The sequence below is a fragment of the Melospiza georgiana genome, chromosome 4 (assembly GCF_028018845.1).
Source record: "Melospiza georgiana isolate bMelGeo1 chromosome 4, bMelGeo1.pri, whole genome shotgun sequence".
Lineage (NCBI taxonomy): Eukaryota > Metazoa > Chordata > Aves > Passeriformes > Passerellidae > Melospiza > Melospiza georgiana.
In genome coordinates this window covers 39,247,217-39,308,164 of record NC_080433.1, presented here as the reverse complement: position 1 = coordinate 39,308,164, position 60,948 = coordinate 39,247,217, and the positions used below count along the sequence as shown (strand labels likewise).

The window sequence follows — 60,948 nt, the reverse complement described above, 5'->3', positions numbered from 1 at the left end:
TTAGCTGGCATATTTTCATTCTCTCTTAGGAAGGGAGAGGTGCCAAAGCTCCCTGAGCAGCTCTGTTTTTTCTTCCCAAACTCATCCTATTCCAGACTTCTTACAGAAAAGCCGCAGTAAACTGCTGAAAACTTAAAGGAAGGATGTCATCCTTACCAGGAGGAGCTCCTGGTAAATGCTACTCCCTGCAAAAGAAGTGCATTATCATGAAATGTCCACATCAAGTGAAGGAGGCTAAATCAAGCAGCATATGTTCTGACAGAGAATTCTTTCAGAAGATGACAGGACATAAAAACGTCTTAATTGGGACTAACACAATGCAATATACTAATTATTTGACAGTGCATAATATCTTTATTTAGAACAATAAAGCATATGTATATAATGTAAATTCCAAATCTGAACTGGTATAAAAAGGGATCTGGGAAAACATCTATCTTTAAGAGGACACATATGTACATACACATCACATTTTATAAACTTTGTTGATCACCTTCAGTCAGAATGTAACTATGCAAAACTGTGCTGACATTTACATTGAAATAAATGAATTTGCCCATAATGCAACCAGCAAACGTCTGTCTCTATCACTAAAGAGTCTGAAGTTTTCACGTTCCATTAATTTGATAAAAAAATAACAACATGCCACCATTACTGTAGATCTGCATTTAAGACAGCTGAATCAGATTTATGAATTGAAAAATGTTGGATAATTCTTAAACGTAAATCAAACTCAAAATATCAGTATTTAATGTGTACTGTTAAAATTTCAAATTAATAATTCTGTTTTGTGTACTGAACACTTTCAGCATATTATGTAGAGCAACAGAGAAAACAGAGCTGCTGCAGATGAGAATCTAAAACTTGTGCAGGTTGTACACATACTCCATAGTAAAGCACATTTTATATGCTTATAAAATGACCTTGTGATGAAATAAGTACCATTAATTCATTCAAGTAAATACACATCTAAAGTAGAACAGTTACTCAGTATAAGACTATCTGCTTTTTTATTCTCACAAGGCCACTAGTAATTGCATGCAAAGTTCAACTATTTCAAAGGAAACCTAAAAATGTTACATTTCTCACCAAACCACAGATATCCAAAAGCCAAATTTGGTTGACTTTTATAAGAAAAAAATAAAACACCCCTTTTCCCCCCAGTTTTATTCTAAGAGGGAGTCTGCTGATTTTCCAACTATGTTAATGTATGGGCTCTGTCTACCCAAAAAGAAGACTGAAAAACTGATCATTCTTTAGAAGTTAAATTTCTTTAGAAGTTGAGAAGCAATTAAAGGTCTTTTTCTGCCACTCCATCTCCAACTGAAGAGTACATTACTCTATTTCCATTGATTTCAAAGATGTCTCACAAGTCAGTAGTCTTTCAGAATCTCACTATGTCCAAAGTAAAGATCTCCTCAGTGGGCACAGAAAGTTTCCAGTAAATTCACGATGCCACTTCAAAGTGCCATGCCGCCTAGTGTATCCATGAATGTCCAGAAGTCTCCTTCTGGGTTGCAAAAGGATTGAGAACACTCAATCAGATCTCTCTTGTATTCAGATCTCTCAAATTGAGGGCAAAGAATGGGAAAACCATGTGGTCCAACAACAGTTCTGCTACTCTAGGTGTCACACGACTTTTGAACACATTCAAAGAACAGTGTTTGTGATGTGAAGGTCAAAAATTATACATGAGCTTTCTTTCTGTTCTCATATAACTCAAAATTTACCTTGCTCCATGGAAGAGATTAAAGTGTCTGACATTATTTGAAAGTGACTGGAAAGTGAACATTTTGTCATAATCAATTTTTATTTCTGTTTCAATTCATAACTGGTATTTTCAATGGTATTGAAGATTAAGAAGCCTAAAATTTGAATAGGCTGCTTTTGAATATCAAAGCATAATTTGGGGCACACCAATGTGACCCAAATTAAGTGTTATTGAGTATTTGATTTCCTGGAAAGAATGCACTTAGAAAAATGAACGTTTTTTTTTTTTTATCAACAAAGAACATTAATAAATATAAGATTTTTGTTTTACTGAAGCTAAGGAAAAAACCCGAACCCTCAAATGCATGAGCTAGCCTCAAGAGCACATTGTATGAAGTATTTAAGGTTTTCATAGAATGTATAAGGATAATTGCTTCCATTTACTGTGGATACTTTTCCATTCAGTTAAAACCAGTACACAGTTATTCTCTGCATTACCAATAAGGTGCAAATTTCCATCAGTTACATCACGCTGACATTTCTTTTAGGGTACCTCTTAAAAAAGTTTGAAACTCAAAGTCTGAGGGCCTTGTGAGTAAAGAACTACAGAGATTCAAAGAAGACTCAGCTTAATATTGGGAATTCCATTTTTTGAGGAATGCTCTTACTTTTTAGAAGTGATGAGCAACCCTGGTTATTAATTGGTGAGTGCTCCAGCATCTTCAGAATACATGTGAAGGCCTAATTCTAACACTAAGCTTCTTTTGATCTAGTCTAAGAGAAGTTCCTTATGTGATGCAAACTGCAAACTTCTGTTATTCTTAACAGAACTATGCTAATTTATACCAGCTGAGGAGGACTTGAAGACCTTTTTCTGAAAAACAGATAGTGCAAAAAAGGCCTGAGTAAAAATAAAAATCCCGCATGATCAAATCTTTCAGTGAATTTGTGAGAAATTTCAACCTTATTACAGTAGGGTCAAAATTCCACGCAGTGTAGCTACTGATGATGCCACAGCATCAAGTATGGCAAGGTTCTGAGATTTTTTTCTCTTTACAAGTCTGAAAGACAGTTTTACCAATAATACACACAGACATACACACCCACACACACATATGCACATATATATTATATGTATGACATATTCTTTGTATGCATCGTTCTCAGAAAATTGAGCAGAAGATTAAAACTTCCACAAGGACTCTTAAAAAATTTAGTAACTATAGATTTTAAGGAGAACTCCAAATTTATGCAAAACTTTAAAAGGGTTGGTGGGATTTTTTTGGGTTTTTTTTTTTTTTTTTAGGTTTTCAAGTTATTTAAACTAAGACTCTGGCTGAGCTGGTCAATATCATGACAGATGACAGTTTGTCACCTCATGTGAGCCTTTACCTTTACCCTTCTGAATTTGAACCCCTAATACAGGTAAATAATTCATACTCATTATCTGGGAAGAGATAAGATGAAAAGATGCACAACTACACTTGTAACTTTCACCATGGTATTTTTAGGATTTACTTGAAAATGCACATCTGTACATCAGTCCTGTTCATATTCCATGGATACTGTAACAGTAATAGATGCAGAAGACAGGTGGGAAACAAAGCCTTTCTCTTTTGTTTCAAAAGAATTAACTTTCAAGAGTGGAGAACGCCAAGATATTAAAGCTTACTAATCACTTAAAACACAATGCAAACATTAATTACAGCTGATGTAAGTAAAAGCTAAATACACTCTCAGGATCTTTCAGATTTTCTATGCTATACATTTACAGATAAGGTATAAATGGCATGCATCTTCAGAATTTAAAATGCATTTCATGGGTTTGTCTTTATTGTGATGTTTGAACGCAATTCAGACTCTTTACTTTGCCTTAGCATGACTGGAAGTTTCACCAGTGTTCACATACTCAGCAGTTACACTTAATTCTTCGAAGCTCCACGAGGTACATTCACCTCCTGTTTGTCTTCATCCAGTATTTGGTTCTCCTGAACAGAGACCACCAACGCTGATGAATTCTTGAGGCTTTCTGTGGTGGGCAACCAGCCACCTGGCAGCCGATAGAGACCACGTGTTGCTGCACTCCCTGCCTTTGACAGGCATAAACACAGCTCCTTATAAGTCTAAGTCTAGAGCACGAGCTCAGGGCATGACTTTGCTTTCAAGTTTTATATACAAAATTGAAGAGTATGTTATCTGTATCCGTTTCTGTGTTTTCTGTCAGTTCAGAGACCTTCATCTGAAGACATCAAGGTAGAGGACACAGAATTTAAATTAAGGATGCAAAGGTATTTGTGACTTGCAATGATTACACACTGTTGGAGGCATTTGAAAGATGCTTTTTTTGTTCAGGACATATTTTGTTTGCCAGAGTCAGCTGCAAGTATTAATGCAATTAAAAAACCTCAAATGTCACACAAGGTAGATATTCACATAAGATACAGTCCTGCTAAGTGCACACTCTTCTTGTCATTGTTCAATTCAGTGTTGGTTTCACAGTAACAAACACAAATTGTCCTCATTTCTGTATCATGTCTATGGAGTCATGGGCAGCAACAACAGATGCAGACTCAGTCTGTCACTCCAGAAGGAATACGAATGTGCTTAAAGCTGCTTCATTTATGAAGCGAACATGGAACTGTTACCTGCCTGAAGAGAAAAACAGAAATTTTGATTTTGCTGATTAGTTTTCCTTTCTGTATTACTAAAAAATAGATCTTTTCCCAGACATACAACATACACATTTTTTCTTATAATTTTGGAAATAAATTTAATGACACTTGCATAGGGATTTCTTTACTCAGAAGGAAAAATGTTATAAGATGTACTTTCCTGATGCAAGAACACACTTGCCTGCAAAAGCTCATTGATGTCATCTAAGGTAATGGAACCACTCTCACGTTTTACAGAATTGTTTGGGCATTTTGGTATTGGCAATCTCTGGCAGCAAACTTCCCTTTGAAGTCATCTGGACAAACCAAACTGAGTTTACATCTTTGGAAAAATGGAACAACTTGTCCAATGCAGTGACAACTTTGCTTCTCAATGAGCATATGATAGAACAAAGCAGTTAAGGATAATGAAAAATCTCTCAAGCTGTAGGTAATTCAATCATATTGAACACCTGAGAGTAACTGCTACAGGATGACCTGCAGACTGAGATTGTCTGTTATACTCTGACACTGCTCTTTCCACTCATTATGTAAAATAAAGAGCCCAGTGCTGTCTGAATTTTCCAGAATCTTACAGAGATGCCATGGGTTAAATACAGCACAGTTTCTGTTGTGTGCAGCTTCTTGCCAGAGAAGTGCTGCTCTGCAGAGGACAGCTGGGACCAAGAAACCCTCACTCACCTTTGCTGCTCACTCTTACATACTAAAGCAAGACTGATGCATCTGATAAAGCCACACAGACTACAGAAATGTGCTGACTAAGCTACAATGATATGAAAGCTCAGCTCTACTTGGCCTGTTCTCCTACACTCACCTGCTAATTTTACCAGATTGTGTTTTTTAGTTCACATTGCTTTGAAACAGCTGTAGTGTAACAGCTGAAGGCTTCTCTGTATCAGCTCTAACACCGAAAAGGAGAAGCAGTAGCTGTGCTTTGTTCTGGCATTCTTGTAAATTTCATTTTGAAGCATTCAAGTTAAAAATCAAAGGTCTATATTAATGAAACAGGATTAATTAAATTAGCTGCTAAAGATCTTATACAATGCTAAATGCTACCTACTGATAGCAAGAATTCTTTTTTTTTTTCCTGAAAATGGACTCTGAATCACTTTATATTGCAGCAGATGAAAGTAGTTCAGTCTGTGGTAAAACTCTCACCATAACCAACTTACCAGTACACAAAACAGTAACAGTGTTGAGGGAGAAAAAGCAACAGCTACACTTGTAGATGTTCCTTTTCTTTTTGCTGCAACATACTGGAAAAAAAAAAGGTACTTTATTACTACAGTAATAGCCTTCCAAGGAAATGGAATAGAAGAGTTTATAAATTAGTTAAAATTTAAAGAAGGGAACCCAAGAATTATAATTTATGTTTGATATTAGCTCTTCCTACTTGTAGATAAAAATTCCTAATTTCTCAGGGAGGAAAAAATTGCAATAGGCATCTATGCCATGTATGCCAAAACACATGCCATATATTTACGAAGACATCTGATATAAAACGCAATCTGTTTCAAGTTCCTGCAAAGGTCCTCTCCTGCATTTAACTGTGTCACCTTTTCTTCATATAAAATATGTTTTGTATTTTCTGTGAAATTAAAAGGAAGATGTATGTTCATTTCACAGGTTTTAACACCTATGAGGATGATGTGCAGAATGAGTTATTTGTAGGAACTAATATACTTGGTGAAATAAATACACAGCCTTCCATTCTATATTCTGTACATGAAGAAAACTTTTTAAGAATTTATTACTTTAGCAAGCTTAAACACAGAAAATTTCAGCTCCTATGACCAAACTGCTGGATGAGAACCTTGCCTATTTGTCCCTTCACCAATGGGCAGCCCAGGCATTTCACACAGTGTGAGAACACTACAGGACATGTCCTTCTGCCACCTGCATCAGATCTTTCCCTAAATCATTCATAGTTAAAATCTGACCAAACATCATTAAATATGAAGTTAAACAATACTCTCAAAATGTTTTAGCATAGACTTATTCTTACTTAAAATGTCCCTAAATACTTTCCTGGATTTCACAGATTCCTTGTCCAAGTCATGTCCAAGGAACTTCAAAGACTTGAACTGTTATTTCTAAGATATTTTTGATTCTCTCAGAATTTTCTCTATTTAAGAATCAGATAATTTAGTGTATAAGTAAGAAGAAAGCCATGAATCATTTCAGGATGACCTTAAGAAGTTATTAGAATTTGAATGAGTTCTCATTAACTTCCCACAAATACTAAAAAAAAAACCCAGAAAACATAGTACCCTGGGGAAATTAAAAAAGTGAAAGAACATAAAAAATGTTATTGTAAAAGGTATTTAAAAGGATTTAGGAGCACAACCAGAAAGTTTTTGCTTTCTATTTATTTCTATAACTTCAACCCAGCTTTACAACACACAGCAAATAACAACATTTACTTTATTTTGTTGGCTTTCCTATAGGTCTCAGCAATCTCTCTCACAGTGGGAATAAAGATAGATAAAATAATGTCCCCATAATAAAACACTGTATGCAGAACTATCCTCCATATCAGCTTCTGTGCTTAAACCAGAAAGTCCTTTAAATGGCACACTCTAAGCACATACTTTATCTCTGCAGCAAGACCTTGTGTTTGGGGCCTTTTTGTGTTTGTCACACAGCTAAACACAAAGTAGTTCTCAGAGATAAAATTACATCTGTAAGTAGAAATTTTAAGTGAAACAATATACCTTATTTCATTTTCCTCTTGATAGTCATGACACTGTGTAGTTTCATCACTTTCTGGTCTGGATTTGGGATGTATTTTCTAGGAAGAAAATGCACTAAATATAAATATTCTAAAGCTATAAATATTCTAAGGCTTTCTTTAGTAACTATACAATTGTATGTTTCAATTTGTTTAATTTGCTTCAGATGTTCAATATCAAAGTCATCTTGCAAAATGTAGGCCAAACCTTGTCCTCTAACATACATCTACTACTGATATAAATTTTACTATTGAAGGTTTTGTATTGTAGGCAGGGGCATAAGGGCCAAAAGCTAAAAAAAAAAAAAAAAAAAAAAAAAGAATCCTTTCTCGATATACAATAGGAGAAATGGAAAATTGGGTGAATCACACAATTTTTGTTTCCAATTAGAGAGTGATCATGCTGATAAGACAGGATTTGCACTTTGATAGTAGAATTCAAGAATTTGACACACAGATTTACATCTGGAAGTCACAGTTAAGTGGAGATCAAAAGAGGTGTCACTTGCTTTCCAATACAGCATGGCTCTCTTATTCCCACCTCCCCACAGCTAAGAAATGTAGCATCACTATGTAAACAATTATATGCAGTATCTCTTACCTTCCAGTATAGGGCTCCCAAAATAAAGCCGATAAGGAGAGACAGCAATGATGTCAGGGCTATGCTGATCCCTTGCAGGCTGGAGCTGCTAATGAAGCCAAGTGCTTCTTCTGTAATTAAAGATACTCTCATTAGTGAAGACAGATTTATAGCAGAAAACTGTCTTCAGGGCAACACTATTAGCAAGAGCACTTTCATGCACCACCTACATAATAGCATCTTAAATAGCAGAACAGATACTTCAAAGTGCAATGTACATGAGATGCACTTCATACAAAATCTTACAGCAAATTTTTGACCACAAGGATGCTCCACCCACTTCTGAAACAACAATGTTGGAAAGTACCAACACCAATTCTCTTTTTGCCATTTGTAGAGAATCATCTCTTTCCTACACTTCAAAGTTTTGGATTTCTTATTTTTTAAAGGTCTTGCTTTGAAAGACAGAGAAATTATTTGAAAAAGAATATACATCAATTCATGCATTTGCATTAGTTCCATCAGACAGCTCCCACTGCCTGCAGACACTTTGCCTTGCCACCAATCAATGACCAACACAAGAGCTCTCAGGGTAGGTTAGTGTAACGGAATAAACCTGATCACTTCTAAAACTTCCTGGAAAGGTACCGCTGACTTCAGCAAGATCAAACCCTTGCACCTTGAGGTTTAACAGTGTATTATTTGGTTATAACCATTTCTTGATAGCTTTTAACATTTTGCATAGAAGAGCACCAATCCTATTCTTTTATGTACACAACAATTCCATTCCCCTCACTGGGAGCTGTCTGCAAGCTGAGACTAAAATTCATCCCTTACATCATTCAGTCAGTCCCTTCATTCCCTTCAAGGGCAGGACGTGGAAAGTCCAACAGAATCACCTGGGGACCCTCTTTCTGAAATGCAAAGTGAACCTCAGGAGACCTGTATTTTGTCCACCCAGGTTTGGTTCATTTCAAACTGAGGAAAAGAACCAAACTGTAAGCACTGGAAAAGTGTAGGTGATTGGATACATAGAAATGAAAATGAACTGACAGCACTCAAAATTTGCATGACTCATGCAAACAGCAAATGTCTAAGCACACACAGAATGATATTCTGGGTCAAACAACATGTGTTTAGTACATTATTAAACAGCCTCCAAGAAAATAAGTTAGTTTAGAAAGAAGTGTTCTTATAATTAACTAGCAATTCATTTTCAACTCTCAGATTTTCTTGTTGACATTTTTCAAGTTTTAGACAAATATTCTTTTTATCTCTGAAATTCAGCTGTGTTTTCTAGGCTCAATGTTGTTAGAAATATTTGACAACATAAAGTCTATATCTTATATATTCATTATACTACATATATCTTTGTCTCTCATACACTATTTACAAAGTCTAGGTTCTGACTGCAGGGGCTTGAGTTTCACCTATATCTGGTAGACTCGGCACACTAAAAGGGAACATTAGTCAAGCAGAACCGATGCCAGCTTACCGTGAAAGAAATCTGTCTACAGAAGGGAAAGAGAGCAGACAAAGTTCTACAGAGGTGAACAAGAGCTGAAAAAGAGAGGCTATTGATTAGTCTGCCTCTCTCTGCTCAGACGTTAAAGCCAAGTGCAGACATTAACTGGGGAGACATAACCTTTCTACTTTCTGTCTCAGATTAGGCACAGAGGATGTTTGCTTGAGGAACTGATCTGCAAGAAAACTGGGCAAAATCAAATGGGTGTAGCCAGCCTGAACAACCCTAGAAATGCTCTCCTGTGCTCATTTATCTAAACTGTATTCTCAGAAGAAAATTCTGATATTGCTCTTGTTCTCTAAGCAAGTAAAAAGCAATCCTCATTTGCCTAATGCCATACTTCTCAGTGAGAGACTGCTGAGTTTTACAGCTAAATTATGTAAATCATATGGGGATGGCTATGTTTTCTGGATTCAACCCTGCAAACTTCAGAAAAAAATTAAAAAGTGAAATAAAGTTCAAACTAAAGACTCTTCAGGTCATGTAGAGCATAATGTGTTTGATAACATGTTACGGTAGAGTGTATAACCTCAAAAAGCCTCTGCTTACCCACAGTAAGCATGTCATGCATGTCATGGCAAGCATGCTCTTTTTTACATGAACTTCTAGAGAAATGTTCTGCATGCAGGATAATCAGTGATAATTTTGTACCTTTGTTTTTAACAGTATTTTTCAAAAATTTAATATAATTTAAATCAACAGAAGAGATCCCTTTACAACGAGGTATCTAAAACTGGAAAAATCTGATTTCTGAAAAGTTATCTCCAATGCAGGTGATTTCTTCATCATCTATGGCAAACTGAAAGGAATTTATAATTAGCTTTCCATGTGGGGACATGCAATCCAGGGATGGAACCTAAATACAGTCCCATAGTGATACTCTCCTTAGCCTACCTTTTAAAAATGACTACAGATTTTCTTTTCCACAACATGCCAGTATATGAAATAATTTGAAAGTTAAGTAATTCATAACTACCTTAAAAAGCAAGCAAAACCAGAATATTTAATTTCACTTTCAAGTCCAGAAAAAATTCTCTTGAAAGATCTGGGGAGAATGAAATGATTCATGGCAGGTTTCTTCCTGTGCCTTTTATTTATATTAAAATTTAAAACAGAACAGGCTGAAGAATTTTCAGTCTGGAGAACCTCTCAGGGGCTTGTCTTAATGAAGAAAATTGAGAGAAGGAAAGAAAGCTGGCTACCACCAGGACCTCTTCCTCCGTTAGAAACTTTGGAGCTCTACACAGAAACATCCTGATTACCATCAGTTGTAAAGGCAGAGCAGGAGAAGGAATAGCAGAAACCAGGTGTACCAATAACTTTATGAGCTCTTTGGGCAATGCCAGAGGAACTGCTGACTCTATCCAGCAGAGTGAAAAAAGGGAGTGGATGCAGGCCAGCATCTCTCAGAACTCTCACTCTGTATCTTGTGGAAGATGCCCTAAGGAAGTGATCTCATTTGATGCTGATTTATGTATAGTCTTCATGGACATTGGGATGTTAAGCTGTGAACAAAATATCTTTACATTAAAAGCCACTCAGTTACACAATGAAGTTACTGAACTGCCTCCTACCTCGAACCATGTGTGATTATGATTGAAAGCACTGGCTTTTTTTTTTTTTTTTTTTTTTTTTGCCATATATGTCTCAAAGGAATTTCCAGTTTACCTCTGCTCAGTTCCAGCACAATTACCACAAGATCTTATCTGTAAAAATGCAGAGCAGCTCTCACCTGTTCATTAGGGTTTTCCATTAACTATTAAGTTGGAACAACGAAACAAAGGCACAGAAGGCAGCACCAATTGCATTAAGCCATAGGTGAGCATTTTAAAATTGTTGTGCAATTACTGAATTAAACTATGGTATTTTTTGCTTAATTAAAAAAGGAGACCTTCTTCCTAAAAGCAGTTACAGAGATCTCTGTGTTTACATGTTCTTTGAGGTAATCAGGACTAAATAATAGGGCTAAATTATTGTGAGGAAATTACAGACAAAAATGTAAGGAAGCAACACTGAACTCTTCATGAAATTATAAAGAATGTTATGGCATTCAATTAAAGGAGAAGTTTTAGTCACAGCTAGTAAGTTCAAGCTTTGATCAGAGCAACATGAAATTCATCTGATGGCTTCAATCACCGAAAGGAGAGATTAGGACTCAAGACTTCTTATCCTGAACCTTCTTCTTTACATAGGAACCATCTCATCTACATTCTCTAGGCAATGTGTGGTATAATCATGCAGAGAAATATGAGCAAGACTGGAACTTTAACAGCTAATTGCAACTTCGGTGGATTACAGTCAGGTAACACAAAGAGAAAAGAACAAATTTGGGATGGTGGTGCTAGTCTTTTGAAAATTTTAGGAGAAATAAGAAAAGATCTTTCTGCTTCTGAGAAAAGATAAAGGGGAAAGGTTACAAGTCTACATTCAATATACAAGAAGGAATAAACCACTATTACCATTCAAAAAACAATTAGAATAGCATAATTGTTCTATTTTTCATTTGGCTGGGCTAAGACTTTTTGTGTATATTTAGTTGAGATTCTACGCTATTATTTTAGTTTAATTTTATTGTTGCGTAAGAACAATGGAGTAATGAAATATGACTCAACAAAACCAGCAAAATTATAAATCCATAACAGCTAATTTATATACAATTTCTATGATATTTCACAAATTATTTTATTGGATGATGCACTTCAGGTTTGTTTAAGCTGAATTTACAGTTCAAAGACTACACAGACTGTATTAATATACTCGACATATATTAATCTGGAGGGGTTCTTTTGCAAACACTGAACACTTCTAAACGGTCTAGAAACTACTAAACTGAAGAATAACTCAGCTTAAAACTGTTTAGAATTAAAGGGTTAATTAAAAAAAATTACTGCAGCTTGTGTCTGAAGATGCTTTTTTTCAGGCTTCCCCTCTTCTCAATGTTTTCCTTTTTGAAATTTGAATTTAGTGATGCTTTTCTGAGAACAATACTGAAGCCAGGGGAATGTTATGCTGGGGAAGCTTCACAGGGGAAGTATTAAGGTTTATTCACTGTTGTTCATTCCAAGAAGGTAAGGATTAACTAAAACCAAAATTTCCTCAGCAATAAAGTCAAGACCAAACTACGATTGGCACTAAAGGCTATTTCAGGAAATAAACCAGTGATGTCAATAAAGATTCCACAGCTCCCTCCCTGCAAAAAACCTCCAAATGAGTAACTACAGTGTAACCAGTCAGCATCCAAATTAATATAATTTAATCTGATTATGAGTTCAAACTGTCCCCAGACCCAGCCAGACATGCAGTCCTCATGTCATTTCTACATAAGGCTGTTAACTGATATCCAATTTTCTAATAAATTGCTTAAGAGAATGATAATCAGTTAAAACACACCTGTACAGCATATGGCAGCCAAGCAATTAACTGCATTATTTTAATTAGGCTTTTTTCCTACTTGATTATCAGTTCCAATTATAAAACAAGATTAATAATCCTGCTTCTGCACCCTCCTCCACAGTACAGACACAGGTGCCACACTCCACTGCGCTGCCTGGCATCCCTCCTCCTGTCACTGTACTGGGTCAAACTCCTTACATCTGAACTTCTCCTGTAATCTGTCTGTCTTTTGGCTTCTTGATCCATTCCCATTGCTTCAGGCTGTGGCTGAATATTTTTCCTCTAGCAATGACAGCAAAAATTATCACATGTTCAGACCTGAGAGAGAGACAGGTATGAATACTTTTACCCCTTCCTAGTGCCTCAGAGTTGGCCCTGGGCTCATCGGGTTATTTGCAGACAGCTCTGTGACCTCCTGGCAAGGAATCTATGGCAGTGAGTCTTCTCTTTTCCAAAGACTCAGGCTGGCAGCCAGGAGTGGAGGGGGTTTTATCATTCCTTCTACTCTGAGGGTTCTGGGCTGTGATGACTTAAGACCCGCTCTTAATTAGAAAGCAATCAAGAAGGGCTTCAAATCTGACAGCAGCTGTGAGCCAACTACAAGGTAGCATGCATGGTGCTAAAAGCCCAGAGGGTAACTAGATTACACATTCCAAAGAGAAGGATCATGAGAAAAAACTCAGGCCTAGTAGCAATTGTGTCACCAACAGAAGCTACAATTGTGCCCACTAGATTACATCAGGCTGCCCCTCTGCACATATTTACTCAAGCACAGGGAGTACCAGTCACATACTTCATCATCACACACTCAGATAACATATATCTTTGCGGAGTGAAAAGGGGAAATTGTAAAGAGAGCCAGATACACATTGTCATCTTGACGTGTCTGGGAAACGAGAACAAGGAAACAACAAGGTTAAACTTTGATCACCATTTCAGGAACCTCTAAGGAAAATCCCCTCTTGCTCACGTGGGAAGCTCTAGATAGTGTTCACCTTGTTGTACATGATGTCACTAAAAGCCCCTGAAACTTCACTGTTTCCTTTCACCTCAGATGCTTATGCCCTTTCTGACCTCGTGATAGTTAATGCTGAGGCTCTTACAGCAACCATTCTGGACTCTTATCAGGGAGCTGTTATGCAATAAGTGACTAAGACAGATAAGAAAGGTGACATGAGTATGCCAGAGAGAAGACTGCAGCCTGCCAGAAAGGCAGTGACTTTGCCATTAACCCCAAGTGAAAGCACGCTGACTTGTGGAGGCGGCCCTACTGCAACTACACCAAACAAACACGGGACTGGCCTCAGGGCTGGTGTAAAGCTTGGTTGGGATTGACAGCACTCTCAAAATGCAATGTACAGGTATCCTCTTTGTTCATGCGAGTACCCTCATACGATTTAGGGTAGCTATTCTGTTCATTTGGAGCAACTTCCTTTTCTGAGAGTTAAAATGAAATGTCTGGCCAAATTTTCTGAGGCCATATGACTAGTGAGACCTCATGACAGCCAAAACGAAGAGGCCTGCCCTCTCCAAGTTGTAGATTGCTGTCACATAATTGTAACTCGATAGCATCTCTACATTTTGATTAGATAAGTTCATTGCATTTCAGTATGACAGCTGAGAAACACATGGTACACCATCAGGAACATGTAACTTCCCATTAATTTGCACAATTAATGACATTCTTTTCCTCTGAGCTCTCACAACCAGCTACCAGAACAAAATGGAGACATATATTCAATCACTTGTACTTACTGTTACTGCTAGTGCTACTGCCAATGCTGTCATTCCTAAGAGAGCTGGCAGCAACAGGAGGAAACAAAAATGTTTTTGTGACAGCGACTCTGGAATCTAAATAGAAAATGAATGTGTCAGAATTATGAAACTTAAAATACAGTTCCCTCTATATTAGACAAAGGGCTACAGGACTACTCTAATGGGGCTATAGGGCTGTTTTAAAAGCTGGCTGTAGGACTCTTCATAAAGTGGATTAAGCCAAAAAAGGCAGTTTTATTAAGATGCAGAAGTGTCTACATGCTGAGCTGCTGCTGAATAGCTAATCTGGAAAAGCAGTTACTGCTTACAAGTTCTTAAGTTATGGCACTGATCTGCTTCTAGTTACTACTGATGTAACTGTACAACTGGACACACTGCCCTAATTAAAAAGCTAATATCTGTCACTGGAGAGAGTAAAAGAAAAGGTAATACAAACCCTCCATTTACTGGAAGGATAAGAAAGAGCTGCAGGAGCTTGACCTGAGCTTGTTAAAATGTTCTAATGAAGTAAACATTTCCCTGTTCAGGAAAAGTGGGATGAAATTGAAGGTGACTTGAGGCTGCTGCAATTTACAGTTTGTCCTAACTTCCTCTCCTTTCAGTTGTGCAATCTTAGGCTCTTTTACCGCCTTATAAAACTAAATAGAGCATTAAGAGAAGATAGGAAGGACAATGTAAAAAATTCAGGATATATTTTGGATGAATAGAAACAGAGCAGCATAATGCAAGGTTATTTTGATTATACTGAGAAATGATGTATCTAGGAGTGATGGCACTAGAACTCGACTTCGAACAGAAACACAACCTTCAGTGTCAGTAGTTATTTTCAGTTGCAGTAAAAAGGTGACATGGAGGCATGGTATCAGATCTTTAGCATCTCTGAAATCCAAGGATAATCACACACTTTTATCTGCCTAGATTCTGCTCCCCAAAAGGAGACCCCTCTTACCATTCTCCGGTGTTCCTACTGTTGAAGGCAGAATGCAGTCATTCTTATCCAATCTGTCTGCAGACTCTTTGTAGACCTCAATGGTACTATTAAAGTGCCTAAAAAAATCCTCAGGAATGAAGTGACCTTCTTCATAAAGGTGACCATTTTCTTTTACAAAATCCTAGAGTAAAATATAGAATTCAGCTTGAAAGAAGGTCAAGGGAGATGCTCATTTCAACACCTCAACAAATGATAAAAAATACCCAAAGATGATACAAAATCATTTATATTTTTAACCTGCAGACAACCAGATTAGCTGTATACAATCTTCATAAAACAAAGAAGCCTTCTGATCTGAGGATTTCAAATTAGCTTTGCAAATAGAAATGAATTATTAATACAGTGTTGCAAAATTGCTAAGGAATGAAAGACAGTCTCCCATCCTACACTGAAAACCAAGAGACTTTTTAAAATTCCCCTCATTAAAAAACCCCCCTTGATTTCACATTACTTCGCAAAGTTTCACATGAGTCTTTTAATCTCAACACATGAACACAACAATCATTGGTATTGTCATCAAGATGATGGGGAACAAAATACAATAGCTGGGGTACACCACTGCTCAGAAACAGGCTGAGATCCCTGATAACAGACCTAAAAATAAGAGCAACTATAAACAAGGAAGCACAAGGAAGCCCAGTCGCTCTGAGGTCTAACAGACATGTTTGTGATGCCAGACTAAACAACATGATTGAGATCCATGATGATTATTAACGGTTTTCTTATATTTTTTTAAATTTTTTTTTTAATGTCAGCAAGTCAAGTTTGGCCTGGGGTAACTCTGTACTCTTAAGAAGGAGGACAGTGGTAAGAACATGGTTTAAGTATGTCCTAAAGAAAACCTCCTGGTTTTGGCTCCAAAGTTATTTTATGTTTGATGCTGAAAGTACTAGACTTAAGATCGTTATTCTCTAAGGAAATCAACAGCTAGTTGTTTTGCTGAATTACAGGATATTTAGTTTTCCGTTCTACAAAATAAAATTCCTCTTCCCCAACCACATCCCAGCTGAGTGATTTGAATCATCAGGACAAAAATAGAAAGGAAAAAAAATATATACACTGAAGTCTGGAGATAATTCAGTTTGAACTGGAAAAGTAGGGAATATCTAAATACTCACAGCAGTGCAATGCAAATACATAGCAAGCTTACAAGGTTATTCCACTCTAAAGGCACCTGAGTGTTTTACTTATTGGATTCATTTTGGGTGTTGAAAAGCTCCAATTACAAAAACTAAGGACTTAGCTGATAAAAACAACTGTATATGGAAGATAAAATACTTCCTCTAAAGGACATGGTGTATTTTACCTGTTTTATTCTGTAGGACAAAACCTTCAACTACAGAACTTATTTTTAATTAGTGATAGTCTGGTCAGATCTGGATAACAGACTAGAAAATTAATTTCTTTCCCCCTTCCCTGTCTGCACAGAAAATGAGACATCTCTTGAACAAGAATCCTTCCAGCTGCTGTCAGAATCCAGAAACACATGGAAATGGACCAATGTCCTCTGTCTTTGCTGTGCCTTTATATAAAAAAGTTAATTAAACCTTGGAAAAGCTTTTAGAGTTTCACACACTGTGATACATACTAATAGTACATTAATAACTTTAACCAAATCATCTTTACATTTACATTAAGATCACTAGCAAAATATATAAATTAAGCTGGATACACAAGGAAGATTTCTGCTAGTTTCAAAAAGATCAGAATGGATTAATTATCTTAAGGAAGATCATTGCATTTCTGACTTTAAATAACTGCATACAGGTCATTTATATACTGTAATTCCTTCTAAAAAATTTTATTTGAAACAGGAGAAAAAAATTAACCAATGTTAGTACAGTGTATTCAGGGCATTTCTAAACAAAGTAGGATTTCAGATGCACAGGAATAGAAATGAAAACAAATCTAATAAAGCCTTGGAAATTACTAAACTATTACTGAATATTGTCCAACAGAAAGTAAAAAAAAAGTATCCAGTACAAAAGCTGAAACCCTGCATAAAATTACCTTGTTTTTGTCAAAAGCAAGGCATGCCATAAGATCATTAATTATCCTTGTGAGATTATTGATGATTGAATAGTTGCTTAAAACATCCGACATATCTGGAATATCTGAAAATTTCTGGAGAAGATTATGTAGACTTATTGAAAATTCAGGCACCATCAAATGCAACCAACAGTGACTAGGCTGTCAGGGGATAAAAAGAGAAACAGATGTACATTAAATATCAGACATTTGTAAAAACTGGGTAAACATCTCAATGTGTAAAAGTAAATTAGACTGTTCTTTCCAATTTAAACTATCTCAAAAGTACAAATTACAATTCTTCTTCTTTAATGTGACCAATTTTCTCTTCATTACTTTTGGTAATATTTCTTTGGTAATATTCTGACTGATACTGATATATATATGGTTATTTGTTAAATGCCATCCCTTCATTAAATTCTCAATGAATGCCAAGTGTCAGTGTGTTGAGCACTTGAGCCTTGGAACGTTGCTATGAACCCTAGTCCATGCTTTCATTAACCTATTTGTTTTCTTTTCAATTCCTACTGCCTTAACAATTCTTTAAATATCAGTTTTCATTTATTGCTGTTACCTTACATGACTCAGTTGACCCCAAAGATCCCTGATTTAAATTTCTTTTCAGAAGGGATTCCATAAAAATTTTGCATGAAGTCCCTGTGTGCTTTTATCCACCTTTAAACTTTTTAGCTGAGTTAATGTTAATTCTTTCTCTTCAGCTTTTTCGCTAAATGTCATTACTGGGAGCAGTTTCTAGATCTAAAAGCCTTTCTTCTTCCTGAATCTTTGATAACAAAAGTGTTTTGCACAGCCTGTCATTGTATACACTAACACCTATACAATTAGTTTGCAGACAAAGTTTATACAGCTGTTCACATGACTGAAACCTGATAATTCATCTTGCTGTTTTAGAGGAAGTCATTAACTTCTTTTACTTATATATATATATATATAACATATATAACAGTAGTCAAATAGAGGAAAAGGTCACGCAGCCCAGGAAAATTCCTAACATGGCATGATCAGCAAAAATACATGTAATGCATAAGTCAGAACTGCAATTTGTACCTGTAAATACCTTCCCAATAAAAGCTAATTTTTTAATGGCAAATGTTATGAGAATTTATTCCATATATAACAGTATTTTTCCAATATTGAAAATGTCTCCTTAAAGACTTCCAGATACAAAGATCTTGGCCCAACAAACCCAAAGTACTCTCAGTATCACTAAACCAGTTTCCAATTGTTGCGCAGTGGATAGGCAGGGCCCACTGAATCCACCTTCAGCAACACACAGCAAATGTTTGGCAATGTACACACTTCTAGGCTTAATCTCATTTACTCAATTTCTTCAACAAACCTGCATACGGATTATTTTTTTAAAAAAGACCGAAATCCACAGATGTTGTTCTGCTTTGATGTGTAAATGTTTCTGACAAGAAAAAATATACACTTCACATTTCTGAAGACTAATCAGACTATTAGGCTTCCAGGCTTAGAGAACCAAATGTAAATACATTGTTCAGCTCCATCTGAATTTCCACTTCTGTGTACAACTCTTTCACACAATGATAACCTGTGGCAAGTAAGTGATATAACCTTTTGCAATTATCTCAACAATGACTTCAAAAAGAAAGAAACAAAAAGCAAAATGGATAGCATTTGACTCGAGTCTGCTTCCCCTTTTTCCTTTGAGGACAGTAAGGTGAGGGGGGAGGCAGAAGCAAATAAATCAGAGAAAGTTTGTTGAATCATATTCTGTTCAAGCAACGTATGTTGTGCCATGTCCCACTGCCCCCATGAGACAGGCAACGCGTTTTCTTTCCTCTGCTTTGGGGTGGGAACACTGACACAGAACTAACTACTGTGCTTCCCTGAACTGGAAACCTTGAAAACCTTTTCCTTTGAGGTTTTGTGGGTGAGCATTATCCTCTGGCACGGACTAGCATAAGCTTGCTGCTTCTTCTAGTGAGCATTTGGCAATTCCAGCAGGGAGTCTATTTTGTTGCTCCTGTGGTTTAGCATGCGTGTGGGAGTCTCCTCTAACTGAACTGTTCTGACCTACAAAGCTGTATTTCACAAAAGCTCTAAGTTCTCTTTTCAGTAATGTCAAGCTGTGCAATCACTTGCTATGTCAATACCTACCAAAAACATGGATAAAACTGCTCTAATTGAAAAATATGACGTTATTTGCAAAGAGAAAAGGAGGCTTGACTCTGATATTTTGTGTAAACTTTGACCAAGATTTACACTTTAGGGCAATTGCAAATGTGATTTCCCTTGTACTTCAGGGTAGCTCTCATTTGGCTTTTACTTTCTACATCTCTGTAGAAGTTTAAATGTTATCTCCTCTTCTGAATTCAGCCCTTTGCTGTCATCTCTGCCTTTTAACCTTCAGGTTTCACTACACAGTTTATTCTATACAAGACTACTTTTAAAGCCACTCAGTTGCCTTGAGCTAGTGCATAATGCAACAACCCTTTTGTTTAATGGATGGGTCAGTCTGTTCCTGTTACATGCACTACACTGGCTTCCCATCTGCTTTGTGTTCACCCTGCCTTCCTACCTTTAGTCATCTACATTTGGGACTTGCTACCTTGAGTACACTTCCCACTTAATGCATGCGCTGAAGATTAAAATCTATTAAAAAAAATTGCAGAGCACCATTTCAATCCCTTCAGAGTTGAGCAAAAGGCATTTACTTTAGGCCAAGTCATGGGTTTCCCAGCTTGCATGGACCAGAGTAAAGCCTACTTATCCCTTGCTGTGGTATGCATAACACAGCCTCAAATTCCCAGAGAAGAATTTGGCCAAGTGGGATCCGAATACTGCTGAGTACCTTCTCCTGTGAAGGCATGTGGCCGAGAGCTGCACCTGTCATTACCATGACTGAAAGTGCTGTGCAAAGGGAATGTGGAAGTCTCAGCTCTGAACTTCTCCCTTTTTATTTCTTGGCTGCTTGCTGTAAATGTAAACTGGATCTAAATTTCTGGACATGATGCACCAAGATGACAAAGCACTGAAAAGAATGGAAAAGAATCTGCATACTGGCAGTCAAAACCGAACCACGGAGAGAGGCAGGAGTGAGAACAACCAGGACTCATTGCTCAAGCAGGTTCCCTGGCCTTCTTCATCTGCCAACACCCCCAGGAGAGCAGTGGAGGGAATGGCCTCAATCCAGCCCAACAGCTAATGGGCTGGAAGCTGGGGAAACAGCACTCAAGCTACAGCCATCCTCCACAGGTGTGAATGTCATCACATCAGACAGCAAGACCAGTGAATTTCAAAAAGCCCAGCAGTCAAAGGATGGTGGCAGCCAATCTTGCTTCCTTTTTCTCTAAATATTGGACATTCTAAGAAATGGAAAATTTTCTATTAGTTTTATTTATATAGGACCTAGTACCTGACTTCATAGCATTTATTCTGCAGTTTTCCTGTCGAAAGAACCAACTTTAAACTGGGTTTTTCCAAAGTACTCTAAGTTTTAGTGAAAACCTCAAGCTTCCAGCAAAACTCTTAAAAACACTGTTACATCTGACATAACCCTTCATAACCTCACAACTCAGTGCCCTTCACTATCCTGCACCCTCCTTTTCCTCCTCCCATCTTCTTGTTATTCAGGGTTGAATGTTGCTTCTGGCATAATTTTCCAATATCAGTAGGGAATATTGCTAGATTTGCTACATTGTGGTAGGGTAGGGCACATTTTCATACGTTTATCACATACAAATTGGATTTTTACAGTGAAAACTTTGCACAGACACAAAACCAGCTTCTTAAATCCAGCAGATATTTTTCAGCTACTGATTTGTACAATTTCAGCTACTGTATTTGTACAATGATTAATTCTTAAGACAGGCGCAGAGTTGTTCAGTTTAACTGACAAAATCACGAGTTTCTTACTTTTCTCCTTGCCTTAAAACAATATAGCATTCAATATAATTTGTACTTTCAACTTGCTTCCTTTCCTCCTTTTTATTGCAATGTATGCAACAACCAAGTTTCCAATACGAAACTTCAAAATGTTTTTTGCTAAACTGAGAAAAAACAAAAAATATGTAACAGATTGATCAATAAAATAATACAATTTTAAAATAAAAATGTTATATAATTTTAAGATGTATAGATTATGCTTATTTGAAAGTACCACTATGTATTAAATATGGGATTATAAAGAAAGAATAACACAAAGTATGTTTGAAATTCTACTGGTTTATTTAGTTACCGACACCACCATTTGCTCAGCTTGGGGCTCTCTTTACTGGCTACTTAGTATTTCTTGTGCTCTACTGGCATTTCCACTGGCTGAAACAAGGACTTCTAGAGTATGTTCCAAAGTACAATTACTGAGAACCTATTTCTTTAAGAAAGTAATATTTTTCAACTGACACAATGAAATAATATTGACAAAATACTAACACAAGGAAAATTTGACTTTTCACAAAAAAAAAAGTTAAAAAAATTAATATGAAGAAAAAGAGTTTCCTAGAATCCCTGTAATTATAAAAGTTTTAAGGGACTGGGAATTGCTCGACATTTCTATTAAATAAATACTTGGGAACCATATGAAAAGTGAAATAAACATTATTTAACTGCAACTTGCTAAAACATAGGACTAGGTACAGAATGTTACAGCCCAGCCATTACTGGTTCCAGTGGGCTGTTTTATTGGGAATAACTCTGAAGTGGTTGTACATACCAGACTATCCATCTTCGGGACATATTTAAGGGTTATCATATAATCATTTGGGAGATTTCCAACCTAAATAATAAAAACAGATAATAAAAATGTTATTACTTACTACACAAAGTAAGACTTTATTTCCATTACTGCATTCAACAAAATCTACCAAATATCAACACAAACTTTCAGTAAATTACCAGGTGCAGGCAAAAATGTTTACTTACATGCTTACTCTCCTGTGGAACTGCTACTGACACTTATTTATTCACAAGTGAATCACCTTTCCACAGCTCTGCAATATGCCCAGATCTCATCTGATCATGGTCAGTGCTACTGCTTCCCAGCAAAGTTAAAGTCAACAATGGGTTGAGAAGAAGTGATCTGATGTTCTTCCTTACTGCAGAAATTCCACTGCCCTTCTGTCTTTTAATGCCTTGAAGTGTTTACATGACAACTTCTACTATAGACAATAGAGGACCCAGAAGTATCTTGCCCTTTTTCCTTCAAATAGCATCCAACTTCAACATCCATCTGAACCTAAATACTTGCCTGCCTTGTGCTTAGTTATGTACCAGGTCAGAAAAACAACATTAACTTTGGAGTTGTGCTTCTTAGTAATGATGAGCAATATCGTTATATCACAGCAATGTCCTGGGGCAAAGGAGAGCTTCCACACACGTAAGATGCAGCTCTGCAGAAGGGGGCGAGCATGAAGCGTGCTGCAGCAAAGACAAGGAGTGGAAGAAGGGTTCCCACTGAATTATCCTATACAATCTACCACAGATGGGTTCCAATGCTACTGTGAGACATAGCTGAACATCTGGGCAATGTGCTAGGTTGGGAGATGAACAGGCCAACAGTCACTGGACGGCCACAAATCCACAGTTTTTTGAAATATTTTTTCAAAAGCATCATAATATGACACTTAATAATACAACAAACCTATCTTCTATCAATAAAAGTGTCAATTGATACTTCTTATCCTGGTTTGAAATCCACATAGTCAAAAACAATATGCACAGATGTAGCTCCTTTGGTGCAAAAACATTTCTACTTCAGGTTAAAGATCATTCTGTTATGGCTGCTTTTGATTCTGCTGCTATAGCAACCAGCCCAGGGATTTCTTTTCCTCCTGAGCAGTTTTTAGGTAGTATTTTGTTTGGCAAAACATAATGTTTTATTTCTTAATTAAAAGTTTGTTTCAATTAAAAATTAAACCAGTTATTCAAAAACATTATGGTTCTAGAAATGATCAAGGGCAATGCTTATATACAGCTAAAGACAAGTGAATTCCGGATATTTTTTAATTTATGTGGGCTAAGATACAATTTTTCAGCTCAATGACATCTACTATTCTCCTGCAGCTTTAGAACAGTTTCTGTATAAATGACCCTTAAAAATTCCCTCCCATAAACCAGTTTTGTTTCTTCTTTTATTCTTGTTTTATTTTTATACCTACACATTCCCAAAGCAGAAGCACCACTAAAATTCTCTGCATTAATTTCTATTTACCTGGCATTTTGGTGAGTTGATTCAAGATGCTATAAATACTGAAAAATATTTCAACACATTTGTTCTTTCTTTAGAGCATCAGATTTATTCTAAATCCTCATCCAAATTTTTTTGTCCGTTATTCCTTTCTTTAAAACATCACGGCATCACAGCATATGAATTCAGTATTTTTTCTAGCTTCCTTTGCATGCCTAGAGAGGTAGGATTAGCAGCACTTTAAGCAGTGCAGATGGTGAAGATGCTACTCTACGTGCAAAGTTTCCCATACTCACTCTAGAGGGACTCCACACTTAGCAATGCCAGCAAAACCACTGTTCTTTAAGAAAGGTCACTGGAAGATTAAATTTGTTCCATATAAATGCACACTACAAGAATTGACATGCATTATGTATACAATCTACTTTCCTGGCACCAGAGCCTCTCAAGCACTTTTCACGCACAGTTAAAAAAATTTAAGTGCCCAAGAGCCCTTGCACCTTCTCAATCAGAGCTGGAGCAAACAGCTCAGCCGCAGATATTCCTCTCCTTGACAGACTGTGAATCAGATAAGATATTTTTGAATTTACTACTAAAAATGAAGATCACTGGGAGGAGGGTGTCAAAGACAAAATGCATGCACTGCCTCAAGACGAAAGCTGTTAAAGTTTTGTTGACTGAAGTCCACGTGTCAGATGCTGTGCTGGTAAACGATGGATCTCAGTCAAAGTGAGGGACTTACATTCGTATTGCACTTGGACTTCCCAATTCACACACAGAAAATAGGGTAAAGCCCCTGATGTAAGAGTGAAAGATATGTCTGTACTAGGTCTGCATTTTGTACACCCTTGCTTTGCTGAAATGAATCTTGAAATTTTGTTGAACACTAACCACCAAGACTGATCCAAACGCAACCACTGGATTTTCATCTGCTCAAATGATCCTGAAAGGAATGAATGGATTCTGCACACCCACTCTCTGAAGGGTGCCTGACTGCTGTGCCTTCCGACAAGGAGCAGATGACAAGGTGGCTCTGACCTGCCTAAGCAAAAGTATTTGGAAAAGAACTGTCTCTTGAAGCCACCTGAGTCCTGGAATGGCTTTTTTATTAGTTCCCCATCTTAGCTCCATGAGTACAGTGATAAATCTGAGGGGCCACAAAACACCTGCCTGCACAACTTACCTTGGTTTAAACAGAAGTAACAGTTTTGTAACATTATTACAGAGAATGTCAACTGATAATCTTGCCAAGCAACGTTTGGAACCAAAAGCATTGATTTGCTATTAAAATGTCATTAAATTTTTCTCTGATTTAGTGGCTGTGTGTGATTGCAGATATCCTAACAGGCTGAGAAGAGTTGAAGAGCAGGGAATCTAGCTCTTTAAAGAATCTTTAAATCCATATAAAACCAACAGTAAGTGCTATATTCCCAGTTGTAACAAAATCTTAAACTGGGGAATGTAAGATTACTTTTGACATAGAGAGGTCTGAATATCTAATACATCACTGTTAACATTGCATAGCCCAAACATGTTTTAAAAAATGTTCATGGTCACATAGATGTGGAGATGAAAAAAGGATATAAAAGTAATTTGGATTCCATAAACTACTCTTTCATTGTAACAGCAGACATGAGAGATGACCTATTTGCAGTCATATCCATTGAAATGAGGCCTACTGCTCTTGAAAATTTCTTTTATTGTGATTTTAATGAAAATTATAAGGAGACAAGCATGGATATAATTTTTATACACATACAAAAGATAAAGTATGCTAACAGAATAAAATTACCATTTTCCATTGTCAGTGTTTTCTTTTTTACTCTGAAGCATATGATGGGAAAAAACACACTTTCCTTTTGGATATAATTTCTACCTTGAATTTCTCTCTATATATTTCCCTTTTCCGATTCTTTTCACAGATTAATAGAATGGTTTGAGTTGGAAGGGACCTTACAGACAGTCTGGTTCCAACTCCCTACCATGGACAGGGTCATCTTCCACTACACTGGGTTGCTCAGAGCCCCATTCAACTTTGTCCTGACGCTTTTCCAGGAAAGAGCCACCCACCACTTCTCTGGGCAACCTGCTCCAGTGCCTCACCACCCTCACAGTAAAGAATTTCTTGCTTACATTGAATCTAAATTTCTCCTCTTTCAGTTTAAAGCCATTCTCCATTGTCCTAGCACTACATGCCCTTGTCAAAAGTCCCTCTCTAGCTCTTTCTCACTGCTTCCCTGGCCTCTTTTCCTTCAGGAGATTCCACAGTCTATCCCTCATCTCTGCAATCCACTCTATTTCATCTGCTAATGAAGCAGTTAATAAAATCCTCATCATTTGGCATAAGACAACATGCTAACAATTTCCGTTCACACTTTTTACAGTCATAGTGGCAGATTATTTGCAACATAACAACTCTGGATCATTTTTTATAACCCCTTCACTCAGGAGAGTTAAATCCATTTAAAAATAAAAATCAAACGTGGCAGAGAGTGTAAAGTACATATTTACAGCAAAGATGTAATGTGAAAGCAAAGTATTTGACAGCATGTCTCCAGCAAAGAACTGGTCAGTAAATCCTGACTATTATTTTGGGTTTCCTACATTAAAAGAAGAAAATTAAAAAGAAGAAAATTGCTTTAGAGAAGTAGTTCATGGAAAAAGAGGCATTTTAGATTTTGCTAATGAACAAAACAAAAGTATGTAGGTATATTCTGTACATACTGCACAGCTCAGTGAAAATTCTATTTATATGTAGGTTTTGATGTTCATATTTAACAAACATATATAACGAACTGATTTCTAATTCTTATGCAAAATCAAATGTACAATTACAGAGATGCAGTTTTCTGCTGACTTACTGTGCTGAAAAGAACAATGGGGACAGACTTTATTGATAGGTACTGCAATTACAGTTTCATAATATGGAACATTTGCTCATCAAGGAATGTGCTTCCCTCCAGACATCTTCATTACAAAAGAAGCAGGAGGTCACGTGGTGAGTAGTGCAGAATGAATGCTCTCTAAATACTTTCATTCTCTATTGGTATGAAATTATGCTCTTTTGAACTTCTCACCATAAAAAAAAAAAGATTGTTCAATTGTTCTTTGCTTCTTAAGAGCATTTTACTTAGGATATATTCTTCATATGACAAAATTACATTACCTAGATGAGAATAAATTTAATCCTACAAAGTATACAAGTCATTTTTTCTACTAAGAGATACCAGTCTGGTTTGGACTTACATTGACCAATGGTCAGAAACCTTATAGTTATTGAATTTCTTTCCACTTCTTTATTCTGGTGTGAGTCTAGCATGGTGCTAGTGAAAATCCAGATTAAGAGCACTGAAAACAAGTTACAGCACACATCTCTCCTCAATTTAATACTCAAAACAAAGTTGATTAGGCAAATGACCCACATTTTCAGGCACTGCACAGCATGCCTTACTAATTCTCCAATAGCTTAGGCTTAATAGACATCTAATGTCTATATTCACTCAGGGTCTTGACTGAGGCATGTTCTCATATCCCTATAGTACAATTAAGTTGAGCAGAACACAGCCACAGTCACGCTCAGGAGTTTTCTAAAGTGATGTAGAGGGTTTACAGTACCAGTTGACAGCAAGCCCAGTACCAAATAAATGCGGACTGGACAGGGAATTGTGGCACTGTTTAGCAAGCTGTAGGTGCACTGCAGTACAAGTGTGTGTGTGGGGTGGGGGAAAGCATACTGGGGGAAAAGCCAAATGAGGGACGTGGATTCATACTGCAAAGAATTTCAGCATGAGATAGGAAGAGGATGGGCATCTGCCTGGATCATCAAGGAGCATTTTCCCTGCAACCACAAACAGTGTAACAGATACCATGGAAAATAATGAGGAGAAGCTGAGGGCAAACTCAGCATGTGTTATGACAACACAGGCAGTGTTAATAGTACCTTTGAAGATAAACCCAAGAAGCTTGCCATTGATAGTGGAAAAAAAAAAAGAGGAACAGCTTGAAGGAAATAAGTAGAGGAGAATGGGTCAGAGCAGCATGTGTACAGACAGAAGAGCAAAATTACAGAAGCTGAAGATAGAAAAAGATTTTTCATAGACTGGATTTTTATCCACCAAGAATTTGGAAGAAAAATGTACTTGTTTGTCCAGAGAACTACAAGAAAAAGTTTTCTCCTATTATGACAAGAAAAACAATGAATGTTTTAGAAGTGAACTTTGAAGGGTCTGTGAAACATCAAGAGCCAAATCAGACACCTTTGCTGAAGACCTGAATGGCTGGGGAGACATGGTGATGCAACTTTACAGTGAGGAGAAATAGCCCAGGACAGACTAATATTTTGGGGAGATGAAAGAGATCATACTCTGCCTCTGAGGAGGATTCATGCCAAACTGAAGCTAGGCTCTAGACCAATTATGCTTGATAATTTGTGATGAGAAAGGAGGAAGAGAGTGCAATATCCTTAAGAGATGGGATTTGTGCACTACCGCTGAACAGATAGTTTGTTGTACACAGAGATGGGGCTATACTCACAAATGTGGACAAAAAGGGTTAAAGAACATGACAGTCTGGCTGAGAATAAAGCTTACATCACTGTGTCCAAATGTGACAGAGTTTGTGAATAACATCATAATAACTATGAGCAATAACTGTACACATAACACTTCTGTGAAATCCTCCGGGCTACAATTTGTTCTCAGTGTGAAAGAGAAGGATATTTATTAAAGACCCTATGTTCTACAGGCACAGATTCTTTGGATGAGTGAAGAAATAAAACTCTTACTGAGAGGCCCATAGAATCTCCAGACAAAGGGAAAGACTGTGGATGTTGTCTACCTCAATTTCAGTAAAACCCTTGATACTGTCTCCCACAGCATATTCCTGGAGAAGCTGGCAGCTCATGCTTTGGACAAGTACACCTTTCACTGGGTAAAAACTGCCTGGATGGCTGGGGCCAGAGACTGATGATGAATGGTGCCACAACAAAGTGGTGATTAGTGTTCCCCAGGGCTCATTATTGGGGTCAGCCAGTATCAGTTTATTCATTATCTTTATCTGGACAAGGAGACCAAGAGCACTCTCAGTCACTAAGCTGGGTGGCAGAGTTGATCTGCTGGAAAGTAAGAAGGCTCTGCAGGGGGAGCTGGACAGGCTCCATCAGGCAGCTGGGACCAGTTGTCTGAGGTCCAATAAAGCAAAGGGCAGGTCCTGCACTCATCACAACAACTCTACCCTGTGCTAGGGGAACAGTGGCTGCCTGGAAGAAAAGGACCTGGGGGTGCTGGTTGAGGGCTGGCTGAATATGATCCAACATGTGCCCAGGTGGCCAAGAAGGCCATTGGTACCCTGGTCTGTATCAGCAATGGTGTGGCCAGCAGGACCAGGGCAGTGATTGTCTCCCTGTACAAGCACTGGTGAAGCCAGAGCTCAAGTCCTTCGTCCAGTTCTGGGCCATTCACTGCAAGAGGAACAACAGAGGAGGGCAGCAAAGCTGGGGAGGGGTCAAGAGAGTGAGTCATACGAGGAGTGGCTAAGGGATTGGGTTGAATTTTAAAGACACACATCATCAGAATATTGCTTCTTAATTCAATGAGCATATGGTGTTTCAAAAAGCAGAAATGGTACAAAATTTTTACTTCAATTTGCAAGAGTTATAGGGTCACCTGAACCATATTTTTAAGTAATATCATTTTGGAGTCCTTTTTATAGGTACTAAGGATATAGTTCATAGAGCATAAAAAACCCTATACTTGCTACAAAGTAGTATGACCAGTCAGTATTCTCTTTAGGCTGCTCCCTCCTCATATTCACACTGTCAGCTAACAAAGTTTTGTTTTAAAAGTACTTTAAACCTCATTATGTATTTTTAAATTTTCGTTCTCAATGTCTAGTTGCCAGAATTTCAAAAGAGAATGATCAACATGCAATTTAGTCACACTAATTGAAACAAAGAGTTTTTATACTAAATTGATAGAACGAAACTTATTTTCACCTTATCCTTTTAATTCTCAAGTTACTTCATTGAAATTATTTCTGCAAATATTAACACAGACAAAACAGGAAGACAGGCTTTCCTCAAAACAATTCATGCAACTCAAAACAGAGAGAATCTATGTTTTGCATCTGTCTGCATCTGTCTGTTATTTCTCCAACCCAAAGTATCTTTGAACTTGTTTGGAAACTTGACCTCAATTTTGCATTTGTAGGGTGATCTGAAAGATATGGGTCTAAGTCAGGAGAATGACCACACAGCATCCTCATGGAGGAGTGTCCAAAGAAGCTCAGCCCAACCCCACTCTACTCAAGCTCCACAGTAGCAGAAGAACAGGGTAACCTGGACAGTGTGATTATTCAAGCTGCTTGCACATTTTTTGTAATCTGTATTTATATGATTTTGAAATTTAAGTTATACTACAGGGAAAGTTAAAGCATTTGTTTTCAGGACACATAATTGACATAAATTTATTACTACTCCTGCACTACACAATTTCACCAGCCCTCACAGGAATTCTGTTGTTCTTGCATGCTGTCAACAGGTTTACATCAAAGCTTAATACTTTTCCAAGAGATGAAATATTATCTGGGATAAATATGCCAATACTTCAAAATTCTGCCTAAAGGGACTAATTTGAAGCACTAAACATTTAAGTAGGACTATAGAGCACACCTAGAGATTCACGCTATGTGCCAATGTGTATAAAAAGGACCAAAGAAAACAAGTTAAGAACACTGCACAGGCAGCAAATGCTAGGGGTGTTAATATAAGTGTTTGACAATAATAACACTGATGTTGCAACTTTTTTCCCACAATGAAGCCACAATTTTCAGCTAGATTCAATATGCAGATGAAGATATGCTTGCTAAGTGTTCAGTATATATTATTTCTTAGAAACCTTGGTGTTATATCCTGCACTACTGTAAAATAGCATAATTATTAACCTCAGTGGAGCTAAACACCAATTGACTTCACAAGCAGATGCTGTTTTTCAGGTTAATGCAGTGGTAAATTAAGTAACAGTTAAAACTTCCTGAAGTGAATTTAGTTTTTATATGAAGCTGTGAGTCTTTCAGACTTCAACTTCTGTGTACAGCCAGCAGAGAAACATACAACATGTGTAACCCACTCACACCCAAAGACTGCAAAACCTGTTCAATTGTTATTGCTTTGATTGCTACAATGATGTCTAATACCACACTATTTTTATGTGTGCCACTTGTCTTTCATATACCTGAGGTAAAGACTTCAGTTCAGCTCTGTTTGCTGCCAACCTGCTTCATGCAAGTCAGTAACACAAAGACAATAATCTTTCATCTGCATGGGGAACAATCTGCTCTGAAAAAATGTTTGAGGAAATAAAGATTTTTGGCAATTGTTACTGAAGTTTGGAGTCAGGAAACTACATATGTACACACACTCTATTTTGGTCAAGGTAATCTCTTCAATTAACACTGGAATTGCTTTCACTGCAAAAAAAGATTTTGTTCAAGTGACAGATGTTGATAGATTTTCTTTTAATATTGCCCTAGTTTCAATACAGATTTCCTAACTTTGCTTAGAAATGTAAGTGCCCTTAGACACTGACAATTTTTTTTAACATGAATAATGTAAAATAAAAGGTACTTACCAATTTTGCAATGTCATTCACATCATCTGTGACTGGATTCCCGCAGGAACTCTGGGCTTTGACAAGAGGATTAAGTAGGAGGAGTTGAAGACAAAAGCAAGTGATAATCCAAGTCTGTTTAGTAAAGAAGAAACAAGAAACCCCAAGTAAGCAATTGCCAAATATGAAGCAACAAGAGATTGCAGTAATGTTTTTCATATGTGCTGTCTAGAGGCAACAATACTCTTTATCCTTCATGAAGGCATACTTGTACCACCATTACAGTATCATCTTCATGGCAGGAATCCATGAAAATGCACTTAATTGATCTTTTCTGGAAGCAAACATCTTTAGAATGTTAATGGAAAACCTAGTGTTGAGCCATTAGGTTACTTGCACAGGATCATTCTTAGCTGGGTTTTTGCAAAGTTTGCAAGGAAGAGAAAGGTACAAATCTTGCAATACTCTTTATCATCAAAATACAATTGATTGTATACTTGTCATTCACTTGATAGATCTGTGGCTCTAATGTGATAAATAATAAGGAACAAAATTATACCAGAGTAGATCAAGACAAAAGGAGAAGGTTAATAATCACAGCCATTTCATTTGAGTACTTAAACTGCAAGCAAACCCACAACTGGACTCTGCCCAAGTACTGACATCTCAAGCAACAATACTGTACATCTTCTCCAAGTGACGTGCTCTGGCCTCTCAGAAGTGCCAGCTTGGCTTTGGCACTACATTCCCCTCCTAAATCCTGCTGGAAACAGCAATGCAATGTACTGACACAGGCTTGTGAGACTCACAAGAAAAGCACCAGATAACTGGCTGTGATGCACCTGGGTGTCTCCTTGGCTACACTGCCTGAACTTCCTCGCCTTCTGTTGTTCCTTGTGCTTCGCTGGTTTCCCACAGAGCCCCGTGCCAAGTTTAAGCTGCAGATCCCTAGCTCCAGAATGTTAAAGCATTTAAGTTATGGATAATCAAAAGTTGCCTCGGGTTGTGAAGCTTCTTCTGCCAGCTGACTGAAGCTGTCAGCAAAAGCCGATGATGGTGTACATTTACGGCAAGTATGGAATTTGCCTGTGCAGGCTCCTCAGCCTCCATAAGGGCAGGACTGAGATCAGGATTTGCTTTTGCACAAACTAAGACACAGCTCAGCCCCGTCTGTTCTGTGTGACAGGTAGAGAACTCCAGCTTCCACCCTCGCCTTCATGTGCTCTCCAGCCTTTCAATTTAAGAGCAAAGCAAATGAAACAACAGCGACACAATTCTCTAGGAAAGCAAGAGAAAAATCACAGATTAAAAAGATGTATCATTATAGTAATATAGAGGGCCTGAGAAAGAATGATAATAAAGATTGCTCAGGAATTTCATAAACTTGACAGAACAGTGCCAGGCACTTTATCTAAAAGAGCTGTTAAATGACAAGAGTAATCTCTTTCTTGTATCTTTTATCTCTTAAATCTTGTATATATCCTGCAAGTAAAACTGGTCGTTTGCTTTCTTAGAATACAGCTTCCTGACATATTTAGGTAAAACCAGCGTGGGCAGCTGGTAGAAAAGACAATCCAGCTTCCCCTCCTTCTGCACTGGCAGAGATGGTTTTAGTCAGTTATACCAGGCAGACAACTTCCATTTTTGTTTTCCTGTAGTACTTTTCAGCTTTCTGATCCACGTAACTGACACAGCTGAAATACTCTGTCAAAGATGAGGCAAGCCAGGGCTGCTGATTTCAGCGCAGCCTGCACTTACCTTCCCCTAAACTGTACTCTCAGACACCACAGAGAAAGAAATCAAAAGTACTCTGAGCAAAGTGCATTTACAATATGCATGTCTTTTGAGAATGTCTCTTGCTTCAACAAAACTAGTATTTAAAAATAATTTTATTTTAATATTTGTACAAATAATTACTGAGAATAATTACCAAGGTGAAGGATTGAGAATAATTAATAGTCTGTCTTACAAAATGTCTGTGTTTTAAGCTACAGAAAGCTTTGCAGTTATATATATACAAACAAAGATGCTGCTAGTTTTAGAAAGGACCTTTGAGAGCTCCTTGCAGTGTATTAGAGCTCAAAGCTGTTTAATAACTGATTTCAAGAGATCAAGAGAAACGTCTCCCTTTCCTTCATAAGCTCCAGATTCACAGAGGAAACAAAAGGTGACTTCAAGTTAACAGGCTACCTCCTCATTCACAATTTTTGGAAATAAATTGCAGTAAAAAAGGCAAGAAGTTAATGACAACTATATACTGCAACTATATTATAACTATAATGATAACTGTACTGCTTTCAAGAACAAAATCTGAGTACTTCAACCTTTGGAGCAAACCAGTGCATTGGCAGTTACAGTGGCAGGGACTTTTCCCTGGTATCTTCGTTGGAGATGGAGTTCACACCAGGAACTGACAATTTCTTTATTGGATTCCTTAGTATTGATTAGTAAGTAAAGATGGAATTTTTTACTGAACTGTGTCATGGTCATAGGATGATGTTCAGCGCAACAGTCTAATAATCAAAAAAGTAACAAAATTCTTCAACTAGAAATGTTTTTTCAGCAGATCATCTAAGTAATATTAATAAACACTGTAGTTCACTCCAAATAAAAGCAGAACTTTGATGCACCTTGTCAATTTTTGTACTTCTGAAGTTTAAAATCACTATACAGTATATAATTATGTAAATAAATAACAATACTTTTGTACATGAAGTTTAAAATCACTATACATTATATAATTATGCAAATAAATAATACTTTTTCTCCTATGTAAAAATGGATGGGATTTAAAAGCATAATAATTTTATAACTGCTATTAAAACCAAATGATTTGCAAATTTTGAGATTATTTGAGGTTTTTCTTGGTTATTTTCTCCCTGTGTCATCCAACAGGAACTAAAAAATCTTCAAAATACTGCTAGTTTCAACATGTCTATTATACAAAATCTTTTAATTATTTGCACTTACAAAATATTTACATTACGCATGCCTTCAGGCACATTATATGTAAGGACTGTACAGATGAAAGGGTTGAGCTATTTTTGTGTTATTTACTAATGACCAAACCTGCTGTTTGAGCAAAACTTGAATAGGCTGAATTAAATCAAGGACAGAACAAATGGGAACCTTAAACAATAGCTTTATAAATAGAGATGCCCGTTTTATACTTTAGTAAGCATAAATAAAAGTTACCTACACAGCACTCATCACAGATTTCCATATTTAATTAGCCCTAAGTTAACATGGGATTTTTCAAAGCTGGCCTAAGAATTTAATCACACGTCATTTATTAGCATTAAATTGAAGATATATAGCAGACTGGAGGCAGATCTGTATACCAAAGGGCCTCTTCCTATTTTTGGCTCAAAAATTATTCAATTGTCTTTAGATTCTGAAATCTCTTAAATACTGAATATTTAAGTTTGTTCAAGGGGAAAAAATAATGATGAGACTCAAAAGATAATTAAAACTAAGGATTTCAAGTACACTCATTGTTTATTCTGCAAATGATTTGCACTATTGCTTGGAAGCCATAATCTAGAGTTTCAGCAAACAGCATTTAAGAAGCTCAGCTAGTGATCCAATGTGTTGAAGACCACCCTTTCAGTTGTAAATCAACATCTTTTTTATTTATTCACTTCATTTACAATCTCAACTGTTGACAAAGGCTGCTGAGTGAGTGGTTTAGCATCTCTTTCACAGTATGCTATGAAAGATATTCAATCATGTTAATGTTCAGCTAATTCCTTAAGAGGAAAGCCGCAAGGGGAATACCACATTGCTAAATAAACCATTCTTTGGAAAGTCTGGACATTCCCAAATATCTAGTTTGTCTGATAACACTTCTAATCACAAGAAGGTTGAAGACATTAAAAAAAAGCAAATAGCAAACCACAAAAAAAGCATTAAGCACAGGGAGAGGCAGTAACTACACAGATGAACGGGTTCTCCAGTTTAAAATTTCTTGCATTCAAATCATATTAGCCTTGGAATTTTTCAGTCCAGTTTCCTGAGCAAATCACCCAATTAATCACAACCAAGCCACAGCTGAAGAAGGTTAGCTGACAATATGGAACAATGTTCACCCTAGGCTAGGCTTCCCAAATTTATATTCCACTTCTGTTAACATTGGAGTAGGAACATCTTTCAGTCTTGGCCCCTCAGACAGTGTTTACATGCTGCTTTGCTGAGACACAGCTTGTGAACTTTGCCACAGACAACCCTGGTTGGTCAATCGTGGACAGGTAACTCAATGGTCATACTTATGCCTTGAAAAACCTTTTGTGAGAAGATATAGAGAAAATGTAAATAGCAAGAAAATAGATTTCTTTGCTATTTTTTTTAAACCACAAAGCATCCAGATGCATAGAAGCATGGTAATTCTTTCTTAGGTCTATTTAGTTACCTAGCTGTGACAGAGATTAAATAATTAAAGTCATGGAAGAACTGTCTTAAACCAATTAAGAAATTAACTGCCAGAATAGAAAAATCTTTAAATGAAAGAAGAGCATTTATACAGAATGTAATCCAATTACAATTTCCATGGTATTCAGTGACACCTTCACACCTGCAAATGGCAGTGCTAACTTAAATACCCAACATGGCCATACCTAAATACTGCTTAGAGTACTAAACATTGCTCAAGCCCCCGAAAAAGCGAGTTAAGTGTGGAAAAAGAAGTCACCCCCTTTAGACCAACTAGTTCTGGAACAATGAAGTACTTGGCAAGCACATTTGGAACGGGCAATGTCCCCTGCACATTCTCAAGTACCCAGGAAATTACTTCAGAGTAGCTGAAAGAAGCACTGCTGAATAAAGCATAGTTAAGGCTTAAGTCTAGTGTACACCCCTTGACACCCAAAAATGGCCCTAGTCTCACCAAATACAATAGCCTATCAACTGGGGTTCTCTCTGAGTGGCAGACCTGGGCTGCATTTCCTGCAACCAAGGTCATTCCAACTCACAGGAGGTGAGCTGGGATTCTCTGATATATCTACCTTGTAATTACCATGGAATCATAGATTCATTTAGGTTGGAAAAGACCTCTTAGATCATCAAGTCCAACCATAAACCCAGCACAGCCAAATCCACCAGCAGACCACGTCCCCAAGCGCCATACCTGCACTTCTAGAGCTGATTTCCTGTCTATTATGGCTTCCTGGCTAAAAGGGGAAAACGAGGGGTACACTGGTACTCCTGACCCTAATTTTTCACAACATTTATGCATTTTACATTGTCAAGCCAATATGTAGAAAAATAGACATGTTCACTGAACAGACATCACCATGTCTGTGTGTATCCTTGTCTCACACATGCTCTTCCATCTGGGCACCCTAACTTCTGCGAAGCTCCCCAGTCAACTTGTGGGTTTTCTTGAACAACCTTTTGGCAGTCCAATGAACAAAATGCATAACTCCAGCTCAGTGAGTCACTCTGCAGTGATGAGACACCTAAAAATCTCTGGATCACACCCTCCATGCTTTGTTATGATTACAAAATCCAGATACATACTTTTCTAGTGACTGATACCACTCTTTATTTTTTTAACAATGATGTGTAGTAAGGAGTATGATGGTAAAAGTAAGCAACAGAGAGTGTCAGAGATATTTTTCTGCATTTTGATTTAAACACAGACTATAAAAATACTAATAACAACTCTTTTCCAAAGTAAGTTTTAGAATGTTTTGGACACAAAATATTTGAACATATAGTTGGTTGTTTACAAAACACAGTATATTTTCTACTCAGTTCTGCACATAATATCTAAAATACATAGGGTATTTCAAGGGGTTAGGCAGAAGGAAATTGGCAAGTTCATGCTACAAATATAAGCAGGGAGGAGGTGCCATTGCTACCTACATTCAAATGAGTTCAACAGGCAAGCTTCTTTCATAGCTGTTCAATCTTTTTGTGGCAATACTGTATTTGCCTTTCTATAACTTTCCCAACCCTAGAAGCTCTTTCCCCACACTTTACACTCAGGTGTATATCCACAGGGGACTCCTAGAATGCCTTTGCACTCACTTGTGTGACCACAAGAATGGGAATTTTCATCTAACTGTTCATTTGGTGGCAGAATGTTAAAGTGGAACTTGCTAGACTCCACCAGCCATATGTGCAGAAGCAAAGCAAATTGCTTTTGCAAAGCCAATTGCTGTAGTCAGATGCTTATAGGCCAGTTCCCTTCCTAAGGTACACTCTTAATGAACTGGAAATAATTTTATTCAGGTCAATGGATAAAAGGTAGTCCCAAACCTGTTAAGTGCTGATGCAGAACTACTTTTTCTCCAATATTTTTCTTTTTCAGCTGTAAGGAGAAACCATTCTCTAGCTCTGCCAAGTTATTCACATCTATTTCCTGAATCAGACAAATTTAAGATATGTAGTCTTTACAGTGTTGAGTAAATGATGAGTCACACCATTCTTTCCCACCATCCAGACCTTGGGAAAACTGGGAAGCTGCTTAAGACTATATGCCAACTTCATTTCATATGACCTCAGGCTAACTGCTATTATCCTCTACCCCTTGCAGCTCTTCTTGACAGAAGCAGCTGGCTGCTCCAGCCAATGTGCTACTGCACACTTGGTAAGGAGCACCCAAACTCCTGCTGAGTGTGGTTTGTGTGTTTCAGCTGAAACCAAGATGGATCTGATAAGCAAGAACTGTAAAGTGATAGAGAGTTTGCTTTGCAAATCAATGCAATTCAGGTATTTTGCAATTACATTCAGTAAACTACAAAAAAGTCTTTTTAATGTGTAAATTAACATATTTATTTTCAATCTCTATAATGGTACCATTGCAAAATATTTGGCTGTTCTAAAAACATAAGCTCTGGTTCTTTAAAAATGTAATCTGATCCATAATAAATTTTGTCCACTCTTTAATCTCACTTGACAATCAGGGATTCAGGCAGTTTCCATGCATCCTAAACTTGTCCTGGATGGCAGCCAGTTTGTTTAGTTCCCAAGTACTGGGAAGTGAAGTTACCAAGAGACAGGTAATTATACATGAATGTTGCCTCTGGAACTCGTGTTAAAAGTGTCTGAATAAATATTTACTGATAATAATCCATCAGGTGGCATTCTAGTTCAGTGAAAGAGTCAGGAGATTTAAAGGACAGAAGTATTTCAGCTGGAAGAAAGGATAAGAATTTAAAAACTTCTATAATTTGAAAGAAATCTTCCTATAAAATCAGAATCAGAGATTATCAGGATCTCCAAAGGTCCTGCACTTAGCAGTCTTTTTAGGACATGTGTACTGGCAAGAGAGATTTTCCCTTTCCACTTTTTGTAAAATTCCATAGTAAACATCCAGGATTGATACTGAAATTTTTCATCTTTCTGTCTATAGAGTGATAAAGGCCAATAATTTCTTGTCCTGTAAAAAAAGCACTGGGATCCAAATACATGCACAATCAAAATAGAAATTAGCAGACAACCAGACTTCAGTTGACTCAACAAAACCTCCCACAAACTTCAGAGGAAGTTGTCTTTTTTTTTCCGCTACTGGGAACTTACAGAATTCTAGCGTAGACCCAATGGCATTTTTAAGTAATTTAAAAGGGAAGGCAACATAAGATAAAATTATCTTTGCAGGGAGGAAAAGCTCCTCACACTATATGGAGGTGGATGATCTGTCTTCCTCAGGGAATGAAAATACAGTCTTTTGGATAAAATACTTAATTGAACATTTTTTTCTAAAGATCTATTTCAGAGGTCTTGCTTGTTTGCCAAATTCATGCAAAAAAAAATCCACTATATTAAATATTCTTTTGAATTATAATGAAAATATATACCAAGCAATCTTCTTTAATCTTAGACTTTTAAGCACCAGTAAAGGAAATAAGACTTGTTATAGAAATTCTGTACTGGATCTTTAATTCTTACCATCTGCTACAAATTTTATGTTGTTTGGGCTGGAAGAACTATTACATTGGCAAAATAAATTAAAATAAATAAAATAATCTAGAAAAGTGAAAACAGCTATTTTGATACTTGGCACACACCAGAACTCATGTACATGATGAAAATGTCCTCCTATATCATTCTTAGTATGAAGCAAAAAATGTTAAGTGGATTCTTAGTCTTTCATGCACAGAAACTTTGCTAGATAATAAACTGCATTAATTAATTAATTATTAATCTGAAGAATTTTCAGTTCATGCTCAAGCCTGTGGAAAGTAAACATCAGGGAAAAATACTTATAAAAATTAAAAAGAATTTGGGCACTTTTTTTTTTTCTTTCTTTTGAACCCTTTCATACTTTTTTAATATAAGCAGGGGATGATTTTCGAAATTTAAATTACCGAATTGTCAACTTGGTTTTAAACCAAAGACATTCTCAGAAAGCCACTGTTCTGTTTCTGGACTCAGAATTTTTTTGATAACATCCCTGATAGGCTGTATCTTTATGGAGATATAAATCCAGAACTAATTTCTCTGACCTGCTTGATATGAGACCTCGTTACAAAAGAGTAATTGGTGAACACAGACTGAAACTAGATGCCAGTATAGTCGAGACTGTGTTTCAAGCTCCTACCTTAACTGTTTTTATAATTACAAGCTTAGCTGTGATTAAAGAACACTGTTTGGAGCTCTTTGATATGCCATCACCAGTATAAGCTTTGACAGTGCTGATGGATGACAATTTTTCACATCAGTATTGTACTAAATATTGTAAGACTTTTCATTCCCAGACTTTTTATAGTTGCTGTCTACATTAGTGGTCTACAAGAACACTCAGAATAAGGTGGGGAAATAGAGTTTGTGTTAACGATATGGTTTTTATCATGATAAAGATCATGGGATCCAGCCCCAGAAGCTTTCCTCAGTCCCTCTCTCACTGAGAAGGTCTCATGACCAACATGTGCAAATGTGGTCCTCTGCAGTCCATTCAGAATGACTTTGGCATCATCTGCTACTCAAGGCAAATGATATTACTAACCTGAATTCCAACATACAGGGACAGGTCTAGCCAGTCCCCCTTGACAGACATTCACAAGATTGGTATTCTTGGAGCATAAATCTCTTCAGTAACTTTATCTGCCCCACGCCACAGCTGGTATCAGTTTTCAAAGACACTGTGGGCTTCAGGTAACCCCTGGGATACATAGGGTTCAGATTCCATTTCTTTGTATCCCACTCCTTTGATAAGATAGCTTGTATTTTTAACAGAACTGGATAAAAAGAAATAGAAAGAGTGAAGTGGGATTGGAGGGAATATTCACAAAATCATTCAGGTGGGAAAATACCTCTAAGATCAAGTCCAACTGTTAACTGAGCATTGCCACCATTAAATCATGTCTCAAAGCATCACATCTATACATCTTTAAAATACCTCCAGGCCTGATAACTCAACTACTTCCCTGGGCAGCCTGTGCCAGTGCTTGGCCACCATTTTGGTGAAGAAATTTTTCCTAATGTCGAATCTAAACTCTCCATGGCACAACTTGAGGCCATTTCCTCTAGTTCTATTGCTCTGCTTGGGAGAAGAGAACAATTCTCACCTGGCTACGAACTCTTTTCAGGTCACTGTAGAGAGCTCATCGCTCTCCTGAGCTTCCTTTTCTCCAGGCAGAACAGGTGCCCAGCTCCCTCAGCTGTTTCTCTTAAGATTTGTGCTCCAGAGCCTTCACCAGCTCTGCTGCCCTTCTCTGGACATGCTCCAGCACCTCAGTGTCTTCCTTGTAGTGAGGTGTTCAGAACTGAACAGAGGATCTCAAGTGAATCTTGGGAAATTATCCCAGATCTTCTGTTCTGATGATAAAAGCCTGGTACTGTCCAGTGTAAGTGACAGTGGTTTGTAAATGACAGTGGCTTATATCAATGCATTCTCATGGAAAAACTGCTCCTTTGTTTGTGCATTCATAATCCCCTCTTCCCGGTGTGTTGTCTTTATGTACTTATAAAAATCAACCCTAACATTTGAGTCTTTGCTATGCATAATAAAAAAGTCCATTTGACTTTCATTGCTTCATGACAAAAAAGCAACATAAACTTCCCCAAAATCTCATGGAAATAAACAAAATTTTCCCTCTTACCTCTTCTCAGATTACAAATTTTATTTATTTGCTTTCTACAGTACCTTAGCTTCACAGACTCTCTTCTCCAGAAAGTGTAAATACAGGATTGGCCTAACTCTTACTGAGTATTGTTACAACTGTCTCAATGGGTGCAGCACCCAACCAGGTGGTTGCTTCTGAAGTGAAGACAAACAAACCAACACTAAGTCAAGCAACCTTTCAATGGGATCTCTCCTCATTAGTCAGAGCAGTTTCTCCCATTGGTAAGTAACTGTTGACATAAAAAGTATACCCAATCTACTTTTCACAAAAGCTGGCTTCTTTGGATATATTCCAGACAGCAGCACCTGCATCAACTTAAAAGGTTTGAAACAGGAAATAAAAAGTTTTCACTTTGATCCCCCAAAAGCCCCAGTTGAGAACTTTCCAAATTATGATGTAACATGTATGGTGGTGAGGAAAGTGATTTTGTATTTTGTATCTGTGGTTTAACCCCAGAAGGCAACTAAGCACTATACAGCTGCTCATTCAGTCTTCCTCCCCAGTGGGATCTGGGAGAGAACTGGAAGAATAAAAGTGAGAAAACCCATAGGCTGAGATCAAGACAGTTTAAGGGGACATAAAAAGAAGAAAATAAGAATGGTAACAATAGTAACAAAACAATAGTGATATACAAAACTAGTGATGCACGATTCAAGCTCCCCGCCTGCTGAGCTGCCAGTTCCCAAGCAGCAGTGGCCCCCAGCCAGCTCTCCCCCATGTGCATGGTGAGTATGATGCCACAGGCCATGGAATATCCCTCTGGCCAGCTTGGGTCACCTGCCCTGGCCACGTCCCCTCCAGATTCTGTGCCTCTCCAGCCTTCTCACTGGCAGGGCATGACAAGCTGAGAAGTCTTTGACTTCGGGCAAGCTCTACTTAACAACTAAAAATCTCAGCATGTCATCAGCATTATTCTCATGCTAAATCCAAAACACAACACTATACCAGCTATTAGGAAGAAAATTACCTCCATCCCTGCTCAAATCAGGACAAAGAGATTTAAAAAAATAAAACAATGAACCAATCAGTTCGCCAGGCCTGTGGTGAAAGTTTCAACACCAACTACAACACTGATGAAAGAAGGTCATTCTGCTCTACAGCTGTGTTAAATCTTGGATCTCTTGGGAAATAAATAACAGATATTTTAGGTTTCCTTCTATCATCAGTAGTAACATCTAAAATTTTAAACATAAGTAATAAAAACCGTTATTTATCCTTTCAGAATTCAAAAGATGCTTTTATAAACATTATTTTAAACCTAAATCATTACCTTGGGGCATGTATAAAGGATGAAAAGTATTTTGAACATATTGATCTCCAGTAGCATGAGGGAGTGCCATTACACAACTCAGCTGCAGAAATGGGGCAAGGTAATGGTCTTCCATAGTGAAGCCTGCGTTTCTGCTCCTTCTCACTATTTTTCATCACAAAATTTACTTTATCCCACATAATGTCTATTAATGATGTGTCATTCATGATTTAGAAACATGATTTTACAGATTAAATGCTATGTTTTTCAAGCACCTTGTACACTGTGCCATAAGAGAATGAATGAGGAAAATTCAACAAAATAGAGCTTGTTTGCCAGAAACAGTTTGAGATTTAAATAAAATACATAATCCTTTCCACATTATGTTCTGTCTGTTTCAAACAAAACATGTTGTTAGTCAATGAGGTCAGCTTCTGCTCCCATAAACCGCCCCTGTGGACATTTTAGCAATTATCCATAGTCAATTTTTACAAAAACTGCCAAAGGTTTTGGTAAATACTTTGGTAGGGGAAAAGATTAAAAGTATTTACAGGCAAGCCGCTTAAGAGTCAGCATACTAAAAAACCAAAAAAGTGAAAAATGAAACCTGCATCTCCTGTCCTTGATGCTAAATTTTCATCTTCCTTCATCAAGAGATACAAGAAAACCTCTGAGGACTTTCAACATGTTGAACATCTTTGTCCCAGCAAAAATTCTGTTCTTTGTACAGAGCATTTCTTGGTACACTAGTTAACTGACCATTAGCCAGCATAATGTCTGTCAAGGTATTTCCCTGGGAAATGTGTAAGTTTGGACCTCACCATTCAAAAACTTGGAGCCCATGATTCCATATTTGTCAATAACCAAACAAAGTTTCATTGAGCTGATCATAAAAACACTGCTAGGCTTCCACTTCCCCTAAAACTATACATTTCTGAAGTTTCATTAGATCTTGAGTATGTACTTCTTATCAGTTTACCTGAGAAACTGAGCTGCACATACTAGTAGTGCTCCAAGAAATGCCTGTGAGATTCATACAAGTTTATCTTAGCTGTTTCCAAATAACATAGAGTAAGACAAAATCAGGTTTAAAACACTTTCTACCAGGGAAAAAAGCCTCACAAAATGCCATAACTTTTTCCAGAGCCTGATTTCAACTCAGTTCCCTCATATGTCAGACAGCATTTTATTTCCTACATAATTTGAATTGCGTGTCTTCCTATACATATATAAAACCAAAGTGAATAATTTAGCTTTAAGGTAATGATCTGTAAAAGGATACATTACATTTACACTGTTATTAGAATATAAGTACATTAATAATGGATCTATGTTTTTTTGTGAAAAGAATATTTATCCAAAGCAATAGACAAATGAATGAGATTATTCTCAAATGCCTTGAAGCCTGTGAGACTGCAGACAAATCAGGTAAGAGACACATCAAATTAAAAACTAATCTTCAAAACATTTAAGTATGCTTGCAAGACAACGTAAGCACTGGGCAGCCAATAAGCCATTTACCTCAGCAAGCTGGAATTACAAACACATTATGCCTTGTCTTAAAGTAATTACATTAGTATATTAGTAAGAAAAGTCAACTATATTTTTTTCAGGTTTTTGATCTAAACCAAAAGCATTTTCATATGCCAAAAATATTGGCACATGAAAAAGAGTTGTTATTATTATTCTAACTGCATATTTTTACAGTAGAAAACAAGCGTAAATTCCTTTTTCAAGATGTACTAAAATGCATCATGCCATTGTTAATTCTATAAATTCTGTCTGAAATTATTTCCTGAGGCATATGTTGCTGGTTTTTTTTAAGAAAGCAGATTGTCAGAATGGCCATTTTAAGAATTTCAACACATGTGTAACATTTTTCCAGGAAAACATAAGTTTAAGGTAGCAAAAATGGGGTGAGACTGATCAAAATGCTTCCTTTAACACAAAAATCCAGCAAGTGCATTACTGCATCAGAAACTCAAGCATACTTTTAATTCCTATGCACCTCTAAAAGTGGACACATTTTTAAAGTGTTTTTTCCTGCTAACACGGAAGTGCTGTACAAGAGTATATTTCGGGGATGGTGCACGGAAACTCCACTGGTTTCCAATGGCTAGAGCTGTGCAACAAGTTTAAAATTTTGACTTCTCACCATTGATAGTCACATGGTAAAAGAACAATCTTTCAGTATAAACATCTCAGCTGTCATTACTTTCCCATGTAATTGAAGTTCAGCTACAATATATCTTAAAAGTGTTTTCCTTTCCTCTAAGCTAAAGGCTGAATTGTTACAGATGGTAATTTTGGCAGATGGTTGTGTATGAAACTGAGTTTATAATTAGGCCAAACCTGACTTGTACAATTAAGGCAATGAAGATTTGAAAAATAAGAAGTGTCAGATCAGTACATGATTAGTCTGGTGCCCACGGAAAACTGAAGAAACCTGGTAATTCAGATTTACAGAATGCACTGCCTATATAAAAATTTCTTCTGAGCTGCATGAATTAGAAGATGAGAAACATTTCATGCACAGAGTGTAAACTGAAATAACCATGGCATTTTACTTACTTAAGTGTATAATCCCTTTTTCTTCAGTCAAGGAGGCTAATGAGATGGTCTGAAGCCATCTAACAGCTCCCTGCTGCTGAGAGCTGAGGGCTCCTCCTCTGCAGCTTCCCTCCCCCTGACATTCACCCGACCCCTAAGCAAGCCAGTAAATTCAGCCAGTGACGAGCCAATTCAGCTGAGAGACAAAAAGTAATCCCTGAGGAATGAGTGGAGGAGGAGATGAGATGTGCAAGGATGAGAAGACTAGGACTACCCCTTTCTGGATGTGACCTCTTGGGCTTGCTCTAACATATATCAAGCTGCATTTCAAGCCATATTATATCTAGTGTCAAAAACCTTTCCAGAGTGGTAATTTTGTGTTAAGGCGGCATTGCCAGTTTTAGCCTCTTCTGTTAAATATTTATTTATTCTTATATCAAGAAAGGAACAGTAATGTCCAGCAATCCTTCTCTCTACTACGTTCTGCATATCATTCAGTAGTTTCTTGCAATCAACTTTCAGTCTCTCATCATATGCAAATTGCTCCCTTATAATGCTTTTGCCTATTTTAAGATCCCTATTTCTGTTATGCTCTTTTTTTCAATGGGAAAAACCAGAACTTTTTTTGGGATGGCTGATGAACACTATCATAAAAGCACTCCACTTTCGAATTTCTCTTTCTGCTCCTACTGCATCCCAATATGCTGTCTGATTTGTTCTACTATGGGCACAATATAGGGATTTTCCATTCATTTTCCTGACCAAGCATTGCTACAAGAACATAAATAAGAGCTTGGAAGTACCTTTCAGAAGTAATTGAAATGGCCTTTATTAATTCAGTTACTATTAGTTCAAAACATTCCTTCCAAAATGCATCCCCCTTGCTCTCCAACACAACAAACTCCACTTGCCATCACGCCATCTGTTCTCCCATCTCCTCTAAACCTTTACAAAGTTCCTCAGAATCTCTTTTAGTTTCAATTAACCTGAGTAATTTATGTAGCTTGCACATGTTGTCATCAATCTGTGAACCCTATTACAAGATTGAACTATATGAGGTTACTGACAATTAGAGAACATTACCTTTTAGGTTTTTGCCATGTTACAAATTAATGACTTGTTCCTACACTTTGCTTTCTGTCCTAATTAATTTTTTTCCCCTTAAACTGTTAAGATAAGAGGGATACACTGTGGGGCTACTTAAGTTTTTTATTAGGTCTTTATTTCTTAAGAATCTAAATAAGTAATTTCCATTTTTCCTCCTTGTTCATCCATTTTGAAACACAAATATATTTCATGCATTGAATGCATTTCTTTTACAGGAACTGGGCTTTTCTATTCCTTTCATTGAACACTATTAATACAGAGTTCCCATCTGCCTTCTACCAAGCAAATTAAATACAGCAAGAGCTGCTAGCAATGCAACAATAGAGGCAAGCTGGTAAGAAAAATTCTTTTCAACTCTGGACATATTCATTAATTCGACAGACAAGAATTAAGAGTTAATGTGTTAAGAGGTACTATACATTCAAGAAAATTAAAAACCACCATGTTCACCAAATCTATGAAGTTATAATCACTTCGTCATTACCTTAAAATTAACCCAACTTACAATTTATATCCTGCCCTTATCTTTACATCTGTTCACACAAACTGTATTTTTAATATTCTGGTGGTTTGTGGGTGGGTTTAGAGTTTTTTTTTGTTTGTTTGGTGGGGTTTTTTGTTGTTTTTATTTTTGTTGTTATTGTTTTCTTGTTTGTTTTTGATTTTGATTGGGATTTGTATAGACTAACAACAAGAAACTCCATCAAAGTGTTTCTCATATTTCAGTGTTTCCCCACAATTCTGCTATGTGTCCAGGAAGAACAGGCACATTACTATGATATATACCAACATGCAAGTGCTCTCAGCTTGCAGTTAAGAGACACAGCATAAATCCCAGCTAACTTCGTCATCACAGAATTGTGACTACAGAATTAATATGAATGTCATTCACATGGTATCTTGATGTTTTTGTTTGAGTTATGCTAACTAGAGAGAACTGTAAATATCTATTCTTAAACCTGAAGCTCTCCTTGTGGCTTTCCTTAAAAAAAAAAAAAAAACACAGAAATTGTGGGGTAAGCATTCCAAAAAGAAGTTAAATCATTCAGCTTACACTATGGAAACACACACATAACTGGACAGAAAAAAATCTGAGAAAAAAAGCTCCCCAAGTCTGTACAATTTTGAAAAAATATAAATGCCTATTAGATACAAATGCCCATGAAACATGACTCTTACACCAGTAACACAGTATTATGAATTTAGTTAAATAACTGAGATTAAATATTAGCTATTCTCACAGCATCTGCAACAATACAACAAAACACAACACTTTGAAAAAACAGTTCTTTTACCTTTACTTTTACTCATTAAAAATGGAATTGTAAATCATGTGTAGTGTGATACAGAGCTTTACATTTGCTCAAAAGTATTCATGTGAATTAGAAAGAATGGCAAGTGTCAGTAGGGAAATTATTCTGGTACAGGTTCAATAGCATCTTTGTTACAGATGTGCTGATAGAAAACTCATACAAATATTGACACAATATAATGTGGTTTCTTGGATTCTTTTTACACCTAGGATCATTCTTATTAAAGAAGACACATTAATTTGCCTAGTCTATTATGAAATTTCTTTGGCTTCCATAATTAATCTCACAGAAAATATAACCCATTTTTGAGAAGATTAGTGTAAATATCTCCAGAGCATTTACTTTTCAATGTCTGCACTCTAAAATTCCAGTGACTAGTTATGCATTCTCATAATCGATAATTTTTAGCAAGCTTACTTGAGTGACACTTATCAATTCTTACAGGAGAAAAAATCTTCCCAGTTTTACAGGAATTGCACCATTTACTTTGAAATAAGTAATGGAGTATGTATGTTAAGAAGACGACTCCTTCATAGTGAATAAATGCAAAAAGAACATGATTGTTTGACAAATAGCACTTTGAACAGGTACTAATTCAACAGTAACTGAAATAGTGTTCTTGGATGGAATTGACTTGTTTCAATAGAAATGAACCAGATTTTAGTAGGCTAAAAGGAGATTAACTTCACATATGTCTCAGGCCATTTGCAAATGTCAACAACATTCTGTTACAGTGGGAAATGACCAACAGTACTGTAGAGAATCTGACCATTACTGGCAAATGTTTAGCTGATCTCTAAAACCTGCATGTGAGAAGAGATTTATTTTTTTTTTATGCACTGAATGAGAAGATAGAAATTCACTTCAATTATTTAAAGAACTTATTAGTCCAGAACTTTTTAAAAGTAAAATGAAAGCAGCAAATCAGGTATTTCTCACTTGGTTAGGTGACAGAGCTGAGACACACAGGGGAAGGCAATACCAAATACTTCTAAAAGGATTTCCTTTGGTCTCAATACATATCTGACCATTAAAAGAAAAACCAAACAAACAAAAAAAAGCAAGAATTTCTTAATGTATTAAGAAAACTACTGACTTTACAGAGAAAAAAAAGTATTGTCACTTCTAGAAATGGCAGAGCAGTATTTCAGAGGACTCTTCCTAACTGTAATAATAGCTTGTAAGAATTGTAAAACAAAAAAACCAATATATTCCACGGAACAATGGATTCATTCTAATCCTGTCCAAAGAGACTTTGTTTCCACAGATGATACAAAATACAGTGACAACAGGTTATTCAGAGGACTAATATTTGAAGTGGGCTCCAAAAGGTAATGGGAAATAAAAATGCCAGAAAAAATATAGAGAACATACACTGGAGATGAAGCTTAAGGCGTATGTGAGCAAACAAGATGCTGATAGACACACCTTCAGTACTGTGGATACTGGAAGAGCAGAAGTTCTGTTGGCAGAGGTGAGGACACCAACTTAAACACAGTAGATGGTGGGAAAGCTGCACAAAGAAATGAAGGTATTTTCTGTCTTGAGGGGAAGAGGCGATAAACTTGCTGACATTTTCAGATGTGGCCTTGAGCTATAAGGATAAGAAAAAAAATTCCAGAAGAAAATGGATGGAGTACTATGAACACCATCCGACTTGAGATTGGAGTCAATTTTTAAAAATAGCAAGTTTTTCATTGATTTTAGCAGCCTGAAACACTGGCTAGTATTCCACTATTAATGGAACAAACACTGAATAAATACATCTAAACAGTTTGGAACAGACTACAATTATGGCCAGAAGTTTTAGATAGTGCATGGCCAACCTAGGGCACATTCTTTGTCAGGGATTATAAAACAGAAGATCAAAGCACCTTCAGTGACAGTAATGAAATTTATAGTTTATAAGAAAGGTAAGGTTTGCATTTCCTAGAAAATAAAGCAACATCCATCAGAATCATTTAAACTGGTGTCAAATACAGCACTGGTAGTTTTTGCTGTTAGAACAGAAATGCAATGCACACATTGCTGAAGCACAGTAACTTGAAAAAGACACCAATTATGAATACTGGAGATACATTTTTCCCCTCCTTTTTAAAATAACCACCAAAAAGCTCTGTTTATTCAGGAACATGTTTTTTAATCCAAACGAAAGAGGGTGCCAAGCACTGTTATACAAGCTTCCTAAATTCATTTGGCTGACTAATGCTCCTATTCCTGCATGCTTCAAAGTAGTAAAAGAAAAACAAATCTCAGGAAGAACTGACATTCAGATCTGTATCAGCTTAAAGACATAATGCATAATATTGTCTGCTTGCTATTTAATGCAGAAGACAAATTTTGCTGAGTTCACTTAATAATGAGCAAATGAAGGGTGGAAATTAGAGGGTTGGAACTTAGGACTTTTTTACAATAGACTATTAGCATGTTTAAATTTCAACCTCCCTAAATTTCTAAGCACTTCTTTTCATTTAGTGAATTATTTTGCATATATACAGCATATTATTAATTTAAATGTATCATGCCTGACTCCTTAGTGTCTTACTTCAGTTAGACCACAAAAGCCAGCACCTTGGTATCATACTCCCATTTTATACAATTATGAAATCTCTCTAAAGAGACAGGAATTTTTTTGGACCAACATGAAATGGTGGAAGAAATTTTCCTACACACTTTAAACCCTCCACATTACAGGCACTTTATAACATCAAACATTATATAGTATTTTATATCAGTATTGTACACTAATATAATATTTAAAGTTTAAATATATTAATTTCTTTTAAATGAAATTTTTATATCTGTGTATTACACCACATTTTCAGAATGTGTTATATACACATCATCAAGTTCATTCTTTTGTCCTGGAACAAGTCTTACAAAAAGAGCTGCTGTATGCTTTGCACAGAGTTCATTTTGTGTTTTAGCAGAGATAGATTGCCAGGACATGCACAACTTGGTTTTACAGTCTGACTTATACTGCCAGAATAACTTTTTTCCAAAAGTAATTAAGAGGTCATGTGTTACTAAACAGACCAAAGAATCTATCCAGTAATGATGTATCATGCTGCAAACATAAAAGGAAGACATACCTTGGTCTGCTGCTACGAAGCAAGCATAAGCTCATGAGAAAAGTTACAAAACAGTGTGATTCATTTAGGAGGAAAGACACTGGAAGGTCATCAGTACAAGTCATCCTGACTACATCAACTACAGAGATTCCAGCCATAGCAAATGCAGAATACAGGTCCACAGTAAATACACTGCATACACTTCACATATCTCTAAAGCTGTATTTATGGTGCTTCTAAAAACTTCTCAAAGTATATCTAAAGAATAGATGACAGAGCTAATTGGACTAAATTTATTCTTGGTTTTAACTGTCAGTGAACTGATGTTCCTGGAGCTGATGGCAGCAGAACAAATGAAAGGCAGAAGGCCTGCTAAATAAGACACTGGGTAAGGGATTATCATCACTAAGACATTTAAGGTGACTGAAGCCAGGTTCAGTCACGTGGGATTGGCCAAGCTACAAGAACAGATATGACAGACAGACTGATATTTTCAGACTCTGACTTGAAAATGCTTAAATCTTTCTGAATGGAGGTTCGAGGGTGGCATGATTCACAATCTGTGAATTAGGTGTTGAGGTCTGAAATACAGTCTCCCCCACATTCTTAGCTCATGTGTAAGCCACCCTCAAGATTGAACAAATAAACCTTCAACAGAACAGCTTCAACAAGATAAACTAGATAGTCAGAGGCTTCCCAGAGACTTAGGATGCTACCCAAGAAAATATGTGAATGTGTGTCTGTCTCACTCTAGTGCGTATGCTCACGTAAATTTTTCTAGATTAGCTTTTCAGTCTGGATTGAATCAAAGTTGTTCACAAACTCAGAGTTAATTGCTATAGACCATGCATGCTTCCTTTTGTGACAGCCCAGACTAAACCTGCATACTTTGCAGAGCATCAGTCTAAGCTGAAGAATGTAGCCCACCGCCTGGCCCAGCTCCAAGGCTGCCAGGACACAACACCTCTCTCTGACTTCCCAGCTCTGCTGCCTAAAAACCAGTGAGAATCCAGTGAAGGTAGAAGAAGACTGAAATAGCCAGCTGGACTCCTAGAAGTTCTTCACTGGAACATTAACAAGTACATGTCAATGACTGTCATACAGGTGGGAGAAAGGGTGGCTCTTGTGGCTTGGGCTAAATATGATCTTGAGGGTCCTAAACTCAATTTTCTCCATTGAGTAGGTTTTGCAGCAAAAGTGAAGAAAAACAAAAATAACCAAGTGTTCTTTAGCAGCAATGAAAGTTTAGAGCTGGGAGGTAAGTGAAAGGCTTGAGAGATCCTTCCAGGAGCACTGACCACCGTGAAGCAGCAGTTAGCTATTGGCCCTGCAATAAAGGAGCTTGCACTCAGTCCCCCAAGCCTGCAGCACATGGTCTCACTTTTACTGTTGCTTCAAGTGGTGATGAAATAGCTCGAAGATCAGCATTTACCTCCCCACTTTGCAAAACAGTGTGCTCCACAGTATGGCTGCACAGCAGTGAGAACCATAAGGGACTTCTTCAGGCAATACCTGCAGTGGTATCTTGCTGATGCTACACCTGATGTTATTTCCACCTGGCACAAAAAATTAGCTCTGCTCCACACAGCAACAATAATGGAAAAACACATATAGAGCAGAAAATTCCTAATGAGATTTAAAATCATTACTGTATTCATCTACCTTATATAATTTAAACCTGGTTTAAACAGAAACAGCAACCAATCATTCACCCAGAGGTTATTAGATAAGTGTAGGAAATCAGATGACAATTATTTTCTACACTAATATGATCCAAAGTGTTCATAAATCTGACCTCCTAAACTGGCCTTTATTCAGACATACAGTAGAATTAATGTCTTCATTATCATACTATCAATGACCTCTGATACTGTACATGCTACCAGCTTTAATAAAATAAAATACTTAACACCATTTTTTTTTCTCATACTTTCATTCACATACTAATAGATGTCTGATACTATTTACATTTGTCAATTAGTAAAACCATCCAGCAAAGAAGCCTGTGTTTCATGTGCCCCCTGCAGCCAGTTATTTCAGCATCGGTAATATTTACGAAAAGTCAGTTTTGCAGGTTTACATATGACTGGGTTGGCAATACAAACATGGGCCAAACAACACAATTAAAAGAGAAGTGCTACTGCTTGCCACTCACCTTACATTCATCCATCTCCTTTTCCCACAAACACATGGAGAAAAACACAACCAACAAAAAACAAGCGGGTTTACAGTGTGTTTAAAAGGCTGACTAATCTCAGGTTTGGCACACCAAAGACCAGGGCGAGAACAAGCACTTTCGTTTTCATGTCAGCTCCCACAACACTCAAATGGAATTGCGTAGGGAGATTTTTCCTTCCTTTGCTTCTAATAAATGGGTGTTGTGTTTACATGCCGCATACTGAGCATTGCCCATCCGAAGCCAAGGGCTGCATCTTGCCAACTCTTAACTTTCGTACAATATGGTGATTGCATGAGCCAGCATACCATTAAATCGCATAACAAAACTTGGAGAATGGCACTGTCAGCTTGCAGAGCCGTACCTGAAGGACTGACATGCAGCGCATAAAGGGAAAAAACAGATTTCAGTGCAATGGCAAAACTGGGTCAGGAGAAGACTGGGTTACTGGCCTCACTTTAAACGACAAAGCCACGTGCTGAATAGTTCACAGAGATAAGAACTTGCAGGTGCATAATAAAAGCAGTTGAAGAAAAGAAATCAATAAAAATATCACTAAACAGTCCTTACAAAATGCTCCTCCACCCCTGAATCTTTCAAGGTCATCTGCTGTTTATTCTCCATACCACTCTTTATTCCAGGATGTTCCTTCCAGCTGCAGTACTTGCAAACTGGATTCCCTTGAACAGAGTCAAAACCAGGGGAACAGAGACCTTAGTCCATAGCCTAATATGAATTGCACAGCATCTTTCTGGCTACAGCAAATTCTCTTTTCCTATTTAATGAGCAGCAGATCTATACCTGCCATGAGCTCCAAATATCTTCCAGTTCCTAGTGTTCATTTTTTTGCAGAATGAGCAAGAAAGACTGATGATCAGAAGTCACTATTTCACCTAAAATCAAGCTCACACCAAGGTATCAGATATCTGATTTGCATTTCTGATTTAGCCTGCTGACAGGAGACTAGAAGTGCCAATTTAAGTACTAACTCTTTTTCCAGGTACCGATCCACAATAATTTCTACAGAGGCTTCCACTTTAGTGACCCAAACATACAGACAGGACAACCTAAGATGGTAATTTAACTGCCAACAATAAAGCACACGATCAGAGGCAGAAAGCTCTGCTGAAATCTAAGACACTTTCAATACTGAGGTTTCTAAGAGGATGTGCATCTAACTTACTGCAGGAGATCAAGTGCCTGAACCATGTATCTGTGATACCTTATCAGCCTTCAGAGCTACCCTACAGGTGACCCCTCTTTGCAACATATTTCTTAGTAACTTAATCCTATTTAGGTTGTCTTCAAATCACACAAAGAGCAAGCTAATCAGAAAACTGCTACATGTTTTTGCAAGATCATATCACACTGGCATCACTAACCCTGTTTTATTCAAATTGTAAAAGGCTGTCCAGACATCAGTGACATTTTATTTGTTGTCATATTATCATGCAAAAGGACATAAACTCACTTCTGATAATAGTTTTAATTACTAAGTACTTAAGCCTACAAATCCTCTCATCCAAGTAATCCTTCAATAAGATTAATTCATGGAAATAGCCTCATTGAAAAAGGATTTGTATGACTGAACCCTAAATGCTTAATCACTTCTTTAAGGAAATCATGACTTATAAAGAAAAATCCAGGTGTTGGTATGTTTAAAACAGGGGGGTTATGTGTCCATCAAAGCACGGAGTTTCATAAACATCACTTCTAGGACTGACACTGTTGGGGAATGTGCTCCTGCAGTTCCTGTGGTTTCTCAGGTTAAGACTGATTTAAACAAACGGACCAACTTGCTCACATTGAGTCTAGTGCTCAACAGGACTCTTCTTTCAGCACTTTTGTTGTGCTGATGTATGACTCAGCTACTCCTTCAGCTGCACTACTTATATATTATCACTGTGCAACATCACCTCAAAGATCAAAATCCCTGATTTATTTTAAACAATATCCAGGCATAACCAAGTGTTTGCAAGGCTCAGCAAGTGTGTGGTTCTTGCTTTCTGTACTATGTCTATTGCAGAATATTTTATTGTGAGAAATATTAACCTTTTTCCCAGTTTTCTGATCTTGTTCTTTCCATTATGACAGTTACCAGTCTAGACAGTGACTGAAGTAGCCACAGAGAGCATATAGATTAAGATGTACTTTATAATGTGTTGAGTGCCCTCATGGGCTAAAGCTCTCTTCCTTGTACCCCCTTCACTTGCTCGCTCTCTTTGCGCAGGGTCTTCATGGTATTGATGGCAAGTCTTCTTGAAGTATGTCCTGCTCTGATCCCCTTGGAATGATTAATGGTTTGGTATCACATTTGTTTGCTACTCCTTCAAATGTAGGAAACAACCCCTTGGAGAACTAGGAGTCTGTCAGTGCCTCCAAAAAGCAGGAAGCGTAACTGCTTGAAGGCTGACAGATGCTTCACCACCATGACAAGAAGCTGCTCCACAGGCTGCAGCTTGTGAGCCCCTGAGTCAAGCCAAATGGTCCTGAATGCCAAGACTGCCTGTCTTTCTCAGTTTACTGGGAGAGATGGATTGTTCCTGCTTTGCTCTGAATTTGCAAAAGTAGTCCGTTGACTTTTATAAGTTTACAGTTCAAATGTAATAAAATGCTTCACTGCTTCCACTCATAAATCCTCATTCGTAAACACATAAACATGACTCTCAGACTTTAAGAGACCCTTCACAATTAATAATCTATTCAGTACATTTAAATAATTGTGTATACAGGATCTGAAACATCTTTGTTCAAGGTATCTATAGTAATCTAATGTGAATAACAGCAATGGATACACATTGCTAAAATTCAGAGCTGATAACTTAAGATAAAACCCCAGTGTACATCAGCATCATAAAAATTAAGTCTCCAAGTTTTAAGTCCTTAAACATGGGTACATTCTCCAGTGCTTCGGTCAGGTGAGATTTAAATATTTCAGAATGTGAGTATCTCTAATTCCTCTCATCTCTTGAAAAATTATTTAACTACCCAAAATACTTTGCTAAGATCTTTTTTAAAAATATGTTTTATGTCTTTTCCAGCGACTTCTGAAGTGTCTTCTCTGGTGCGTAGGTGACCCAGCAATTGCCAAGAAACAGACGAAGGCAAAAAGTATCTCGCTTCTAACGCAGCAATGTAGGAGGAGGGAAAAGCCCCCAGCGCAGAGGCAGCGGTGTGCGTGTCCATGCATTGTTCTCTCCCGGAGCAGTCCTGGCTCTCGCTGGGGTCTGCCCGGGTAGAGGGCATCGGCACCTTGCAAAGTCCAGCCTTTAACTTTCTCCCGTTAGAGTTTCCTTGAGCCACTTCTTGTTACAATTTTCCACTCATGTCTGTCCCTTGCCTCCTTCTAAAAAACGCACAGCGCAGTGACTGAAATCTCTACAGAACCTGCAGAGATACTGGCAAGGGCCCCCGCAGCGGCACTGAGCGGCACTTCCCGGCGGGATGCGGGAGGGCGAAGGGCGAAATGCCGGGGTTCCCACAGCACCCGCCCGCGCCGCACGCTGGAGCGGCGTGGGGGAGACACCGGGAGCCGCAGACACTGCACTGCTGCCCCCCATTATTTCATGTTCTCGCACTCGCCAGGGAAACACAGACAACTGATTTACTACGGCAATTTTCCCCAGTGCCTTCCGAGATCTCCCAAGGCTCGGCCGCTGGTCCGGCCGTTTGCTGCAACTTTTCCACGGGCTGCGGAACGCCGAGAGCAAGACCGGGCGATATTATTTTTTCTCCCCCTCACCTCGCTCCCCCAGCCCGTTCCCCGGCGGCAGCGGCTCCCACCGCCGGCGGGTCCCCCCCGCCCGCCTCTCGGACAGCCCGGGAGCCGCCGCCCCCGCGGACGCGCACTGCCCGCCCGGCGGCTGCCCCGGCCCGCGCCCCCTCCGCGCCCGCGGCCCCGGCCCCGGCCCCGGTGCCGGCCCCGCTCCGCCGGGAGCCGCGGGGCAGCCCCGCCCGCGGGCAGGTGGGTACCCCGCCGCCGCCCGGCCGCACTCACTTGTGCCTTCTTCATAAGGAACGGCAGCGCTGCAGTCCAGCCCAGCCGGCCGAGTGCAAACTCCCTTCAGCGGAACTGTAGCTCCAGCATAATGCAGCAGCCGATAGTCCACGCATTGGGGTTGCCCACGGCGAGCCCCGCGCTGCCTCCGCCCGTCCCGCCGCCGCTCCGCGCGCCCCGCTGCGCCCCCTCCCACGGCCTGAGCGTCCGCGCTCACTGAAGCCACCGCCGGCCCCCGGCCAGGTCTTTTATATCTCCGATCTGCCTCCAACCGCGGCGGCGGCGGCAGCCCAGGCAGGACACGCCTTTCCCCTCCCTCCCGCCCTCCCGGAGGACCGGGAGCCCAGGCAGACCCTGCGGGGCGGGGGAAACCCGAGTTAACTCGGGGCAAGTTGGAGGCAGGAACAAGCCGAGCCTGCCCCTCGCCAGCGCCGGAGGGGAGCGGGGCCGCGGGCGGGCGGGGATGCGCAGGGGGTGTGGGCATGCGGGGCGGGGGGCGCCGGGTGCCGGCCCCGGGGCTGGGCGCTGAGGGCTCCTCCCGGCCGGTGCCGGGGCGTCCGCCGTGCCCGGACGGGCGATCCCAGCCGATCCCCCCGCGGGGAGCGGGGCGGGGGTCGCCGGCCCTGCCCGAGGGGGCTCTGGCAGCGTGCAGGGAAGCCGCCCGCCGCCGCGGCATTCGAGGTCGGCCGGGCTGCGGGCGCCGAGCCCAGTCCTTGGGTTGGGTCCCCCGGCCACGCTGGGGAAAAGGGGGGTGCCCCCCGGCTGAACCCGCCGGCCCGGGCCGCGGCGGGGAGGGCAGCGGGCTCGGAGGCTGGCGGCGCTCCCGAACGGTGCCCGGTGCTCCCGGCGCAGCAGCCGCCGCAGCGGCGCGCACGGCCGAGGTGGCAGCCCTGGGCTTGTCATTGCCATTCCAGGGCTGCTTTCCCATACTCGGTGAATGCAAGTTAAGCACTGGGATAAGCATTTCAGCTGGAGCTTAGAAACTCCTGTACCTGCTCCAGACACAGAAAAAATTGTTGAGCAGTGCCTCCTAACGCTTCTTCAAAGGTGATCCTGCGGGTCTTTTTACATGCTGTTACAATTTGCATCCCGTGTAAATAATGCATTAGTGTTGGGTGTGGAAAAGCGACTTTGACTTACTGTTTGGAGTCTTCTGGCCAATCCATCATAGCAGTAGCCACAGAATTTTAGTCCTCTTTAGAGAATGCAACTCCTAAGGTTAATACGAATTAAATTTTGGGTGTGAATAAAATGGAATGCAGAGCAGTTTATGGAACTGGTATCTCCTGAAACAGCCATACTAGGTGGAAGTTTAAAGAACATTAAAATGAAGGAAGAATAGTCTGACCCAGTCAATGGTCATTTCCTGAAGGAGATTAGAGTGTACAATAAGAGACTTCATTAGAAAGTCAGTCTAATATTCTTCTGGAATTAATGATAAGTTTTTGTAAAGACTTGATTTCTGCCAAAGTAAAGGTGAGCTGTTCAGGTACAGAAAGGTTTTGAAGTCATCCCCAACTTTGCTATATATTTGGATAAACATCTAATATAATTTTTCAGATAAAAATCTGATATAATTTTGCTTCTGCATCAAATCCAGGAAAATGGGTCAAAATTTTCTTTTACAGCATGACAATACTGATGGATTCATTCCCTTTCTGTAAGTTTTTTTTTGCATTTCATGATTATTACTGAGCTGAATTTGTCAGACTTTTATATGCATGTAGAAATAGTCTCTTCCTTTAAAGCAATAGGTAAGCAGTGAAAGGGAGGAAGCCTGTAACAACAAAAGAAATCAAGGACCTCAGTCACTGAAAGGGCGGTTTGTGTATCATCTAGCAGTGATCAACCAAATCACTTTCACTGTCTACACATTTAACTAAATAGAGCCAGGAAATTAAAATGTTATGGCATATTTTCTCCTTAGAACAGATGACCAGTTTAGTCTCCTGGGGAGAAGGCCTGGAAAGTGTGAAAGAGCAGTCTGTCACAGCAGTTACCAACCTTATGGAAAACGCTTCTGGTCTTTCTCTGTGTTGAACTCTATCACAGTTCACCATTAGTCATGACAGGAAAAATTTTGTGGATGCCCTGTATCCAGTTACATTATTGGTAACTGTGCAGAGTGAATAACACTCTTGGGCATAATTAAGTTTCTTTACCACCCTGGCATCATGCACACTTTCTCTCCCCCCTTTCCCAATCTGACTACTTGAACCTGCCCTTGTGTTTAATCCCAAATATAGTGAAGTAGTGCCCTTTTCATCTCTTTCTTTTGTGTTTTCAATTTTCAAGTGTATTACTGCTGACACTGTCTGTCCTCAGTTTGGTTTGGGAAGGCTTTTCTATGAAGTTCAGAATTTAATAGTTTAAATCATTAATATCTTGCGTCTGGATCCCATGTCTTTATTAGTCTTGCCCATTTCCAACATAGTACCAACTTTTCATTTCCTAGAGGTGAGAAGTGATTAGCCATGGACTGTTAGTGCATTGACTGGTAGCTTTCCAAAGCCAACTGCAAACCACGTTTAGCCTTCTACAGCCTACCTTATTTGCATTTCTAAATGCTTGGGGGTGAACACAGGCCCTGTCATAGTTTTGTACAAACCTGTTCCTTCACAGGGAAGATATGGAAAACAGTGCTAGTTATGCCAGCTCTTCACAGGATTTAGTTCCACCCATTCAGCAGGATTGTCCTCACCAGGAATACTGTTTGACCTGTATGGAAATACCAGCAACTGAAAATTAAACCTTTCCAGTCTAACATGAATGGAAAAGCCTCACCATCTTTACCAGCTGAGAAATGGCTGTTAAATGGCTCTTAAAATGTTTTTTCAGTCTGTAATTTTATGGAATATCTGCTGTGCTTTCCACAGCTTCAGCTCTGCACTCATTCTGTTGCTAGCTTGGCTGCTGGCTGGAACAGCTGGAATTTGGGAATATGCAGGATGACATCCAGCCTCGGCCACTGAGATTGCTGGATTAAAAACTGTTCTGTGTCAACTTGGAAAATTGAAAAAATTTCTCCTATGAAACCATTTAAGCTGTGGAGGCAAACACCAGTGTGTGAGTATTAGAAAGACAGCATACTAATCCCGGCCAATCGGTTACAGCCTGAGCATGTGGGCGCTTTGCTGGCACAGAGACCTGGCCTGTAGCATCAGCTCAGTTAAATCCCCTCTCACCAGTCTTTTTTAAGGACGGAGTACTAAGTACACACATTCCTAACCTACTTCAGACACACAGAATTGAAAAAATTATATTTAAAATGGAGGTATGTAGAGCCAAGAAACTCAAAAGATGGCCTCAAACTTCTTTAGGTTTTATTTACAGAAGTATGTGATTGTAGTGGAATGACTTTCTACAGAAAAGACAAACCTTGCAAGATTTACAGAAAGTTACATTAATGTCTTTGACACTGAGGAAATACATTGGGATAACTATTTCCCTAAGAAGTCTTTTATCTTTGATACCACAAAATGTTCTAGGTGTTATTTTGTGATTGTGAACTTGTACATTCTAATTTCGGAGCACAACCAAAACCAATATTTAATATTCAGTCAAAGCACATATTTTGAATTTTTAATTGAGCCTTATGTTCAGCAGTTACAAAGGCACTGTTAGTTTATTCTAAGCATCGTACATCTTTTGTGCTGTATACAAGTGACAGGGAACTTCTGCTGATATTCAATATCACTGGTCAGTAAGTGAACAAATGACTCAATCAATACTTACTCCACGGGGACATGCACACCCCCACAGAGCCACTTTTTATCTCATTGAGCATCATAAGAGCACAGGATTCAGGTGTATTTTTTTCATTCACACAACCTGCCTCTAAAGATTGATTTACAAGAAGTGGTTTCCATGTAACTGATTCTTTGTAATATATTAGTGCAGACTCAGATTTTAAGGATAATTAAGTTATTATATGGTAAAATCACAGTTCATTTGGCAGAGTAGTTGGCAGACAGCTGTAAGGACTTAAAGAGCACAGTTGCCTGTCTCAAACACTGTTAGGGCCACAGGAGGACTTTTTTATGAGATAAGCACAGAACAAAGCAACAGTATGGCACTGACTCCAGGCCTGGTGGAGGTGAGATCCTGGTTCATGCATCCGGACAAAAATTCCCTCTGTGGCAAACTGTAAAGAGGCAACTTCTCATACACATATCACTGGCCAAACAAGGACCACCTCAAGTTATGGGACAGATGACATCTCTGACCACCAACAGC

At 38.2% G+C, this 60,948-nt stretch overlaps 1 protein-coding gene across 1 annotated transcript; it reads right to left on the bottom strand.

Moving 5' to 3' along the window:
* Positions 1-347: 347 nt before the first annotated feature.
* On the bottom strand, positions 348-56,856 carry KITLG (KIT ligand). Its single transcript, XM_058022376.1, has 10 exons — positions 56,713-56,856; positions 31,204-31,317; positions 22,106-22,168; positions 17,389-17,568; positions 15,337-15,499; positions 14,367-14,462; positions 7,715-7,824; positions 7,097-7,173; positions 5,555-5,638; positions 348-4,359 (listed from the first exon to the last, which is right to left on the bottom strand). The coding sequence occupies exons 1-9, from the start codon at positions 56,725-56,727 to the stop codon at positions 5,599-5,601; spliced, it is 858 nt and encodes a 285-aa protein (XP_057878359.1). The 5' UTR covers positions 56,728-56,856; the 3' UTR covers positions 348-4,359; positions 5,555-5,598.
* Positions 56,857-60,948: the final 4,092 nt, after the last annotated feature.

Coding starts and splice junctions, on each gene's coding strand:
- KITLG (XM_058022376.1), bottom strand. Junction 17,569..22,105: donor TCCCGAAGATGGATAGTCTG/GTATGTACAACC, acceptor ATCCCCTGACAG/CCTAGTCACTGTTGGTTGCA. Junction 7,174..7,714: donor TGGGAGCCCTATACTGGAAG/GTAAGAGATACT, acceptor TTTTCTTCCTAG/AAAATACATCCCAAATCCAG.